At 39.9% G+C, this 72,089-nt stretch overlaps 3 protein-coding genes across 4 annotated transcripts in view; 2 read left to right on the top strand and 1 right to left on the bottom strand.

Moving 5' to 3' along the window:
- The window catches only part of abcc9 (ATP-binding cassette, sub-family C (CFTR/MRP), member 9), a 92,194-nt gene extending 82,258 nt beyond the window's left edge, over window positions 1-9,936 (bottom strand). The window contains exons 1-2 of one of the 2 annotated variants that reach the window (XM_028570679.1): window positions 9,860-9,936; window positions 1,525-1,710 (exon numbers count right to left, since the gene is read on the bottom strand). In XM_028570679.1, coding sequence (XP_028426480.1) covers window positions 1,525-1,672 — 148 coding nt within the window. In that variant the 5' untranslated portion in view covers window positions 1,673-1,710; window positions 9,860-9,936. Of the gene's footprint in view, window positions 1-1,524; window positions 1,711-7,428; window positions 7,616-9,859 lie in introns of those variants that run through there. The other variant, XM_028570678.1, reaches the window with a different exon arrangement.
- Window positions 9,937-25,967: 16,031 nt separating this feature from the next.
- On the top strand, window positions 25,968-43,483 carry LOC114550251 (23 kDa integral membrane protein). The gene is made up of 9 exons (XM_028570898.1): window positions 25,968-26,078; window positions 29,133-29,198; window positions 31,508-31,621; window positions 31,791-31,865; window positions 32,645-32,740; window positions 36,855-36,949; window positions 39,802-39,907; window positions 41,387-41,470; window positions 43,041-43,483. Exons 1-9 carry the CDS (start codon window positions 26,019-26,021, stop codon window positions 43,161-43,163), a joined length of 819 nt encoding a protein of 272 aa, XP_028426699.1. The 5' UTR covers window positions 25,968-26,018; the 3' UTR covers window positions 43,164-43,483.
- A 23,420-nt stretch (window positions 43,484-66,903) lies between these two features.
- LOC114550091 (23 kDa integral membrane protein) overlaps window positions 66,904-72,089 on the top strand; it is a 16,075-nt gene continuing 10,889 nt past the window's right edge. Inside the window, exons 1-2 of the mRNA XM_028570599.1 lie at window positions 66,904-67,060; window positions 70,128-70,184. Coding sequence (XP_028426400.1) covers window positions 67,001-67,060; window positions 70,128-70,184 — 117 coding nt within the window. The 5' untranslated portion in view covers window positions 66,904-67,000. The remainder of the gene's footprint in view (window positions 67,061-70,127; window positions 70,185-72,089) is intronic.

Here is a 72,089-nt window from a genome sequence, read left to right as displayed (position 1 = left end):
CGCTAAATCTAGTGACGTGGTCGCTAAGTTGGCAACACAGGCGTTTACTGGTAAACTGGTAAACCTCATGGTGCATTAAAAGTCATTGTAAAATACACTTTTCTCATTTGTTTTTGTCTTATAACAGCAATTTACTAAAAGCAGTAATTATTGTTAAAACTTATTTTTATTAAATTTTTTTGTGCTGATCTGAAAATTTATCCAATCCGTGACTCAAAACCGTGATCCGATCCGTAAGTTTGGTGATTCATTACACCCCTATTTGAGAGGGATGGGAAATTATATTGCAAGCCATTATCTCATTGTTTCATTATTAATATACACTACCGGTCAAACGTTTGGGGTCACTTAGAAATTTCCATTCTACTCCATTACAGACAGAATACCAGCTGAGATCAGTTGCATTGTTTTTTTTAACCAGGGCAGCAGTTTTCAGATTACATTATGTGCTTACATAATTTTAAAAGGGTTCTACAATATTTTTTTTCGGTTAGCCTTTTAAAATGATATCAGATTAGTAAACAGAATGGGCCTTTGGAACACACCCGGTATGAACAGACAGATTGGGTAACATGTGCGCCGAAATAAAAATAGCTGCGCTACGCGACTTACGCGCCCGGTGAGTTTTCACTGTCGTGGTTTATGATAAGTGAAAGGTTACTTGGGTGTAGGCATGTTTAAGGTTTGGGTACACCTTTCAGGTCAATACAATGTCCTCACAAATGACCAGTGGAACTAGGTTTGTGTTTGTACAAATGCTGCGTTCATGTCACACAGAAAAATATGTTGGCACAGCCTGATGGTTCAAATAGGGATGCACCGAATCCAGATTTTTGGGATTCGGCCAAATACCGAATCCACTGGTTAAGATTCTGCCGAATCCAAACCGAATCCTAGTCCCATCCTCAGTCCATTAACACAGTAAACTCATTAACAAAGTAAACAACGTCCACAGCAGTGTCTGGTTAACACCAGTTTTTAGCTGTTTTTTAATTGTCCTTCCTTTGCCGTATCTGACGTTGCTGCATTTTGGCTGCTGTCTTGGAATTCCTTCATGCAGAACTTGTATCCTTTCGGATGTTTCATATGCAAATGTTGTAACAGTGGCCATGTTGCGTATTGTTTAGGGTCCTCGCCACCACAAGACAAACCGGCATTGCAAATTGAACATGTAGCTGGCCTTCTTTTAACTGAAATTTCTGCCAAACAACAACTTTTTCTGCTCACGAGTTCCATTTGCACTTTCTCACAGCCTACTGCATTGAACGCTCCACCTACGTACCCACCTTCCAGTAATCAACAGCGGCGTCATTACGTCGACCAGCGTAGTGCAAGCGTATGGTTCGATTTGGTGGAAAAAAATTCTAAGGTTCGGCAGAAACCGAAACCCCGTCAAAAAGCCCAATATTCGGCCGAAGCCGAATCCTGGACTCGGTGCATCCCTGGGTTCAAATAAAAAAGTTTTTTCCGTGTGGTTTTAATGTAGCATATTTATATGTGTGCGTGTCAACTTCCACCACCTACCAATAAAGAGGATGGGGAAGGTGATGAAGAGCAGGAAGACATGGGGAACCAAGTTGAGGGCGTCCACGAAGCAGCCATTGTTCAGCACGCCCGCGTTCACGCTGTAGGAATTGGTGCCGTTGTCGCTGCCGCAAAACGACAAGGCCATGCCACCACCCAGCTGCTCGACACAAGCCTTGAGTTGATCTGTCAAAACCAAAAAACAAACATAAAGAACGCCAAAATCAGTGAATATAAACTGCCTTGTGTGTTATAGGGCTGCACAATATATATTTTTCTTAATTGTCATTGCGACGTCAACTGGTGCAATAAATCTCTAGAAAACTGCACTTTAAAATGTAACTGTCATTGCTTTTTAGTGGTGCCTTTTATATTTAATTCAGTGTTCAATTTTTTCACTAAAAGAATGTTGGAAATTATTTATTTTTTTAAATTCAACAAGCAATTTGTTGTATTTTAGCAGAATACTGAAATCAGCAGAAATCTGCACAACTGAGTACATTTTATTATCCGTTTATTTATCACTAGTAATATCATTATTGCGATATTCAACAACATTATCGCATACTTTCTTCATATAGTGCAGCCCTAATGCGTTATATAATCTTAAGGGTTTCCATGAATCCTTCCACAACTTAACCAATAGCCATCTGGGTCACTAGAGGGGCTTTGGCTTGACCTTTGGAGGCTTGGTCAGAAATTTTCTTGGCATGTCACACATTCAAGTGCACTCACACTTACTCACACAGAAACACAAATGCAGGCAGGTGTCAGTTATAAGAGCTATTTCAGGGGCAATGGCCAGCTAAATGCCCCCTGGCATACGGTGCATTACTATTAGATAGATAGACAGATTTTTATTGATCCCAAAAAAATGGGAAATAACGGTGTTGCAGCAGCAAAATATCAGACACACAGCACAAATACAGAGTATACATTAAATAATAGGAAACAATATACATTAAATAATTGAATGCTACACGAGCAATATTTAAAATATATAAAATTTGAAAATAAAATGTACAACTGTTTCAATAGATATAGATAAACTTAATGTGCAAGTTGGGGAGCAAAAATGTACAACTGTTTCACTATGATAGGATGTAGATAAACCTATTGTGCAAGGTTGTGCAAGGTGCATTCAATGTATTAAATTAAGGTCTGGCACTTCCTAACAAACACTCCTGGATAGGAGCAAAAAACTGGGTTGAAAGAAAACACCACATTTTTAAATGAAGTTAATGCTCCCATCCCATGACATGAAAATTTCACTTTGAGGTTTTTAAACATTAATATGAGTTCCCCCAGCCTGCCTATGGTCCCCCAGTGGCTAGAAATGGTGATAGGTGTAAACCGAGCCCTGGGTTTCCTGCTCTGCCTTTGAGAAAATGAAAGCTCAGATGGGCCAATCTGGAATCTTCTCCTTATGACGTCATAAGGGGAAAAGTTACCTCCCCTTTCTCTGCTTTGCCCGCCCAGAAAATTTGGCACGCCCAAGAGAAAGAGAGACATCATGGCTTGCAAACAAGTGAAGCATGGCAGTTGGTAAAGGCCACACCCCCACCCTCCATCTTGCCCCCCCCATCTCTCCTCCTCAATAGCATTTAAAACTACAGACACAGAAATGGAAGAAAGGAAAGCTCATTGTGGGACTGGCTCTAGTCATAGGCAGAGTTTGACTTTCGAGCCAGGGGGGGCAACAAAAAAAAAAAAAAAAAAAACTCATGGTAGCAGCTGAGACCTGGGAACACAGCACGAGCACATATGGACAAATCAAACATGCTAAATAAACATATGTTTATTTTTTAAAGCAGATTTGAAATTACATTGTAACAATTTAACAATTCGCCCTGATGAAATCGCGGCACGGCTGTGTTGGAGCACAATAGACAGACTGTGGCGGAATTCCCCGACAATTAAATTCAACTAAAATGTAACAGTGAACAATTAGTGTTGGACCTAAACTGTGTTGAGATGTCTCTCCAAACACAGAAACCAAGCGCAATCACACCATAAAACGTTAAGAAAAAAGATCAGTATTTTGCAGTAATCCAATGACAAAAAAAAAAGTAATCCACAGCGATCAGTAGATCCACAAACAGAGTCACGGTGTATCCAGCAAGGCGTATACTACGCGCGTCACATTCACCAGTCAGCTCCAAACAGGTGAACGAGGTGAACTTCGCCGTTTAAACAAAGTGGAATAAAACGTATAAAAGTCCAAATCAACACAAAACGCGCTGACAGCAAATTTATATACAGTACATGACATTTAGGTAACCTTAATTGCAACATGGGCACGGTAAGATGTCCAGACTAGTGCAACAGTAATTATCATTTTTTGCGTCCTGCATATGCGTCAACAATGGTCTCAGGTGAGAGCCAGAGCCCTAAAAAAATATTAGTTTTACTAAAGCAGTATATGAAATCAGATGTATTACCTATCACCATTTAGTTGTTTTGTGTTATTTATAAAATATCTGGTTATGCCAGAAGTAATTATTCCACTCATTTTTGAAACAATGCAATTATCCGTTTCAGCTACCAGGGGGGGCAGTGCACCCCCCCACAAACTCCGCGCATGGCTCTAGTGGCTGTAATTCTGCACCAAGTCTGAATTTTGGGTAAGAGACTTCAGATACAGTATTAGGGGACCACTAAGGCCTATATAAAAGAGACTTCAGATACAGTATTAGGGGACCACTAAGGCCTATATAAAAGAAACTTCAGATACAGTATTAGGGGACCACTAAGGTCTATATAAAAGAGACTTCAGATACAGTATTAGGGGACCACTAAGGTCTATATAAAAGAGACTTCAGATACAGTTTTAGGGGACCACTAAGGTCTATATAAAAGAGACTTCAGATACAGTATTAGGGGACCACTAAGGTCTATATAAAAGAGACTTCAGATACAGTATTAGGGGACCACTAAGGTCTATATAAAAGAGACTTCCGATACAGTATTAGGGGACCACTAAGGTCTATATAAAAGCATCCAAAAAGCAGCACATCATAGGACCTTTAACTATTCAGTATACAATAACATGAGCTACATATATTAGCTGGGTACATGGTTAAACGTAATTTGCTCTTACCAGCGTATCGCCTTGTGTATTTTGTCCATAGCAAATCCCTGCCATTCAGTCCCAAAACGTCCCAGTTAGATAGTAAATGCTGTAAAAATATTCTTTGTAGGTCTTTAGAATCATTCTCTGAAAGAACCAAGCAGGAGCAAATAGCTTGCTAGCTCGAAGTTTGTTGTTGTTTCCCGAAACGAACGCTGCCGGATTATCAGGTAAATGAATTGTCGTGGATCCAGACTACTGTTAAATGAATGTAAGTGTTGGAACATGTTGGAAGTGTAATTAAAATTTGTCATTAAACCATGACTTAAGTTTCAGGAGACTCTAGTCGTTCCTTTTTTAACTGTTTAGAGTTGTGTTAGTTACTGTTATCTTTCATACAATGTGTTTAAACGTTCTTAAAATAGGACTCTATAATGTTACAAGTTCAATCTGGATCAGTACAAGTACATTTCCAGGATAATTGCGTTCACTTTATGCTTGCTGTGTTTTGCCGTTCTCAAACTCGTCACGGGAAACAACAACAAACTTGGAGCTAGAAAGCTACAAGCTGAAAATGGCAAGTTTTGAAGAAAATTTAGATCAAAAATATGTATTCACTAATTAACAGACATCTCTTTCGCCATGTAAAGCCCCGTTCCGATCAAAGAATCGCGGCAAGACGAGTGGAAACCTTCAGCTCCTTGCAACGCACCAGTCTGCAGCGTTCTAAAACCTGCCAGTTCACACCAATGTGACGATACGGCGTACGGTGATGGCGCAGTGTAATATGCCTTCGGTTGGGGGGTTCTGGGTTCGAATCCCACTGCGATAAATCAACCAATGTGTCCCTGAGCAAGATACTTAACCCATAGTAGCTCCAGAGGTGTGCAACCTCTGATATGTATAGCAATGGACCTTTTTTTCACAGCAGACATTTTGACTTGTCATAGTAGGGAAAGCACTGCTGAAATTGATAACCTTAACGATGGCTCAGTTCCATTCAATAATAATTTTTTCCTAATATCGTGCAGCCTTAGACTCGAGGAGGTAATTCAAGCAACATGAGATGCAGCCAATGTCGTAAGCCTCTCCCCGGAATGTGTAGCTCCTATGGCGCCATTTTGATGCTAGCAAGCCATCACCTGCCGTTAGCATTCCATTGACTTCCATTCATTTTGGCGCCACTTTGACAGCGAATAACTTTACATCTGAAGCGTTCAAAGACTCGATTTGTCCATTGTTTATTTTTTTAAAAACACAACAATGTATAAAAGGCTCCATTACCTTGTATCTCACGTTATGGCTCCATAGCAGACACTTTTATAAAAATAGGCTAACAATTGTGTCATAACCACGCGACTTACTGTCACATAGTAGAGGAATTACCGTATAGTACAGGGGAAGCTTGCAGGCAGTTTCGACTCACATTAGCCCGTTAAGTTTAATCACTAATGTTAACTAGCATTTTAGTTAGCAGTAATTAGCCTGTGCCCATGTTATCTCCTTACATATACCTACACTCTCCATCTCTGTAAGATTGGGAATGATTGAGATTTCTCTTGGCACAGCTACCAGAAGACTTCCAACTTTCCAACTTTCAAACCAGGAAAAGACAACACTTATGCCATATTACGATATTACGATATGCAAAATCTAAGACGATATCTAGTCTCATATCACAATATCGATATAATTTCGATATATTGCCCAGCTCTAAACATTTACGTTGTTTCTCTCAGTTGGAGGCTGCGCAGTACGCTCAGCCATCACCGGAAAAGTGCTTCTAATATCCTTCACTGGTCTCCATCCAGAACAACGGGATCTGTTGGTCCAGTTTATATGTGTCTATGGATGCAGGGCTGGTCTCCATTACAAACCCATAAACAAAGATGGCCACCCAAAGCTGCATCTGGCGGGGCATCTTTGTTTAAAAACAAGAGGCGCATCTTTGCTGAGTTCCAAATGGCAAACATTTTTCTTTTGACTTTTAGGATGTAACCTACCGAAGCGGCCTTTACAAAGTATGTACCGTTGCATGTAGTATGCATATTACTTACTTACTACTTCTTCATAGCATTGAACTTTGACCCTCTTGCTCATATATGCTACGCAAAGGATTGTGGGTCATAATAGCCAGAAAAGTATGCTGGCTTGCATACTGCGACATATGACCGGATGAAGTCGCACATTTTTACACTGACCTACTATACAAAATCTTTTTGTGACATAGCCTACTAAACAGTATGTTAGACAGGGTATTGGAACCAGGGCTTCTATTGTGGTGCCTCGTTGTGGAGAAATTATAACTATTTTGGACAAACTGGGCATACAGACACATAGCAGAGACATTTATATCGGAGGCGGTTTGAGATGTTTTTATTGAAGTGTTGATACTTTTCAAAACCAAAACTACCAAACTACAGGTGCTGTTCTCCACAATGAGAAAACTACACATTTCCTGAGTCTTAGTCTACTTCAAATTTCTGAACAAATTGTTTTGAAATGTTTAGTTTGTTTTGGTTTTTTTAACCACATGAATGCCCCTTTAACTGTAATTAATTGGGCTCACTGACATAGCAAAGACCATAATGAAAGTGCAGTTAAATAACTAGCCTACAGTGCTAAAATATCAAGCAAACCATTTAAATCTTAGCTGACATAGAATTAAATAAACCACAAGCTTTTACCAAAAACACACACGTTACTACAGCCCCGTTTATCAAACCATATTCACTTGAAATTAAATACAGCTTCGAAAGACATCAAAAAGCTCATTTTCACACGTTACGTTACGTCAATTAAGATGGCTTAATTTAAATACGAAAGTGTCTTACCTCGAAGAAAAGTAACTAAAATTCCTTACTGACGCCGTTTCATTCCAGGCGTCTTGATTTTTAAAAAGAAAGAAAACAAACAGAAGAAAGAAAGAAGAGGAAAAGAAACACAATACAGCGAGAGTTGGAGAGTAAAAAGTTGATTATTTTTAGCCCCTGCACAGCATCAGCTGCTATGCATGTTACTGCTGCCTGTCTCCGCCAACGGTGTCAAGTTACACCGAATACGACGCAGGGCTTCCGGTAGTGTCCTTCAAAATAAAGCAATCAAAATCTAACGTTAAAATGATAACGGATTTGTGTGATTTACAGATTAGGAATTATACATTATAAGTATTATTGGCGTAACTGCTATGACATATTCCAAGGTCTTTAAGAAATACAAAAACATTAGAAAATTATCCTTTCACTGGCATGGCCAATTTAACTCACAAGCAAGTTAAAAGAGAGATGCCATTCCATACTTAGTGTAAATGCAGATGTATAAAGTCATTTCCTTTTAAGTAATCAATGAAACCATCAACTAATTGCCCCACAGGGGCCCTGAGTGCTTTGGGGCCCCTGAGGGTCAGGGTAGTTTACCCATTTTGTAATCGCCTTGGCTGTTTTTGACCTGTGTTGTGACGTAGCCTACAATTTGCACATCCTAATGCATTATTGCATGAGCTTGTATTGTCCTTATTTTTTTTATATAGCCTATATTCCAACATATTCTCATTTATTAAGATGAACTTTCCATATGTGTTGTTTATGTTAGGCAGTGTTTTTCCCATAGACTGTAAAATAGGGTTATTACGCAATCTTTTTATGTGGTTTACTATCACCTTCACCTTATGTATCCCCAATTCAATTATTCCACTTTACATTTTTCTTTGTTAGATTTTTTTCTTCTTTTTTTTGTTGCTTGTTTTCTGCTTGACGTGCATCAATTTCTCCAAAGAGAACACTTAAGTTTCCTTTTTCCCTCGTGATGAAACTGTCTTTATTTTGAAAGGTTGAACTTGTAAATTCCAGTATAAGTGTACTTCACTTTAGTGAACTTGATGCTACGTTCCCCCCTATCAGATTTCCAAACTTGAAGCAGTTTAGCGGTGAGAAGAGGGTTCATTATGGGATCTGCAACAGCCCACTGACATGTCAGTTACACAGACAGTTTATTATGAAGTTATATCACCTCATTGGCTACATTTCTGGCATATTGGCATATAGTTTTCTTACATTTGCAGGTATAGGCCTAGCCATGAACTTGATTTAAATATCTACAACCCAAAAAAAACTGTTAGCAGGTGTTCAGATATTTAAAACCGGAACATTTGTTTGTCATCAGTGTTGCTGGGTTTCCATGGACATAAATCTCTTTTAGCATTAAAATTAACACATTAAATGACAGTCTAACATGATAGTCTAAAAAGGACAAAATTCAATCATCTGGCTGTAATAGTAGCAATCTTTAAGAAAACAATGCTTAAATAATTTTTAATACAAACCACACATTTCCAAGTAAATACTTTTAAACACCATATGTTATAGGCTACCTAAATGTAATAATTAGTGTCAAATGTATGATCTGATTTTCACTGGATGCATCCAAGGCAGTTTGCCATGAAATGATCGTAAGCTGAATTTAAAACCTCACTGAATCTGAGATGATTCATATGAGAAAGCCGGTCAGAGCGCTCTGAGACAATAACCCCATGCTGTCGACTGAATTGACATTAAAATGTAAGCTGATGAATTCAGAACAGCAAGATGCAATTCATGCACGCTGATATTACAGAAATATCAGTGGAGCAATAATAAACCAATCTGGTGTCTTTTGCTTGTCGTGCGGCGTGATCTACAATGTGTTTCAATCATCCCTCCTACGATAACCAAACCTCCATTCAATACTCAATCGATTTAAAGTTGTATGCCTATAGACACATTTAATTACGGTAAAAGGTAGTTTAATGTGAGTTTCTGGTTTCAGTGGGACTCACTCTTATATTCGGCATGCATAAAAGCATGTAGGATCATTTATTTATTTAATTCTTATTTCAACTTTTTGAACTGTCCCGTTTGCGATTCCCTCAGCGCCCTTCCACCATAAGTACCCTACTCCATGGTGAGCACGAAGGAAGACCAGCGTGAATCAAGCAATATTTCTTTTGTTAGTGGATTATATGAATGCCGAAATTAAGATTTGTCTACTATCGCTTTAGGTATGATGTTTACTTGTATTTTCAATACACAGATTCCGGTTGAGAGGCAGAGCGGCTTTAAACTGTAGGATTTGTCAATGTAGTCTGGTATGTGCGAAATGTTTCACATTGAGAGAACGCGCAAGTATCTCTCTAAACTAAAGACGTCGTTTTACACCAGGCTGAGGATGGTGACATCTGGTTGTGAATAACAGAAGGATGAAATAGGAAAGCCTTTCGCCAACACTTACCCGGCCTCTGACGCAGGTTCGTGGGGCTCGCACCGGGGTCAAAGCGTCCCTTTCCCGGATCTTAATTCCCGTGATGCGACGTCTTATAATATTGCGGTTTTAGCCTACTGAAGGCACGGGGGGACAGGAAATGCCTAGGCAGGTTACATTTACTGTCGTGTCCGCTCAGATGCGTTACGTCCGAGCTGCACGGCAGAAACACACACTGACACATATGGGGGCTTTTCTCCACTAAAAAATGTCTCATAATGCATGACAACATCATGGGCAAATGTAGGTCAAAGCCGAATAAGCATAACACAAATGAGTCGGCAGTCTAGTGTCAAAACGTGCTGTTTTTAAGCTCGCAGCCATTGTAAAATGAGCGTGTTGACATCCACAACCGGTGCACATAATTGAGGATCTCAACAAAGGGCTTATACTGTACCACATGTGTGTGTGTGTGTGTGTGTGTGTGTGTGTGTGTGTGTGTGTGTGTGTATATATGTGTGTGTGTGTGTGTATATATATATATATATATATATATATATATATATATATATGCATTTTATTTTGAAATGTGCTACATTGTTGTACAGCACAGGACAGTACGAGAGCTCTGTTTCCTCAAAACCAAAGAGAAACCCTTTGACAGAGAAGCAACAACCTTTTATGAAAAGAGCAAATAAGCTTTAAAATCTGGAATTGCAAAAATCACATGTCAAAATATATATTTCTAGTGTCCCCTTCTAATTGTGTCATTACGGTCTTTTATTCTGAGCCACGACAGGCGTCCCTACTCTTGGTTTTGTCTCATCTTCTGACAAATCCTCTTGAAATAGGAGTTGATCCATTGTATGGAGTTTGCTTTGTTGCAAATATGTGTTTCATCACTCTTTTCTTCTACAAACACATGGTATAGTCATTTGTTTTCTTAAAATAAAACATATATGTCTCATAAAGGATACATTTATACCTGAGAAAGATGTCTCTTAAAGTCACAATAATTATCCTACAAACACTCAAAAGGACTGTAACTTGTGACCCCATATAGGGTTATGACACGCAATCTTTATTTTGTGTTTTTATTTATGCACAATTTAACATTGGTTATGGATCTTGGATGTGGAGCCTGGGACTCCACTTGCTGATCTCCCAGCAGTGTGTGTGTGTGTGTGTGTGTGTCTGTCAAGGGTGATGTGTGTGTGTGTGTTTACATCACAGCTAGGGGATAGTGTAAGGAGATTCCCACTAGTGTTTCCCAAGAAACTCTTAAGGGAAGAACTTGACCTCTGTCCCCTACATACACGCAAAACACACACACACACACACACACACACACAAAGTGCTATACCCCCAGTATCTCCCCCAGGGTCTGAAAAATACTCCCACTCACCCTCTCTTCCTCTGTTCCTACACACTCAGACACACACTCGCATACAGCAGAACAAAAAGAATGGGAAAAAATCAGACACCTTTGGCTTTTATGTCACCAGAGGAGGAAGTAGCACTTGTGTGATCCATCGTCACTGGAAGACCCACTGTGACACCCAGGGAGCCGGATGACGGAGGGAAGACGGGGATAACAATAATAAAAAAATAACCATTTTATTGGCAGAAGATACAACGCCTGCGATACAGTTTGAATTCGCCTTTTTGCCCGACTGCTGGCTGCGAAAGCGGCTCTGATTGCAATGAATATAGTATATTTTAAAGCCCAAAGAATACATCAGCACTTCTGATATTAAATGGACCTTTGTGGCCATAAATCCATTTTCTTTAAGTGTTTGTGTCCTGCATCCATGTGATGTTTGTGTGTGTGTGTGTGTGTGTGTGTGTGTGTGTGTGTGTGTGTGTGTGTGTGTGTGGTTATACTCTACAGCGTGAGAAAGCTCTGTCCTGAGGGAAGTGTTTGACCGACGTGCCGCCCCAGAACAGGAAGTGGGGACCATTCCTCCCTCCAGAACACACAACCGTTTGGGAGGACCCTTACTGTCGTGGAGCTTTTTATTTCTCTCTGGCTTCGGACATTAAGTTTAACCATCCCAACTCCGTGCAACATGAACCCATACGCAACTCGAAGCTTAAACCTAAAATCAAGTGTGAACCCTCAAACAGCCCTATATAGATCTGAGGAGCAGTTTCCTCCAATATGTGCAATATGTTAGTTGTGCAATACGTAGGCTATTTTGGGTTGGGCATTATGTCATTGTGCAATACGTTAGGCTATTGGGGATGGTGCAATATGTTAGTTGTGCAATACGTAGGCTATTTGGTTGTGCGTTTTGTCATTTGTCCAATACGTAGTCTATTGAGGTTGTGCAATATGCCAGTACATTGTGTAATTTCAGCAATATGTTGGCCATTGGGGTTGGGCAATATGTTAGCTGTGCAATGTGCGGGGGCTGTGCCATACTTATTGCGGAGAATACATCCAATGGGGTTGTTCAGTAGGAAGTGCCAATGAAAGGAGTAGTTAATGTGCTTACTATATGTATATGGAAGCATGTTTGTGTTGCATGAGAGTATGTGTTGAGAGATACTTGTTTTTTGTGTTGTCTTTCTGTATTTTGGGTTGTTTTTTCTGTATTTGGTGTTGTCTTTTCTGTATTGAGTGTAGTCTTTGTAACGCTGCAGAATGGACAGAGTCCAAAACAAATTTCCCTTCAGGGACAATAAAGTATATCTTATCTTATCTCCAGAGTTAAATAAAGTATCCATCTATCCATCCATCTATCCATCCATCTATCTATCCATCTATCTATCTATCCATCTATCATCTATCATCTATCTATCCATCTATCATTTAGCCATCTATCTGTCAATCATGTATAAATAAAGTATCTATCTATCTATCATGTATAAATAAAGTATCTATCTATCTATCTATCTATCTATCTATCTATCTATCCATCCACCCATCCCTCTATCCGTCTGTCTGTCTATCTATCTATCTTAATCAACACTAATCACAAAGACAGCTGAGGCTGATGGGAATGTTAATGCATTTTGTAGGTATTTGGTCATAAAACAAAGGACTGGACCAATTGAAATGTTGACCTGATGTGTCAGAGGATTGCCAAACAGATTACAATTCATCCTGAGGGAGACGTGAACGTCTGAACCAAATTTCATGAAAATCCATCCAGTCGTTGATGAGATAATTCACCCTGAACCACAGTGGCGGTCACACCAACCGACAGGCCGACGTTGCCATCCCTAGAGCCTCGCCATGACTAACAAAGGTTTTCCAAAGCCAAAAATGTCCCAATTTCCAATGAATGTCCACATTTTCCGAAAGTCTCAGTCAAAGTCTCATGTTCCAAAATATCCTTACACACGTATTCAAAATCCAAATTTCAGGAACAGGAGTCTTCTTCTTCTTCGCCCAGAAAAAGCAAAAGGATATTGAAAAGAGCAAGAGACCGGCTTTTTGAAGCGTGAAGGCCACCGTAGCTGTAATACTTACTTTGAACTGCGTGGTTCGAGAGAGTTGATTGCGATATATGATCTCAATTCCTACACACTGGACCTTTAAGAAACACTAACTATCGGACAACAAGTCCTTACTCTCAATCACGTTTTTCATTTTCCTCCCTCTGTAGGTCTAAAAGTTAAATGGGAGTAAAGTATACGATAGAAGTAAATGGAAGGAAAATAACTGTCTGTAACCGGACAAGAGCGATGCAGTTTAAGATACCGCATAGAGCACATGTTGGTCCAAACCGTCTCTCCAAATACAGAAAGGATGTCTCTCCATTTTGTCCTAAGTGTAAGACAGAAATTGGCAATCTTAATCACGGTTTCTGGTCCTGTGTTAAAATACCAAAATTTTGGAGTGATGTCTTGTTTGAAATACAGAAGGTTCTGAAGAAGGAGCTTGAACTCAACCCGGTTTACCTGCTTCTGGGTCTGCCCAGTGATGGTGTAACTGATATACTGTATATCAGAAAAAAATGTATAATGTTATGACATTCTGTGCCAGGAAAAATATTCTTCAGCACTGGATCTCAGATAAGGCCCCCTCAGTGGTGGGATGGCATAGGACAATAATGGAATACATACCTCTGGATTTCCTCACCTGTCTTCTGCACTACAAAACTGATGCTTTTGAAAGAATATAGAAACCATTTCTTGACTAGATTAATGTAAATATTTCTGCTATACTGACGAGAGCATTTGTATAAAAGAAGGGAAAAAAGGGGAGAAGGGAAAAAAAGAAAAAGATAAAGGGTTCTGTATGGTTCTGTCTTCTGTAAGTTTGTTTATAAAAAAAAGAAAAGATAGAAGTAAAAAGGCACACACACACACACATACACACACACACAGACACACACACACACAGTGCGTCTCACTTTCTTTGTGGGGCCACGTCATTGACCTTAACCCTAACATAACCTAATTCTAAACCTAATCCTGGAACCAAGTCGTAACCCTCAAACAGCCCTTTAAAGTTGTAGGGTCCAGCATTTTGGCTCCACAAAGCTGTCCAGACCCCGCAAGTATACTATATTCCTGGTTTTTGGACCCCACCAATATAGTTAAAAAAAAAACACACACACACACACACACACACACACACACACACACACACACAAAATCTTAGTTAGTTAGTCTATACTGCCACCTTTTGGGGATTTTTCTCTGTAGACACTGGGTAAGCTATTCACCACCAGCTGAGAGATAACAGAACATTCTTCTCTTTGACACTTTAAGGTTATCAGACGGACAGCGGAGATAACAGGTGGCAGTTTAGTACACATTCAGAACTTTTTTTTACTGTCAATTTCACCCCTGATAACAGTGGTATGTTTTCCCTGTCTGAAGTGTCCTCGCACAAAAATAAACTTTGACCACCAGAGGGCGGCCTTGCCTCAAGTTAGTTAAGCAGTCATTAACTCGCCTTTAAAGCTCTGAGGAAAACAAATACATGCAAATGAAATAATTATTTATTTATTTTTATTCAACGGAGGGACAGAGCTCATTAATGAACATGATCAGTAAAAAATAAATAAAAAAAATACAAGATGTAAACATGTCACGAGGAATCTCTCTGTTAGACTGTGACACTATAAAATCAACAATCATTCCCTTTGTGAATCTGGGAAGGAGGGGTGGGTTGGAGGGGGGTAAGTGATGATAAACTGGACTGAGCACGCTGCAGCCACAGCGTCATTGATGGCGAAGAACACCGAACGTGCCCAGGATGAGAACAAGTTCTGCTACAGCAGGGTTCTTCAACGTTATTTAAGCCAAGGACCCCTAAACTGACAGTGAGATGGAGCAGGGACCCCCTACTACATATTACAATTAAGTTGCATGTTAAACTTAGCCTACAATAATATGTAGGGCGGGATAAAGCCTTTATACATACCTTTATAGTGCATGACACCTTGTTGGTATGATATTATCAATGATGTCACAGTTATTACAATCTAATCTGCCCCTCAATGTTGAAACCAAACCTACGCCCCTGTGTAGATGCATCGTAAAACAAAAAGTGGGTGAGAGAACATCCTCCCTTCTTCTTACATAATTTGGGTTAGTTCCTCACGCGGTCAGTTCCTCGTTTTCTTTTCCATGACTCTTCAGACTGCGCTTTCTTTGTTTTCTTTGTCGACTCTGCCATGATTCACGTCTTAAATGCGTGCTAGTGTCTTAGAGGCTGCTTCTTATATGTTGTTGATGTATGTGACGTTGTGCCGTAAGGCAAGTCGTGATTCTCGCGAGATTTGGCGGGGCGCCACCTCTCAAACCTGCATTGCTGGTTTCGCCAGCGGCGTCCCCCCTCCCTGCTTTGCTATCGGGATGATTTGCCCTACTACGAGTTCGTTTACCATCGAAATTACTCCAACGCTGTTACATTAAGGTACACATCTTGTATAGTATGCCTTTAAAACTGGATAAAAAGTCAATTTATGACAGATTCTGGCAGAGAACAACCACAGCGCTGACGCATGCACAAGCGGGATTTGACGCCATCGACAGGCGACCGAATGTAACGGGTTTGAACATTGTTGGAAATATTTGGGATAATATAAGTATGCAATACAACTAAATATATAAAATAGGTCTAATGCTGAATTGTTACATATTATACCTTTAAGTAACATTTTCCATGCATGACTTTTACCGTAACAGTGTGGTATTCAGTGGTGGAATGTAACTAAGTACATTTACTTAGGTACTGCTCTTAAGTACAAATGTTGAGCTACTTTCTTCTTATTTTCAGAGCAATGCATGATGGGACACCCAACTGGTTCCTGGTCGCTCTGGCCCTTTGACACTACTGAAGAGGAAGAAGAGGACAGTTTTTTTTTTACTGTAGTGTGTTTGCAGTCTTGACACACTGAAGCAGATGTGTTCCTGTGCCGCAGCCTGCTGTCTAAAATGTTTTTTTATCACCTCTCCAGATGTATAAATACAATAAATGATGACGGGAAGTTCAGCTGTCTGGCTTCCTGTCTGTGTCGCAGGTGAAGTGGATTGATGTTGAATTTCTGATAAATGCCAGGACTCTGTTTCATTCCTCTTTCAGATGAATCCAAACTGCTCTTTAATTACAGGGATAAAAACTCTCAAGTACATAAAGTTCAACTTTTCAGAGGACTGAATGTTTGACTGAATGCTCTTTGATGCCTTTAGCTTGTGGAAAGTCCTCTTTACAAATAGATATCATGTAGTTTTGTACATGGAGAACAAAACGCTGTACAACGGTTCAACTGTACCGACAACTGAAAGAGGCGAAGATCCCTCTCAGCTGAATAAGAAGAGAATAAATCAGCAGTCATTGGTAAAATAAAGGATGGAGGCTTAGCATCAAAACAGGAACAGGTTCCTGTTTCAGTGTCAAGTGCACAATAATGCAGCCTACAACAAGCTGGACTTAACCTTTACCTAAGCTCTTCTTCAAACTTCATAGAAACAGAGGGAGTGTGCCTATGTTCTCACAGCCCTATGTTCCCACATTAACACTAACCCTAACCCCCGAACCCTAACATACAGCTATGAGTACATAGGGCCTAATTTTAAGAAAAATCTTAGAAATGTGGGAACATAGGGCTGTGGGAACATAGGGCCTAATTTTAAGAAAAATCGTAGAAATGTTGGAACATAGGGCTGTGGCAACATAAGGCCTACTTTTCAGTGAAAAAGAAATTCTTAAAAATGTGGGAACATAGGGCTGACCCCGAAACGGAATTAAGGTTAGCAATGTAATGAATTGTTGGAATATCACTATATCACTATGGACTGACGAATCACAGTTTAAACCTTTTCAATCTAACCACTGAGTAGACTGCAGAGGGCCCAAAGAAACACCCAACAACTCAGTATTTAGCACAATATCTTGTTTTTCAATGAACCCATGGCGAAAGGCTGCGACAAATCGTGGAAGACACTTTTTTGTGTTAGTTGAAACTAGTCTATATCCTTCGCGTTCCACTTATGGGATTGCGCCGGTGCTGCAGGAAATTCCGCCGGATGCATGTATTTTCCGTTTCCTTCCGCTTTCTTTGTGTTGGAATTTTAAATTCGGTGGATTCGTGAGGACTATGGTTAACTGCTCCTCAGATCTCTGCAGGGTAATTCCAGACAGCTAGCTAGACTATCTGTCCAATCTGAGTTTTCTGTTGCACAACTATTTTTGCAGCAGATCCGTGCAGAGTTTAGCACCGCCCATGACGATTCTGATTGGTTTAAAGAAAATGCCATCAAACCAGATCATGTTTTCCTCCTATCCCCAAATGCTATGTAGAGTAGCCAGACCCTCCTTCAGCGTGCTTTGGAGGAGGGTCTATGAAGGTAAATATGGTGCAAAACGTGAGAGCTTGTAGAATACAATGTGAGAACTTGCACAACAAAAATGTTTAACTTGTATGTTAAAATTTGCACTTGTAAAATTAAAATTTGCACTTGTAAAACAAAAATTTGCACTTGTAAAAAATATTCACACATCTGATCTGAATTTGAAGTCACAAAAAGAAAAAAAAAACGAGAGCTTGTAAAAAAAACGCTAGCTTGCTATTCCACCAGGCTTCCATGCGACATAGCTAAATAAGCCGGACAGAGTTGTCCCTCATCTGGCGATAGAAACCCTGCTCTCCCCGTCCTGTTGGCTCAGAGCTCCACAGCCTAAGTCCACAGGTACTAATTAGTTTTGCACCAAATGTATCGCAACAAGTGTTGCAAAAGTCGAGGCGCAGATTCTCCACTTTGTGATGCGAGAGAGCGCATACAGGGACAGATTCGAGAGGTTGTAATCACTGAATTGTGGTTGTAATGGAAAATGAACCTGAGTAAAAAAAAAAAAAGTACACGAGTAAATGTTGCATTTCAAGTTTGCAGCTGTCATTGTGTTCATGCAAATATCAATCTACACATTTGTGAATATTTTTTCTACAAGTGCAAATTTCAATTTACAAGTTCAGATTTTTTTTACAAGCTCTCGTGTTTTTTTTCTTTTTGTGACTTCAAATTCAGATCACATGTGTGAATATTTTTTACAAGTGCAAATTTTAGTTTTACAAGTGCACATTTTAATTTTACAAGTGCAAATTTTAACATACAAGTTCAAATTTTTTGTTCTGCAAGTTCTCACATTGTATTCTACAAGCTCTCACGTTTTGCACCATATTTACCTTCATAAGGGTCTGGCAAAATATCAGTAGAAAACTGCACTTTAAAATGTAGCGGTTATTCATTTTTAGTGGATCTATATTCTATTCAATGTTCAATTCGTTCAATTAAAGAATGTTGGAAATGATTTCCTTTCATCTGTTTTACAATTTAAATTCAACAAGCGAGTTGTTGTATTTTTGCAGAATACTGAGAGCAGCAGAAATGCAGAGCTGTTTGTTTATCCCAAGTAATTTCGTTATTGCGATATTCAACGTAATCGCATATCGCATATTCTCCTCCTATCATGCAGCCCTAATTTAGAGCATAACAGCATCAATAATGATCGAGGGTCACTTACCCTTTTGGGACTGGGAAAGTACTTCAACATTCAAGTTCTAACAGTATTCTCCCATCATGCAGCTCTGTGGGGACATCCACCAAATGGAAGTTGGAATGAACTTTGAATTTATTCTTCTATTTTTGGATCTTCTAAATTTGAATCGCAATAATGCAACACTCAATGCAGTGTTTGGCAGATTTTGCCTACTTTGAGAAATTCCCACCCATATTCAGGCCTGTGAAACAGATTACTGTGAGTTGGGTAGCCTACTTTTACAAATGTAATCAGAAGGCATTGTTTTTAAAAGATAATTTTTTTTGCCTTTATTGACAGGACAGCTGAAGAAATGAAAGGGGGAGAGAGAGGGGGAACAACATGCAGCAAAGGGCCGCAGGTTGGAGTCAAACCCAGGCCCGCTGCGCCGAGGAGTAAACCTCTATATATGGGCGCCCGCTCTGCCAACTGAGCTATCTGGGCGCCCATCAGAATGCATTGTTTTTTAAAGATAATTTTTTTTGCTCTGCCAACTGAGCTATCTGGCCGCCCATCAGAATGCATTGTTGACTAAATTCTATGATGGCTAAGCAAACATTTTTGCTGACACTTTTAGGGCTTTATGTGGGCCAAATGTGAAAGTATGTGAAACGTGAAGTCAAAATATTTGACTTTTTCGATTAATAAAAGCATGTCAATAATGTCTGGCCCCTGATGGGATTCTCATTTTCTAGTGTGGCCCTTAGTGAGATTGAGTTTGACACCCCTCTCCTAAATGGACCTTTTAGCTTAGATTATTTTGTCACATAGTCTGTTCAACAAAAGTTAAAGGTCCCATGGCATGAAAATTTCACTTTATGAGTTTTTTTTTTAACATTAATATGAGTTCCCCCAGCCTGCCTATGGTCCCCCAGTGGCTAGAAATGGCGATAGGTGTAAACCGAGCCCTGGGTATCCTGCTCTGAAAATGAAAGCTCAGATGGGCCGGTGAGGTCATAAGGAGCAAGGTTACCTCCCCTTTCTCTGCTTTGACCACCCAAAGAATTTGGCCCACCCATGAGAGAGAGAGAGAGACATCATGGCTTTCAAACGAGCAAAGTGGCAGTTCGTCAAGCCCACACCCCCACACTCCACCTTGCCCCCCCACCCCCCGCCCTCTCTCCCCCTCAATAGCTACAGACACAAAAATTGCACGTCCTAAGGAAAGCTCATTGTGGGACTGGCTCTATGTTGTAGCAGTGTTTTGCCATTGAGAACGATGTGGCTAACCGCTAGCAGCGCTAGCTTCTAGCTAATAGTCCTTACCTAGCTACTGCACATGTGTGACTCCCAACAAAGATGGAACAGAAGTGCGATGCCTCACTCTGTAGCTAAAACAGAGAGCTCAACAGGGTGAAAAGAGGAGCTGCAGCAATGTGCAGTACAACAAAAATATGGTGTTTTTTGAAAATTAAATCATGTAAACCTATTCTGATATAACCTCAAAATACAATTATGAACCTGAAAATGAGCATAATATGGGCACTTTCATGTAGGCTATAACCTAATAGTGTTGAGGTTTGGACTGTTGGGTGAACAAAACATTTCTTACCCTATTTTACACACCAATCAATCGATTAACGGAGAAAATAATCAGCAGATGAATCCATAAGGAAAAATAATCATTAGTAAATAGTTCATTAGTAATAATAATAATAATAATCATTAGTAAATAGTTCAAATGAGCTCCAGCAACAGTAAAATCCTGCTTCTACATCAGTGCATGGTGATAATAATCTATTTTATATATTATGTAATAGTATACGTAGCTATTAATACATGTAAGTACGATTTTCTGCTAATACTTAGGCTACTTTAATTTAAACATGAAACATGTAATGTTCTGCCACTAGGGGTCTCTACATCAAAACAATAACAAAAGAGGGAGTTTAGTGAGGTTGTAAAGTAGTGTGGGATCTTTTTTTTTTATATTTTTTTCTCCCAACCCTTTTTATTTGAATTTCACAATAAATGAGGAGCATGTCAATTCCCCTTAAGTCCCTTACCGACCCGCAAACCAACCCACGCACACAAATACACACCAGTGAGGACATACAACATCCAAAAGATAAAAATAAATAAGTACATAAACAAATTAAAAGAAATACAGGAAGAGGACTGACGTCAAGTGGAGCAGTCTAGAAGGAACTCAGTCCTCCTCCAAGTTGCTGCCACTATCTTTTGATCAGCTTTTTTTTCTCTGAGAATCCAGACAGCCGGTGAATTCATTCCAGTAAAAAAACAACAAGATCTAAAAAGTGTGTCAGAAAATGCGGCTTAAAACTGGATAATAAGTCAATTTATGACAGCTTCTGGCAGAGAACAACCACAGCGCTGACGAATGCACAAAGGGGATATGACGCCATCGACCGGCGAACGAATGTGACTGTTACCTTGGATAAAATGACAGCTTTCTCTGGGTTTGAACATTGTTGGAAACATTTGGGATAAGTACACAACCCAACTAAATGTATAACATAGGTCTAGTCGTTTATAGACATTTTAATCTTAAAATGTTATGTATTATATCTTATCTATAAGTGTTATTTTCAGTGCATGACTTTAACTGTAACAGTGTGGTTTTAGTACTTTTCTTGAGTAAAAGTTGTAACAGTTTGACACTGCCTGTCTAAATGCCCATAGTCTCGCTTTGCCAGACCTTCCTCCACAGCACTGTGGAGGAGGATCTGGCTAGTCCACACAGCATTCTGGGATGGGAGCAAAACATGCTCTTGTTTATTTTATATTATATTTTATTTATTTTATTACATTTCTTTAACCCTTGTGATATAATTTCATTGTCCCATTCCAACGTTTTTGTTGCTTTTTAAATTTTTGTGTGTTTTGGTCATTTTTTTCCTACATTTTTATAGCTTTGTCTGATGTTTTTATCACTTTTTTTGGACATTTTGTAGCTATTGCCGGCGTTTTTGACGTTTTTTCCAACTTTTTGACACTTTGTTCTGGTGTTTTTGAAGTTTTTTTCGTCGTTTTTGCCTGCTTTTTCCCAACATTTTTGCCGCTTTTCCCAAAGTTGTAGGCGCTTATTTTGAATTCCAATATTTCTGATATAAAAAAAACTTTGAAAACGGGTCAAATTTGACCCGAGGACGGCATGAGGGTTAAACCAATCACAATCATCTTGGGTGGTTCTAAGCGCTGGGCGGACGGAGCCCTGGTGCTGCTGCAAAATAGCCTCGGGAAGGAACTTGTTTTAGTGGAACGTGTGTACATTCAAAGGTTGTTTTAGTTTTGCAACAGAAAACTCAGATTGGACAGATAGTCTAGCTAGCTGTCTGGATTTACCCTGTAGAGATCTAAGGGGCAGTTAACCATAGTCCTGATAAATCCACCGCAGTTTAAAATGCCAACACAAAGAAAAAGCGGAAGCTAACGGACATCCAGCCGAAAAGAGAGACTCCGGTGGAATTTCCAGCAGCAACGGACCAATCCCTGAAGTGGAACATCGTGGATATAGACTAAAATGCCCATAAACAGCATGAAGTCCTGATAGCACCCTCTTGAGCCTGCAATGTTAACTACACAAAAAAACCTTACTCTAATGGATGTTTACGCTGCGTACAATGGGGAGTGATGGATGGAAATGTTCCATCTGAGTGACTGTGGGGAGCAGCTGAAGTGTCTGTCATTGTTCTTCATCATTATCACTATGTAAGAGTATTTACAGGTTATGGAAACACACAGTGTCTGCTGAGAAGCCAACTGAGAGCGGGAACACACACGTATGGACATAAACACACACACACACACACACACACACACACACACACACACACACACACACACACACACACACACACAGTCAGTCAGTCCATCCCCTTTAGTTATTTTTAGTCCAATGTCAACACAGCACTGAGCTTAATGACGCCACTGAATTCCTTTTCTCTTCTATTTTATATATCCAACGAGCTCTACTGGCACGATGTTTCACATGTTGCTATAAAATATAAATATATGAAACGACAATATAACAAATAATGAAGTCAGTATTTTACATGGTTTTGGTAAAAAAAATGAAGGCTCAGTTTGAGGTATCATTGGTACAAGTAAAGTAGGGATGGGCCAAAATGAACAAACCAATCTTCTCAAATGACTTTTTTTAGAGTCCGTTATAAACCTGGTCAGCCTGTCGACTTTTCCCACTTTTTGTAATTATCAGATGAACGGCGCTCACCCTCCCTTCATTCTTTTTTTTTGAGCTCCACCAGCAAAAAGTCTGCCAGATGATATTCTTGATGATATTCAAAGGGTCTGGCTAGTCCACACAGCATTCTGGGATGGGAGGAAAAACGTGCTCTAGTTTATTGGCATTTCTTTAAACAACAACAGAAAAATCAGATTGGACAGACAGTATGAGTATGAGGAATACACTGACATGCAGCAGAATTTCTGGCGGCACCGGAAGTGGAACGCCATTGATATAGACTAGCCGGAGGACAGGCAGCGGTGGCGTGGAGTGGGAGGTGCAGCAGTAACACAGAGATGGGCAAAAAATCTGCTTCGCACTCCATCTAAAATCCTCCCGCTCGCTCACATGCTCTGCCTTCTACCGTGGTGCAGTCGCACAAAACATAGGAGGCGGGACAACCAATGAATGAGCGGGAATTATTGTGTAAACTCGTCCCGAAACTAGCCTGGCAGCTACTTGCTAAACAAGACTGATACCCCTTTTCCACCAACAAGAACCAGGTGCTGGTTCAGAGCTGCTAATGCCGGTTCGGAGTTGGTTTGAGGAGGAGGGAGGGGTGAGCTAGCCTCCGTCAATACTTTGAACGTCAACAAGAAGTGATGTCACCCAACATCGCTTAGAGCAGTGGTTCCCAACCTTGGGTCCGGGGACCCCTAAGGTGGGTGGCAAAGATAACAGGGGGTGCGCAAGTCTTTACCTGGTTTGAGGTTGAGGTAAAAAAAAAATATTTGCACATGTTAAACAAATTATGATAATACACTAGAATATATAATGTGTACAAAAGTCTGTATAAAAACTATATATTTTTATTCTCGTAGGCAGGCTACTTAGTAGGCCAAACCTCCGGGACCTCTTAACCTGGGACCCTTGCTGTCATCAGGTCAGCTGCTAGCTGCTATCATCCTCGTCTTTCCTGCCGCCACGGCATCACTATTTTATGAATGAAACATGGCAGAGAAACGTCAAAGTGCTCATATCTCCTCTGTATCAAAAAAGAAAGTAAGGCTCTATCTCGAGCGTTACCTCAACTTTGTTTCAGGGGGGTGGGGAGGGGGGGCCTCAGCTTTTCTTAGACATGGGTAGGGGGGGCGCCAAGGAAAAAAGGTTGGGAACCACTGCTCTAAGTGATGTCATGCGTTTTTTTGGGCAGGGTTGAGGAGGAAGGAGGGGCAAGCTGGCCTTCGTCAATACTTCGAACGTCAACAAGAAGTGACGTCACCCAACATCGCTTAGAGCACCTTTAATATTAATGTAAACTTATACTTGATGACTGGTAATGCATTGAAGTGAAGTGTTGTGGGCCAGGCAGCACTAGCTGTCGAACATGCATGTACTATAATAGATTTTTCACACAGAAATTGACGCCGCATTTTGAAAAAAGTATTTAAACTCAAAAGGTTTGAAAGGTTCAACTCGGACCGCTATAACTAAAGTAAATAGTTAGAAGCAGTAAAACCAAAACCCAAAAATCTGAACTCAAGGTTTACTTACTAGCTTTCACCTGAAGCTTTCAACTGCATCTCACGGTCTTCCTCAGAAGATGGAGAAAACTCAGTGTTCATTACCTGACTATATTAAAAGGTCACAAACTGAGCAAGAGAAGACAGCCATATGTGTATAAAAGCTCCTCTTCTCTTTCCTCCTTTCCTCTCTCGTTTCCTCTCCTGGTTTCTTCTCTTTGTTTCCTCCTTTCCTCTCTCGTTTCCTCTCCTGGTTTTCTCGGCTTGTTTCCTTTCCGTGTTTCCTCCTTGCCTCTTTTGTTACCTCTTCTCACTTGTTTTTACACCTTGTTTCCTCCTCTCCTCTCTTGTTTCCTCCTCTCCTCACTTGTTTCCTCTCCTTGTTTCTACTCAATGTTTCCTCTCCTGTCTTCTCTTGTTTCCTCTCCTGCCCACTCCTTTCCTCTCCTTTTCTCCCTCGTTTCCTCTTATACTCCTCGTTTTCTCTACTTGTTTCCTCTCCTCGGTTGTTTCCTCTCTTATATCCTCTCCTTGTTTCCTATCTCTCCCCTGTTGTTTCCTCTCTTATATCCTTTCCTTGTTTACTCTTCTCTCTTGTTTCCTCTCCTTGTTTCTACTCCTTGCTTTCCTCTCTCCCCTCCGTTGTTTCCTCTCTTGTTTCCTCTCCTTGTTTCCTCTCCTCAGATGAGAAGCCTTGACAGCTGTAAGATGCTCTAAATAAAAAGGAGTCAGTTGAGGAGACCAGTAACAGCTGGAGGAAGTAGTCAATGAGGAGGCGCTTTGTTGAGTCTGCTGCTGATTGCAAAATAGCTACCGGGCAGTTTCAACCTGTTTCTGTTCCATAAAGCACTTTATTTATTTATACAACACTTTTTATAAACTGTTATTATAAAGTATTAAGGATATCCACCCTTCCTTTACACTTGTTGCTTCTTTCATCTTCATCATACTTTCCTTTTCTTTGTTGTCCCTCTTTCTTGCGTCCCTCCCTTCTTCCTGTTTTTCTTCCTTCCCTTCATATCTACTTCTCAATCACTCTTCTTCCTTTTCTTTCAATTAGGCCTAGATTTAATTGTTACCCGGAGTAACCTCTTCTCCTCCTCTCCTCTGTTGTTTCCTTTACCCTCCTTGTTTCCTCTCCTCTGTTGTTTCCTCTACCCTCCTTGTTTCCTCTCCTCTGTTGTTTCCTTTCCCCTCCTTGTTTCATCTCCTCTCGTTTCCTCTCCCCTCCTCACTTATTTTGTCTCCTCTCCTCTCTTGGTTCCTCTCCACTCTCGTTTCCTCTCCTCTCTCTCTTCTCCAGCTGATTTTCCAAACTTGGTCATGTTCTTCGCACTGCAGCCAAACACTCCTGAGCTTTAAACAACATCCATCTCACACACACACACACACACACACACACACACACACACACACACACACACACACACACACACACACACACACACACACACACACAGAGTCGGCTCTGGTCTTTGCTCTGTTTCTATTTTAGCTCGGCTCTCTCAGACAGCAGTCATGGCTCGCTGCAGGAGTTACTTACGAGGACTCGCCATCTGTGTCACTGTGCTGCTACTGGTAAGCTAACAGCTAACTGCTAACTGCGTGTTTGAATGTGATGTGATGATGATGAGCAGCTGGAAACTTGGAGATTGATTGGATAAGGAAAAGAAATGTTGTAGGTTTTTGTTTTAACTTTTATTTAGCCTAACACAGCTCTGTCTTTTCATTTTATTGCAATGGATCTATAGCTAAAAATAGAAGATTTGTATGCTGGAGGGTATGCTATAAGTCTGAATAATATGGGCATTCTTCTGACAACATTTTATTGATAACTTTTATACTTTATAAAACTTATTACAAACAATAAGTAAAAGTAGTTGATAATATTAACATGCCAAATTTAGATGCCAATAAACTTTAGGGTTTGGTTCGCATTAGTCTCGCTGTGGAGGAAGGTCCACCCAGAAATCCAAGATGGGAGAGAAACGTGCTCTGGTTTATTGGCATTTCTTTAAACCAATCACAATCTGCGAGGAGCCACTGCCAAATAGCCTCAAGAAGGAACTTGTTTTGGTGGAACGTGTACGTTCAAAGGTTGTTTTAGTCGTGCGAGAGAAAACTCAGATTGGACAGATTTCTAGCTAGCTATCTAGATTTACCCTGCAGAGATCTGAGGAGCAGCTAACCCGACTGGAGTGGCAACACAAAGAAAGCGGAGGAAATGGACATCAGTGAAAAGACATGCCTCCGGCGGAATTTCCTGCGGCACCGGAGCAATCACGGAAGTGGAACGTTGTGGATATAGACTAGGTTCGACTTGATCTGAGTTGCTTTTCATACAGTTGATTACTGAATTATTCTCAAGAGACTGAAGGAACATCTTTATGTAAGAAGTCCTTTGCCTCAGTTGTTTCACAAAATAACTTCCTCAAGGATCGATTTTAGGGCCTCTACATTTTAATATATTTATGCTAATGACAGACATCTTTATGTGACTGCGTCTGCTGATGACTCAGGACAAACAGATGCTCTTTTTATATGCATTTTAGATTTGAGTGCAGAAAATAAAGACATTTTAAACCACTTAATTTTGGCTATTTATAAACACATTGTATTTAATATTATATAATATTTGTATTTGTATATTATTTATAATGCTCCCTTGTTTTAAATGTTTTGTCTTTAAACTCTTCTCTCTTATTGGCTTTTACTGTTTTTATAATTTCTATTTTAGTGCTCATTGTTCTCCAATTGTTTATGTTTGTGTGATCTAATTATTAGCTTGACAGTCAAATGCATGATTATGATTTTTATTTATTAGTTTATTTGTAAGGATCAAGAAAAGAGAAACCTTTGGAAAAGCAGTGTCCAATGTAGCCTACTGTACACTATAGCTAAATCAAAATTCCAACAAAGTAAAGCACTTTAAATTGCATTGAAGCTATAATGCACAACAATTTTATATGAATGAACGTCCGTTACATTCAAGCCATTGCCAGAGGAGTTGATAGAAAGCTAAGTAGGCCTCTCAGCTCCACACCATATTATTTATTGCTATACATAGACTGTCCAGCAGAGAGAGCTGATAAGTTTATTTTTGAAACTGTTAACTGTTAACAGAATATAACATTACATGATAATTTGTGCTTAGTTGTGTAATTAGTGGTTAGTGTTTGTTTAGGTGGATAATTTCCGAACCTTATTTATATAACCTTATAGTTTCCTCTCCTCAATCCAATCATTCCCTTTTCACAATAATAATAAAATATTCAAAGTATGAGTATCAAATATAGGAATGGAATTGTAATGTAAAGGTATTGTTGTTTATTGTGGTAAGTTATTGTAAGACCTGAAAAAATGGTTTGCTGTATTTCTATATCTATTTTTTTTGTATAAATATGATACTGTGAAGTAGGGGGAGGACCTAATAAGCTGTATGCTTCTACCTGCTCCTTCTCGAACTTTTATTTTTTTTGGTCTTTGGTAAATTCTGATTATTTGTGTTTAATTTTGTGGTTTTAATTTGTTTTTCAAATGATAATCTAGCAAAATCATGACGTTTTATCAATATTATTATAGCCATCTGGTAAACAGCTTTTCAATTCTAATATTTTCAATTTTAGTAACAAACAAACACTGGGGATATTCCATGGTGGAGATTTCTGTTTACTGGCTTCTGTTTTCATGCTTCCTGTTTTGTCTCCTGCGTTGTTGTTTACTTTATATCATCTGATTATAGTAATTAGTTCAACCCAACAGTAAGACTTTCACTTCTCTTTTTGAAAGGTTTGATGTTTCTGTTACATGCTATAGTTTGTTTTATGTGTGCATTAGGTTTGTTTTTGTGTCATTACATTTCATATGTTTGTCTTCACATGTTCACTATGGATTGTGTCGGTGTTGTTCGTTTTGCAGATATTTCGGTTATGTGTTTGACGTTCATGACAGCATAACAAAAATTGAAAATCTAATCATATTACCATTTTTAGTCTGCATCATTTACCTTCATACACTTTTACTTACCGTTTCACAACCTGTTTACACCTCTGTATTTATATTTATTACCTCAGCATAAACACTTACATTTCTGTTTACACAAATATATTTTTCTTTTATATTTGTTAGGCCTATACTGTATTTCTAGCTTCTGCATTATTTTATGTCTTAGATTCTCATTTTCACTTGGGTTTTTTTCTTTTACATATTTAATACGCATTGTTGGACGGAGCCTGAGATCTAATATTTTCTTTGCCAACTTCTCTGGAATTGTTATGACAATAAATAACTTGAAACTTCAAGCTGAAAGTAGGCCTACAATAGCTGTAACAACTGATAAAGTTGAGATAAATCCTTGTTGCAAGAACATGTTTCAGTGTGACAATATTTCCCTAAAGCTGATGCTGGAGTCTGGAAACTTTAAACGGAGGAAACTGAGGGAAATGATGATGTTTGTGAGACAGACGACGTCAGAGCTCCCAGCTGATGGGAGTCTGATGAGCGTCTCTCCGAAGGGAAAACAACAGTTTCACAGGAATGTTGCTGCTGTTAAAGACTCCCTCGCTCTGTGAAACATCTACGAACACACGCACAGTTCCTGCAGTTTAATCGGACTTCATTATGTCTCCGCAGGTGTCTGGTGTGGTGATGATAGGCGTCGGATTTTCCTCCGTCGAAGACAATATATTGGTTGCCCAGGTAACTGCGTGTGTGTGTGTGTGTGTGTGTGTGTGTGTGTGTATGCGTGTGTGTGTGTGTTTGCGTGTGTGTGTGTGCATGGGTGCGTGTTTTTGTGTGCGTTTGTGTGTGTGCGCATGTGTGCGTGTCTGTATGTGTGTTTATCCCCAACAAATCAAATTAAAGTTTTACTGCCGTGTGCCGCCTGTTGGTCTGTTGTTTGAGCACCATTTTTCATTCCAAAAACCAGATGTAACATAATTATCTTAATGGAGAAGGGATGAAAAAAAAAAAAAAAAAAAAAAGGACACACTGGTTGAATGAAGAAATAAACAATTAAATACACACAATTAAATAAATAAATAGGCAATAAATAAGCATTATAGTAAGTATGTGTAAGTAATGGCTCTCATTAAATTAAGTTAGTTAGAAAAAAAGTAGACAATGAAGTTGCTGAATAAGCAAAACAATAAATCTATTTTGGTCCACTTCATTAAATCATTGCAATATTTAATAAAATATATATTCATAAATATATATTTGATTGAATTGTATTTGGGTGTAGCCTGGACATTTAATTATAATATAAGTCATAATCTATACAATTATAATACAGTAAGTAAATATTAGATACATTTATAATACCGGTAATTAGAGTGTGTATGTATGTATGTATGTATGTATGTATGTATGTATGTATATATATATATATATATATATATATATATATATATATATATATATATATATATATGTATATATATATATATATATATATATATATATATATATATATATATATATATATATACATATACATATACATACATACATACACACACAATTATAGTACAAACAAATACATATTAGATACATTATAATAATTTGAATGTACAGTATAACAAAAATAAATATTTCATTTGAAATATTTTGTTTAAAATGATAATACAATGGTGGTTGGGTTAGCTCAGTTGGTAGAGCAGGCACACATATATAGAGATATACTTCTCAACGCAGTGGCCGCAGGTTCGACTCCGACCATGCGGCCTTTTGCTGCATGTCATTCCCCCTCTCTCTCCCCTTTCATGTGTTCATCTGTCCTGTGGAATTAAAGGCCTAAAAATGCCCCTAAAAAAAAAATCATAATAATAATACAACAATTTGCCATTGATTACTTTGAGACAATTTGTTTGTTTCTCCAGAATATTTACAGATTCATATTGCTTTTCTTAATCCTTGTGTTGCCTCTCCGTCGACCATGCAACTTTTAGCTTTTCTGGGTCAAAATTTGAAATAAAAACTTTTTTCCCAACGTTTTGGTCAACTTGTGTTGCTTTTCCCAGTGATTTGGAAGCTTTCCAGGCGTTTGTCACTTTTTATTTATTTTTTTACCAGTGTTTTTGTCACTTTTTCGATGTATTTGTTGATTTGTTTTCTGCGCTTTCTTTTTTTGTTTTCTCCCCACATTTTTAAAGCTTTTTCCAATATTTTGGTCACTTTCTTCAACATTCTTGTATCAGTTCTTTTTTAGATGCTAAATAATTGAATAAAACTTTGATGAAAGTAGTGAAGGGATCATTTATTTTACCTGTGAGGAGCGTTGTATGGAACCATCCACGTTATTTTGTTTTGACAATTTGGTTGAAAGAAAACCCAATTTTCTGATATAGAAACTTTTTTTAAATGGGTCAAATTAGACCCGAGGACAACACAAGGCTTAGCTACTGTTCTGACTTTGATGAAACGGAGAGTCTCTTTATATATCCATTGATTCTTGAGTGTTAGCTATTTTAGCTTACCCGGCCTCTTAAGCCCGCCATTAATCTCTGCTGCAGGCCTACATTAGCTGCTAATTAGCACACCACATCTCTGACAGAATTTTCTTGCAGAACTGTATTGTGGGTAATGGCAAATGTATGTAGCAACAAAAGACAGTGTGTGGAATAAAAAAAAGATGATATCACTGGTTTTGCCGCATAAATTTTGGTGCTTTTTAAAAAAAAAAACTGTCCATCATAAAGCCATGAAATTCTTCTGATTGAATCTTCAGTATAATTTATTAATTGATTGATTTTATTTGCCCATTTCATTATAAAATACGATACAGCTATGCACCATACATAAAGTAATTACAACTGTACAAAAATCTACGCTTTTATAAAATAATATGTTAAAAAATTGAAGGGAAGAAGTTAACTACTTCTCCCAGGATGCATTTTAATAAAGCGCAGAGCTTTGGATTATTTTCTATTGTCCGCTTAATACTTTTGGATTGAAAAAAAAGCAATAAATTCAAAATTTCTAATTCAGTCCCTCCCTCTCCCTCCCAGTTGTCCAGTAGTGACGGCTTACTGGTCCTACAGGTGTTCGGTCCAATCACTGTGGTTTTGTCAGTTCTGGGAATCTGTGCCGCGTCTTTGGACCTTAAACCTCTACTGCTGGTGGTGAGACAGACAGATAGACACACACACAGACACACACACAGACAGACACAGACACACAGACAGACACAGACACACAGACAGAGACAGACACACAGACAGACAGACACACAGACACACAGACACACAGACACACAGACACACACAGCTAACCTGTGATTATCTCCTCCAGTTTTCCGCTCTGATATTCGTGGAGTTTGTGGCTATGATGGTTGTTGCCGCACCACTGGTTCATGTTCAAGCTCAGGTAACTCTACCCGTCTGTGTCTCTGTCACCTTTTTTATACTGCCCAATCCACTCTTAGCTCCCGCACTGCTGGGCCCTAGAGGGTGCCGTGTTCATCATAGCCCACATCACTTGCCTTTGACCATATTTTTCAGGCTGTTCTCGTGAACCATTCGTACATATTGCTACAAAAAGTAAAGCACTGTAATTCCAGGTATTTATTACTGTATGCACCACATTGGATGCTGCTGTATAAGAGCACACTTGGAGGCGTAAGGTTGAGGTGGAACGGTGTTTGTGTCCCAGGGAAAGGGACACAAAAGGGACTTTCACCCAGGGGCGTAGCACATCATTCTGGGCCCTCAAGAAAGGCATTCTCTATGGGCCCCTCCCAGCATTCAGAGCTATTCATTCTAACATCTTTATGGGCCCTGGGAGTACTACTTAAAGTGGAACTATTATGCTTTTCCTTATTTTCTGTCATATCTACAATGTTATGTCAGATTTTCATGTTAAACCTGGCCAAAATTCAAATAATGAGGTATTTCAGAGAAACCCCTGTGAGCTAAAACGGTCAGATTTCAAACTGTTCTGAACGTTCCGGTTTCAACTGTTTTTTTCTACTCTCGGCTAAGCATTACGCAATTCCATGTCGGCTTTCTCCGGCCATCTATGATTGGTCATCCGGTCCAGGTAGGCAGGAACTACTGGAGTGTTTTTATTTTTATTTTTGTGGCGTTATCTTGACTTTTTTTTTTTTCTCCGTCACCGTTTAATTCTTCTGTATCCGTGTTCTGCAGATGGGCGGTGCAGTGGACGAGGTGTTTCTCAACGTAACTCCCCTCCACAGAGCAGAGAGTTACATCCAGACTGAACTCAACAAACTCCAGGCCTCCGTAAGAGACATGAAGAAAGAAATACAGGAAATAAAGCAATGCAAAAGTTTTACTCAAGTAAAAGTAGCAATAAGTAGTGGCATCAAAAAAGTAGCATGAAATTGAAGTACTCAAGTAGAGAACAACTACCTCAAAATTGTACTTAAGTACAGTACTTCTTGCTAATCACTCTAGCCAGAACAGTCACATCATGGGTGGTGCCAACTGTGCGAGCGCACAGGGCCTCGCATCTTTGGGGGCCTCGCGCCTCAGGGGGCCTCGCGCCTCAGGGGGCCTCGCATCTCTGGGGGCCTTGCGTCTTTGGGGGCCTCGCGCCTTCCTGGTTTGCAATCATGCAGTTTTGTTTTTCTCTTTCTCTTCCTCTTATTATTTTAGTTTTTTTTTTACATTCAATATTTTTGTATGCCAGTTTTTGACTCAATGTGCTCTAAAATGAAATTCTGGTTCGTCAACAATCATTTATGATGTTACGCCGTTACCATGGTTATGTCAGCGCGCCCTGCGAGAGTGCGAGCGAGGAAGAAGCAGACGGGAGAAACAAGGTCAGCTACAAGAGAACGCGACCGCCTTTAGTTCGGTGGAATCGAACTAGAGTTTGTTTGCCCCGCGGGTGCGGTTCGTTTGGGCAGGTGAGAACGCGGCGATCGAACTCTGGTGCGCACCAAAAGCGGACCGAACGAGCGTACCGAGACCTGCTTGATGAGGTGGTCTCGGTACACTTTCAATCCAACTCTGGAGCGGTTTGTTTGTGGTGAGAATGTGATCCGTACTTGAACCGCACCGACTATATGTACTCCTCCAGTCTGAGCTGATGGCTCCTGTAGTCAGGTGTGTTCAGCAGTCGTAGCAGCTTGCAGTGTTTCTATCACAGAAATAGACTGCGGTCAAGCTAGCCGTCCGTCACTCGTATCTCCTCGGTCAAACCAGCTGCCGCTAAAATTGGAGACACAGCACAGCAGAGCGGGGCCAAGTCTCGGTGACCAGAGCAGATGTAGTAACGTCTCTTGTGCAACAATGTCTGATCATTTTAATGAAATGAGCTGGTTTGACCACTAAACCAGAACACAGGACATCCTCCTGTATTTACTTTCTTGCTCCCGCCCCAAGACATATCCGATCAATAAGAGGGCTGAACGTTCTTGCCTGATTTGTAATGACGCATTTTGGTATGCTTGGATTTTTCCAGGTGTAAAACCAAAACAAACCGACCAAGGGCAAATCGCTCAAAGTTTACTAACTTTCCAACTGATTCGGACCAAAACCAACGAACTACAGGTGTGAAAACGCCCTTACGCTATAGAAAGAGTATAAAGTGACACGCAGCTGAACTGCCATGCCGTAAGTCAGACGGACTATTATTCTGACTGCTAAATAGTCCGTTATCTCTCTTAAAGCAACACCAAGGCACTTTTCCTCTTCGGTCTTCCTACAGGTTGGAAGCGGAGTTGTCCATTACAGCTGTCGAATGTCTCATTCGGACTACAGATCTGCTACCCGATCTGGCAAACTTGCAGAGTGTGGTTATAGCCGATAGAAGGCAATGCAACATGGACAGAGTCCACATTTAACACATGCACACACAGCAAGGTACACGAGAACACGCACACACACACACACAATATATACATTACAGGCAAAAGGTTTGGACACACCTTCTCATTCAACGCGATTCCTTTTCATTTTCATGACTATTTACATTGTAGATTCTCACTGAAGGCATCAAAACTATGAATGAACACATATGGAATTATGTACTTAACAAAAAAGTGTGAAATGACTGAAAACATGTCTTATATTTTAGATTCTTCAAAGTAGCCACCCTTTGCTTTTTTATTAATAAGGGAAAAAATTCCACTAATTAACCCTGACAAAGCACACCTGTGAAGGTAAAACCATTTCAGGTGACTACCTCATGAAGCTCATTGAGAGAACACCAAGGGTTTGCAGAGTTATCAAAAAAAGCAAAGGGTGGCTACTTTGAAGAATCTAAAATATAAGACATGTTTTGAGTTATTTCACACTTTTTTGTTAAGTAAATAATTCCATATGTGTTCATTCATAGTTTTGATGCCTTCAGTGAGAATCTACAATGTAAATAGTCATGAAAATAAAGAAAAGCATTTAATGAGAAGGTGTGTCCAAACTTTTGGCCTGTACTGTAGCTGTCTGAATAACGACAGTCCCCGTACGGTGTGCATTGCGGTGTATGTCAATGAGCAGGGCCTCGCACCCCCCCTGCGACGGCTCTGACCGTAGCCTATAAATATTTATAGAACTGTTCCTCAACATTTTCACTATTTCCTAAAACACTTCACACAGATAAACTCCCAATAAACCACATGCTCTTTCTGTCTGTGTCTCTCTCTGTCATGCCACACATACTGTAGAAAAGCTTTATCAGTAAAGATACATAAAGTTGCAGAATCGTTTATCACAGTTTGACAGTGGTTAGTCTCGCTTTGCCAGACCTTCCTCCACAGCGCTGCCGAGGAGGGTCTGGCTAGTCCACACAGCATTCCTGGGATGGTTTATTGGCATTTCTTTAAACCAATCACAATCGTCTTTGGCGGTTCTAAGCGCCGGAGGCAATAGAGAGCCGAAGTCACGCCCCTTCCGGTGGACCTCATGGGACCTTAACTCTGAAAAAATATGAACGGTAGTGAACGGTGAGAGGAAAATTATTTTTTGATCCCGTTTGAATTGAGCCATGGATTACAAATATTATGTTCGTCAATTTAAAAGATAATTTTTCAACCGAAGAAAGTCTCAGTTAGCCGTAGGTTTGTCATATGACCACTTAGTTTAGTGTGAAACCGCTCAGTGAACTACATCTCCCGTCTCACACAATTTACGTCACTACCTTGATGCTCGGCTTGCTCGCTAGCTAGCTAGCTTAGCTCTGTTAAACAACACATGTAACGTCATCTTAACTGCTGTGTTTTATAGAGTGAAGTGTTTTCAGCAGATATGCAAAAGAACGAGCGAGATTGTCTGCTCATTAGAGTAACGTTACGTCCCCGGTACGATACACACAGACATCGTAGCTTCAGAGAGACGTCATCCATGAAGTGTGTAGTCTTTCTAATTTCGTCTTTTTATTATTACTATTTGTCTTGTACTTCAACAGTTTAACAATAAACAGACTTTCTTCAGTTGAAAAATAATGTTTTAAATTGACGAACATCATATTTGTAATTAATGGCTTTCAAACGGGATCAAAAAATAATTATTATCTCTCCATTGACTATCGTTCATATTTTTTCCGAATTAAGGTCCCATGGACCGGAAGTAGAAGGGCGGGACTTCGGCTCTCTATAATGGTGCCACTGCAAAATAGCCTCGGGAAGGAACATGTTTTGGTGGAACATGTGTACGTTCAAAAGTAGTTTTAGTCGTGCAACAGAGAACTCAGATTGGACAGATGCTGTCCAGCTAGCTGTCTGGATTTAACCTACAGAGATCTGAGGAGCAGTTAACCATAGTCCTCAGAAATCCACCGGAGTTTAAAGGTGCAGTAGGTAAGGCTTATAAAACTAACTGTCATATTTGCTGAAACTGACACCATGTTCCAGTAGAACTACATGAAGCAGGTAATAAAAAAAATAAAACCGGCTCCTCTGGCACCACCTACAGCCTGCAGTGTGATTTGATCCACCACTCCCTGTTCAGATGCGCCAATCAGGGCCAGGGGGGGGTGTCTAACTGCATGTCAATCACTGTTCATGCACACACATTCACTCTCCCTTGTGGGGAGGGGCTTAGGAGACCGTTTTGGGCTTTAGCGGAAAGCAGGGGGGACTGAGAAATTGTCAATGTTAAAAAAAAAATTCACAATCCTACCTACGGCACCTTTAAAATACCAACACAAAGAAAGTTAAATTAAAGACATTCTGGCAGCACCTGAACAATCCCCTAAATGAATCATCCTCGATATAGACTTAGACCAGTGGTTAATACTGTATTTCGTTTGAGTCTTAACTCCAGTTTCAGATGTCTAGAATCTTAGTTTTATTTATTCCAAGATGATAATTGATTTTTTTTTTTTTATTCGCTGAAGTCATTAATGGACCGGTCCGAAGTGCACGGGAGATAACTTGACTTGTTTGTTTCTCAGGACTCTTGTTGTGGGTTGAGGAGTTTTGAGGACTGGGAGAATCAACTTCCTGTCACCTGTTTCTGCACACCGCCCGCGTCCAACCTGCAGCCGAGGTGAGACAGCAAAACACGAAATACTCAAAGAGCTTTCGAACTTCTAGATACGTTTGCAAGTTTGTTGACATTTACAAACCAACTGCAGAGTTAAAAAGGTTTTTGAGCTTCTAGACAGATTTCTTGCTTGAGAGCTTTTGCGTCTGCAAGTTTGTTGAGTTATTTTTCTTATAGTTTTTCAAGGTTTTAGAAGAATTAATGCAATGATTTTATGATTTTCTAGACACGTTTAAAGGCATTGTGTACATTTCTTGAAAAGAGTTTTTAGAAGACATTGAAACTTGAGTGTTTTGTGAATTTCTAGAAGAAATCTGAAATGATTGAGACAGGTTTTTTAGTAGTTAGAAGTTTGTAAGTTTCTAGCAGACTGGATTTCTGGAGAATCTTCAGATTTCTAGAGTTTTTTTAAGTTTTAGCTTTTGAACTTCTAGATAAGAAGCAAGTTTATGGCAGAGTAGTTTTTTTCTAAAACGGGTTATCAATCTTTTTTCTTGACTTTCTAGAAGAATTCATAGCCTACATCTCAATGATTTTCCGATTCTCTAGACACAATCTACAAGTAGCTTGTTTCTGGAAGACTTTCTGGACTGCTCGCAGAATTCTCAGATTTCTTCTTGAGTTAAAGGCCGTACACACCGGGACGAATATCGGCGCGCGTTATTTGCCAGTGTTTTTCAACGCGTTTTTTGTGTTCACACACAAGTGATTTTCGCTGATGATGAGCCGAGTGAACTTGCAAATTCATTCCCTGACATTAGATGGCGCTTAATGTAAAACAGAAATACCCCGGTACACAAGTTGGCGATTGTCAAACGTTTGTGGGAAAAAGATACAAGCCTATGTACATGAAAGACAATTACATTAAAATGAAACTTACCATCAAGACCCATTTGCTCTGCAATACCACTCCATAGCAGTTCTCTTTTGTCAAGATTTTTGTAGTCGCTGTCGCGTTTGTCATAAAGTGCTTTATGTTCCGACACCATGGAGGTATTAGTCCGACACCAACGAGACCACCAGCTCTACATTCATCTTGCCTTGCATCTTCCTCGTCTTATTTCTTCCCGGCAGTGTGTACGCTACTTGGCGTATATCTTCTTCGCCGTTACGTATGTGTGCTCGGCAAGACCGTTTTGTGTTTGAGCGCCCCCAAGTTGTGTTTTACTGTAACTTCAGAAGCTCCAGACATGTGAGCAAAAGCGCTAATCTCATTGGTCGGATAGTTTTTGACGCGCATCAAACCAAAAAAATGAACCCAAGGCGTTTTTTAAAAAATGACGCTTTTAAGTGTGCCGTTTTTCGCGTCTGTGTGCACACTCACATTGGCAGCCTTTGTTTACTCACGAGGTGTTAAACGTCGGCGAATATCGTGTGCGAAATTCGTCCCGGTGTGAACAGGCCTTTACACGAAAAGCTGCACAAAGCTGCACAAACAAGAACAGATTTAGGCTCGTGCACCAGAGGGACAAACAGGACTATAGCATACTGTATATGTTTTTGTGTCTTTGGTCTCGGTTGTAGTCCAAAAATGCTGCTTAACGCCAGGTTTCCACAGGCAGCGTTTTTCAACTGCATCTCTTTCAAGCGAAATGATGTCACCACAACACGATGCCGACGGTGTACACGTTTTGCAGACAATTTATTGTTGGTGTTGACATTCATTTTCTATCAGTTTCTATCTGGCCTAACTCATCTGTTTGGTAAGTTTTCTACTCCAGTCACACACTTTGCCGTTCAGTTTGAATAACGTTATATTACATATATAGCTAGTCGTCATCGTTACAATGCTAACGTTACTACAATGCTGCTACTACTAAAACAAATTTTATATATATATATACACATACACATACATATATATATATATATATATATATATATATATATATAAACTCACGAGGTATACCAACTGCCTGGACAACCTTTTGCCAAGCTAGCTGTTAGCATCCCTGTAGTCATACAGAGACGTATCAAAGTAGACTATAGGAAAATCACAACCTTTTAATTTGCATGTAGAGCATGTGTGTATACACGGGAGAATATATTGGAGGCACGTTCGTGAGTCTGCCCTCTCATTGGCTACAGCTCTGGAAAAGTTGCCTCGGAGTCAACTTTGGGGGAGCGGGGAGAGCGGTGAACATCCGGGCACTTTCACTGCCGTTAGCGGATTTCGCTCATAGCGCTGTTGTCATAGGGAATGAATTGAATCGCTCCTTGAATCCCCCCTTTCCGAATCCTATGTGAAGTAGCCAGACTCTGCTTCAGTGCGCTTTGAAAGAGGGTCTGGCAAAGCGAGACTGCCGCAGGGGGGACGCTTAAAAAAAAATGCAGCGGGCCTGCGGCAAAGTTAACAGGTCACGCTGCAGTGGCCAATCATGTAACCAGAGATGAGGACTTGTCGGTGTGTTTTGAGCTATGATTTGAAGCAGTGTGACAATACCGTACAGGAAATATCACTGCATCGATCGCTGCCACAAGAAAGTTTTAAAACGCTATGAGGGTAAAAAACGAAACACAAGCACTGAACTGCCTGGGAGTTTGCGTATGCTGAATGCTTCTTGCAACAAGAAAGCACTCCTAGCCTATGTCTCACTCGTCTCTTTTCTTTCTCTTGTAAAACGTAGCTACCTTCAAGTGCGGTGGGAAACCTCAAAATCCATAAACAATCTAATGATGTGAAAGTTTACTACATTTGGGGGTAAAATAACACAAGACGTCACACAAATGGGCCGTTTGTTAAGTGACACTCCCACAGTCACACCACCCTGCGACAAATCGCCGGTTCGTTTTTTTATTTTGTTGGTCTGAACGTGGCTAAAGTTTTTATTCTTTTTCTTGTCTTTGTCTCACAGCTCTCAGTCTGCTAACTCCAGCTCAGAGGGGCACTGTGTGATGGTGGGCCCCGACTTTTACCCTCCGAACCAACAGCTCACAGAGAAACTATGGGTTCACTCCGAGGTAACTGAACCACCTGCTCTCATGCTTTCTTCATTGTTTCTTCCTCTCTTTTACTACTTCTGCTTTGCTTCTGCCATTCCTTTTTTTTCTTTCCCCATTTCTGCCTTCTTCTGTTATTTTTCCATCTTTCTTCCCTTTGACACTCCATCCTGACTTCCCTTCTCTTTCCCTTCCTGTGTTTGGTGCTTAATTCCCCCATTTCAACAGCAGTCTTCATGCTTCTTCCTCTACTACTACTACTACTACTACTACTACTACTACTACTACTACTACAAAACATAAAATCAACCATTGTAGGGGCTGCAACTAATGATTCTTTCCATTGCCGATTCAACTGTCGATCATTTTCTGGATTAATCGATTAGTTGTTTGGTCTAGAAAATGTCAGAAAATGGTGAGAAATGATGATCAGTGTTTTCCAAACTTTAAGATGACGTCTTGTTTCGTCCACAACTCAAAGATATTTAGTTTGTTATCACAGAGGAGTGAAGAAAGTAGAGTATAATCACACTTAAGAAGCTGTAATCAGAGAAGTTAGCATGTAAAAATAACTCAAATTGAGTAATCGATTATCAAAAAAGTTGGCGATTAATTCAATAGTTGACAACTGTGATGGAAACCACCTAATGTATCATCTAGTGGAAACTTCTGAACTTTAGATGGATTTATGGAGTGAATATGTAACCAAAGTAGGCCTCAAATGATGTGTTCATACGGGAGAAACCCTACAATGTCTTGTGATGGAAGGACAGTAATCTACTGTGATGAATGGACGATGGGGATAACTTAGTTCAGCCTTGTTCAGGCCTCTGTCTGACATTCCACAGCGACATATCTTCCTGACCCCTGGCCGGACCCCAGCAGGGGCCTCAAGTGCCTTAGGCATGAAGAAATATTCAGATTCATAAAAACTTTATTGTCTGTTGTGACAGAAAATCGTCTTAGACAACCCGTTCTCACTCCCAACTCGTAAAATACTGACGCTTGGTCAGTGGCTCTCAGCGCCCACAGAAATCAGCCTTTAGCATCAGTATGGAACACCCCGGGCATAGCAGCAGCTTGGCTGTGGCTCTGTGAGGTGACGTAGTATTTAGAGTTACAATGGTAGTATGAAAGACCTAAAATCCGTGTAAGGAGGTGGATAGATCAAACAAAATAGGACTTTTTACCCAGACTGGGGTTTGTTTCATTCTTGTGCCGCGTGTCAGTTAAACGTACGTCCCGACCCAGAACGTCAAAAAGTGATGCCAAGAGTCCCGACCAAGCGCGTCTAAATATGACCCTAAAGGAGACTTTTTGTGTCAATAACAAAAGCCAAATGCACCTGACCAAGCGTTGCTTTTTGACCCGATGGGAGTGAGAATGTGTTGTCTTTGATGTGGCTCAACATCGGATGCTTCTTTTTAACTTATTTTAACATTGACCCCCCTGTGAGGTAGGATATATATGTTTTTATTGATGTTGACCTTTGACCTGCAGCCCTGTGGTCCCATCCTGAAGAGCTACCTGAGCTTCCCCATCAAACTCAGGATAGGAATCATTTCAGCCTTCGCCACCATTACGGTACAATATTGCACAACGTTTTCCTTTTTAATTGAACCATTTTATCTTTCTCTGTCTTTTATGTTGCTACTTTGAAACTTCCCTATAATGGACAGAGATAATGTAAAACAACTGACTACAGCGGGGGTGTCAAACTCAATCTCACTAAGGGTCACACTAGAAAATGATAATCACATCAGGGGCCAGACATGTATAGTTTATTGACATGCTTTGAATAATCGAAAGAGTCAAATATTTTTGAATGTTTTATAGCGTGTTTTACATACTTTCACATTTGGCCCACATAAAGCCCTAAAAACAGTCATAGAATTGAGCAAAACAATGCATTTAATTTTTTAAAAGTAGGCTACCCGACTAACAACAACCTGTTTCACAGGCCTGAATATGGGTGGAAATCTCAAACCCACATTGTTATGTGGGCCAGATCCAAATTTGGGAGGGGCCGGATTTGGCCCGTGGGCCTTGAGTTTGACAAACGTGTACTAACAGCAACTAATTATCTTGGCTATAACAGAGCTGCAAAGCAGCCAAAAGAAGAAAAAAAGAAGAGTCTGGAAAATCATGACAATCTGCATCATACAAATTTCGAAAATAATTTACCTAAAGTACATCTCGAGACTTGTTCTGCCCAGTCAACCTGGAACACACTGCAGCAGGATCTAAAGCTGTCCAGCTTGATCCCGCTGGGGGATTTTAAACTCATTTTAAGGGCACTGGAACAAGCCTCTTTGACAACTTGTTTTTTAGTATTTTTAAAGTTTTAAGTCTTTTTTTATTTAAATATTGTATGTAGAATTGGTAAATCTGTCTGTATCTGATTGTTGTGGTATTTTTCGAAACTGGTCTCTTTTTTTCAACGTAAATTTAATACATACACGCATTACATACATAATATCAGACCAAACAACAAACACACAAATTTATGATCCTAAACCATACCCCTAGTACCCGTGCACCCTCAAAGAAAATCATATTTGCCTTTTCAATTTTCCATTTTTTCTTTTATAGTGACTGTAAGAACGCTTCAACGGATGCCCATATTTCAGCATATTCTATCTCATTCTCTCAAACAGCTCTCTCTTGAGAACAAGACCCTGTGGCTCAGTGAGATTACCTGTAAAAAGAAATATTAAATAAGAAAAAAAAGGATAGGGTTTTCTGGAAGGGGTCCACCTTGGAGTTGGATGGATTTTTGACTATTTAATATAAAACATTCCAAAATGAATTTTTATCTACATTTTTCAACAACCCTCCTCCCGCCATCACCCCCCACCCAGACAAAAATCAGAATAAGATGACACAGTAACTACAATATTCAAGACCATTCAACAAAACAGTAACAAAATAGACCCATCTCCTAGAACAAAAAATCTCGGGCTGAATGGAACCAGGGTCCCTGCAATCTGACGTAGGTTATCATGTATCCAGGACCTTATCACCGTAGTCATCAAGTAATTGGCCGTCCTCTGTCCTACATCGTCTGTATCTTTATGTTGTATGATATTTTTAAAACCCCAAAGATGATGTACTTCTAAGAATGTGTTGGAGCATTGATGGACATGTGTTGCAGATGGCGGCCATTGCTCTGTGTCTGACGTTGGGTCTGGAGGAATATTGGAAGACGCCTCCGGTGGAAACTACAGTCGATGACTTCAACAGAGTGAAATATAAACCCAAACCCTCCCTCACCTGACCTCTGACCTCTGACCCCTCAGCCACGACTGAGGCCTCAGTTCAAACTGCTGGTGGTGATCGCAAGAGTTCGACGAAACTGCGTCATCCACTCTTTGGGGATCTGAATTTTCTTTATACATAATTTATAGTTGACAGAATGCCAGTTTTAAGAAGAGATGAAACCGTTCCTATCTCTGTTTATGTTATTATATTTGGCTGGGTGAAAAAAAAACTTTAATCTAAATAAAGAAGGAATGGCAGCTGGTTTGGATGAAATGTTTGGCTCTCAACTTTCTTTTTTAAAAAGTGCGTTATAAATAAAGTTTATTTTATCAGTGACATGCACATTTGTGTAGTCTTCAGTTGTACAAAAGCCACATCTCGTGTTATTTCTGATCTACATCACTACCTAGTCCACTATTTGCACTAACTGTATATTGACTTTTCACTACATTCAACATCTACATAGACTGTCTATTCCGGTTAACTGTATTATTGCTGACCTATATCACTAACCAGACCTCAATTTGCACTATGTATATCGACTCTTCACTACATTTCAGCATTGACATAGACTATGCCTATTCATATATATTGCATTATAACTGATTCAACACCACTAACTAGATCATAATTTGCACTAACTGTTTTTGTTTTGTTTGGCTCTTCACTATATCTCAGCAATGTTATAGACTGTCTATTCATGTATATTGTGTTATTACCATATGACCTTCGCATATCCTTAGTCTTATTTACACCTCACTTTGCACTGGCTTTGTAATGCCTACTTAATCTGCACTTTGTGTAGCCTATTGTATTCTATATTCCTGTATTGTATTGAATGTGAAACTGTATGTTGTCGTGCACGCTTATGGTTTTCTTGGCCAGGTCGCCGTTGCTCGTTCTCAACGGCCTACCTGGTTAAATAAAGGTCAAAAATAAATAAAAATTAAGTAGTTTCCTCCAGCAGCCACAAGATGGCAGTAATGATTTCTATAACTCACCCCGCAGCAAGTCAAAATTTTGCTGGACAGTGGACACTAAGCCTCTTAGACTATGTCTGTTTCACAGAGGCCGAATAAATTAATCAAATATTTCACATACAATAATAGAACATGACTGCTGTTGTGAAGTGACACAAACCTTTTTAGTGACAAGTAAGGGTTCATAAACAACTTTTGCTTGGCCATTTCAGGGAAACTATATGTTAATAAACTCCTTTTACAACAAGTTAATGAAAATTAAATTGCATCCCTGGGCCCTCCACTTGCCCCCCTGCCTTGTGTCTCTCCCTTGCTTTATCCGTGGGATGGACTAAAACGTGAGGAACTCATGTGAGGAGAGGGAAACTGTAGGGAGGGGAAACACGAAAATGTATTTTTAGAGGCATGAGACGTCCTTTCCGCTGAATTGTCAAGTGAATTTGAACTGTAGGTCTACAAAATGAATTTTACAAGAACTTCTTCATAGGGAAACCAAAACCCAAAGTAGGCTATAGTATGAAACCATTCATAATGAAACTAATTGCATATTTGCCTCAGTGGCAAAGTTGGCAGCCTTGCTGTGTGCATTTGATTTTTCTTGGCTTTTTGAAAAATAACTCCAAGGCTCGGTTATAGGGGAATTCAGAAAGAGGTGGCCCATTAACGCTGAGTAGCATACATGCTGCTAGATGGTCCCCCTGTGGCCTGGACGGTAATTTTGACCGTATTTATATGTGTAATAACTTTGCTAAATAAAAAAAAAAAAAATCCTGCTGGTACCTGACTTTTCCTGAAATAGTCTGTATTTTCATTTAAAATAGTTTTTAGGCTATATATTACACAAAAGGCAAAGAAAATGCAATCACTCAGTGGGATGTGCCTTCTCATCTTGCACATCCCACTCCTCTGTTATGGTGTGGTGGCCATTTCAGTAGATTTACTTACTAACATTGTTGTGGAAACAAAATATGCATGGAAACTAAGTGCACACTTCCTGCATTACTGCATTACTTCAAAGACCAAGTTACTCCTCTATTAAACTAGTATTCACATGAAATAAAACAATAAAACATTGAGAACATTCAGCAAAGCACACTGGGTAATAACTGGTTGCTATGGACTTGTCACTAGGCTTCCTCAGTCATTGTATATTTTAGCATAGTTAAAGCTGCCGAAGCTGGACATTATCCAAGACTCCATTTACCAGACGAGCGTCAATTTGGGAGCTTGCATGCTACCACTCCTTCCTTCTCAAATGCCTTGAAAAGGCGTTCCACAAATAATCACCGGGACCGAAAGGATATTTGAGTCTGGTATGGCTGCAGCCTGCAGACCTCCCGTCTCATGCCGTCCCGGCTTGGTGCTGTCCGCGGCGCAAACTTTGACTTTTCAAAATAAAAGCCTGCATCTGGTCAGCTATGTTTTCGTATTGTGTTTGGGATGTTTTTTAACTAAACTACGGCAATCATGCTAATGAATAAAATTATTTTTTCAGCAGATGTCTTAGTTACAACCTGATGGAGCTAGCAAAGCAGTTTTGTGTTTATATGTGTGAGCGGGATTTATTAAGTTTGGGAAATCCGGTCTCTAAAGCTCAAAATTGTCTGGCAGTCTAAATAGGGAGGGACCCATCTGCTAGCGATAGGGGCCAAGACTGAGAGAGCTATATGGGGCCACATGGATAAATATGCAGCAAACAAGCCACTTTGAAATGTTGCTGTTGTCATGAATACAAAAAGTTGGGTGACCCTCCCCCCTAGACAAAAAAAATGGATGACCCTCCCATCAACAAAGAATAAAAACACATGACCCTCCCCTATTTTCCTCCGGTGATCCATTCTATAAATACCGAATGGTCCCTTAGCAACGGCTTTTAGCTGCAAGGCTTCCAGGAAAACTGCTTTCCTTTATCTTCAGTCATAGCTCCTTTGAGATCACTCCTCGATTTATGCTCATTGTGGTAGGAATAAGAGCTTTGAGACCTTCACGAAGGAGGTCCAGATCAACTTCCGGCACAGCCAAAGAGCAAGGAACCATCAAAATAAGTGAAGTGAGATCCAGCCCATCTCATGGGGAGAGAAGGCTCAGGTTCAGCCTGGCCTTCAAGTCCTCTGGAGGACCTGCATATGTAGGCTACATCCTTTTGGAGGATGCAGCCCCTGAATTTACAGTGAAGACACAGTATCCCTTTAAACACAAAAGGCTCCTATATATTTTCATTTTTGTAGGGCTCTAGCAATCTCCATTACATGTATTTGAAACGCATTCTCATGAATGAGTTTGTATGATATCAGATGAAAACGTATGCACAACAACTCGTATCCACAAGCGACAGCAGTCGACGGGAATGTCGAGTGAGTGTGAACGAGTGTGAACTATTTGATAAAGCTTATAGTTAGGGAGTGAGGAGTTGCAGTGTTCACCTAACTGGCCCACCTGCCTCTCTTCATAATTGTTAGATTAATAATACATAACAAAGTAGAGGGAGACAGGCCAGCCAAGCCCGATCCGGCAGGGGGAGAGTTCTAAGCCCGAACAGGCTACCTCTCCTTATGACCTGTCTCTCTTAGTTACGCGGTTATAGTTACGCTGTTAAACATCCCTCCACTCTCATCTTTCGAAGGACAGGTGAGTATTGTGAACGACACTCCAGTTTCCGCCTGACTTCCTGTTTCTTGTTGCAGACGACAACGGCAGACGCTTAACGTCTCGCGATTTAAAGTCCTCCACAACGAAATACAGTCACTAATTACACGTTTCGCTGTATTTTAACCGGACCTGTCTGGCCGCAGTTTCTCCGTTGTTTGCAAAACTTTCCTCCGCTCCGTTTGCTAACGTCTAGGTATTTGTTGTGCTAACGGCTAGTTAGCCTACCTGCTAGCGGGAGTTAAAACGAACCACTCAGGATTTTGCCTCCTGGGAAATCTATTGTATATTTTGGTAGCAGTAACGGGCTATCCACTGCTTGCTAAACACAAGCAGGAGCACTTGCATTGTATTTCGACTTGTGAAGGTTTTAGGTTTTAGGAGAAGGCCTCCATCAACGTTGCTACTAGCTAAACTAGCAAGCTACACGATGCCCCCCTCAGCTGTTCACCTGGCTGCGACTCGTGCCACCTTTTCAGCCAGAAGATAGTGGAACTTGAAGCCAGAATATCGACTCTCCTCCAGATCAAGGCAAGTGAAGAGTTCCTCGACTCCATTATCATTGGAAGTTCCCCCCACACACACACTGATGGATGTTTTGATTCCACTGTGCCCTGCAATACTCTCACCCCACCACACACTAATACAACCTCTGTCCCTGCTGTCTCTGCTCGGCTTCTGCCGAGGACCCAGCCAGCTCTGCTGACCAGCTCCACTCCACACCAGCCTGAGCCATGGCGTGTAAGCAAGCACCAGAGCAGGCGGTCAGGACAACGCTCAGCCCCAGCCCAACCCCTACGACTAGAAAACCGCTACAGCATTCTGACGAACGACGAGGAGTTCCCTTCTCTGCCACGTCCCCACGCAGCTCATCCTGGTCCATCCACACAGTCGACGCGCCCATTGAGGGCGGACTCTCCCCCTCGGACTCATCAATCTCCACGCTGGTCATCGGAAGCTCCATGGTAAGGGATCTCCACATTCCCCCCTTTACCCAGCGGTCCCTCCAAGGTCTACTGCTTCCCCGGTGCCAAGGTCCGTGACATCCAGCACAAACTTCCCGGCATCCTCGCCCGCCACTCCAAGGTCGACAACATCATCGTGCATGTGGGCACAAACAACATCAGAGAGAGACGGTCGATAGCACTCCAGGAAGACTTCACCACTCTCATCACCACCACCCTGATGGGCACAGGTAAGCGGATTGTCATCTCTGGGCCTCTACCTACCTACAGGAAGGGTGCGGAGAGATGGTCCAGACTGTTCTGGCTCCACACCTGGCTGGAACCACTCTGCACTTCCCTGGGCCTTCCCTATGTCGACAACTTCAACTTGTTCTGGGAGATGCCCAACCTGCTGAAGCGTGATGGTCTCCACCCAAACCGACACGGAGCCAGGCTGCTATCTGACAACATAACGACCACACTAACAGAAGGCAAGTATTGACATTATGTTGAAAATATCACAGATTCATGTCCCCAGGTATTGATCCTGATAGCACTATACAAGTGGATGGATCTGAAAATGTTTTCTGTAGGATAACATGTAGTACTAGTATTACTCCAGTAACATGTGGTACTAGTACTATTCCAGTAATTATCAACAACAGACCACACAAAGTGGTGAATAGAGAGGCAACACTTAACAACCTAATTGGAATTAAAACTACCACAGCAATGATAGAAAAGGATAGGAAAATTAGATGTGGATTACTAAATATCAGATCTTTGTCTTCTAAAGCAGTACTCGTAAATGAATTGATATCTGATAATCAAATTGATCTATTCTGTCTTACTGAAACCTGGCTGGGCCATGAAGAATATGTTAGTCTAAATGAAGCCACCCCTCCCAGTCATATTAATACTCAAATTCCTAGAGGCTCAGGCCGAGGAGGGGAGTTGCAGCCATATTTGATTCAAGCCTGTTAATTAACCCTAAACCCAAACTAAATTATAACTCTTTTGAAAGCCTTGTTCTTAATCTTCAACATCCAACACGGAAATCAGTACAGCCAATTATATTTGTTGTTGTCTACCGAGCTCCAGGTCCGTATTCTGAATTTTTATCTGAATTCTCAGAGTTTTTATCATGTGTAGTCCTTAAATCAGACAAAGTACTTATTGTTGGTGATTTTAATATCCATGTGGACGTTGACAGCAATAGCCTTACTACTGCTTTCAACTCATTACTGGATTCAATCGGTTTCAGTCAGAGTGTGCACAAGGCGACGCACTGTTTTAACCACACCCTCGACCTTGTGCTGGCATATGGTATTGAAATTGAGGATTTAATAATATTTCCGCAGAATCTGGTATTATCAGATCATTTTTAATTACTTTTGAATTCTTGCTACCTGACCATACTAAACCAGATAGCTGCTTCTACACTAGATGCCTATCTGACAGTGCTATAGCTAAATTTAAGGAAAGTTTTCCTACATCATTCCAGTCTATGTCGTGCCTTAACATAACAGAGGACCTCTATGTTAACCTCAGTCCCTCTCAAATTGATACATTTGTAGACGGTGCTACGACTTGCCTACGGACGACCTTAGACTCTGTCGCTCCTCTCAAAAAGAAGACGATAAAGCAAAGGAAAGTAGCTCCTTGGTATAACTCCCAAACTCGCAAATTAAAACAAATCTCACGAAACATCGAAAGTAAGTGGCGCTCCACCAAAGTGGAGGAATCCCGTTTGGAATGGCAAGACAGTCTGAAAACCTATAGGAAGGCCCTAAGAAAGGCCAGATCAGACTATTACTCATCATTAATAGAAGAAAACAAGAACAACCCAAGGTTTCTTTTCAGCACTGTAGCCAGGCTGACAGATAGCCACAGCTCTACTGAGCCATCTATTCCTCTAGCTCTGAGTAGTGATGACTTCATGAGCTTCTTTAATGATAAAATTATAACAATTAGAGATAAAATTCAACACCTTTTGCCCTTAACTTCTAACAGTTCATCTTTAAATGCAGGACCGCTAGAAAGAACGGCGACTCCCGACATATACTTGGACTGCTTTTATCCTATAGACCTTCAACAATTAATGTTAAAGATATCCTCAGCTAAGCCGTCTACCTGTCTCTTAGACCCCATCCCAACGAGGCTACTCAAAGAAGCGTTACCCGTGGTAAACACTTCATTATTAGATATGATCAACATGTCCTTACTAACAGGTTATGTACCGCAGTCATTTAAAATTGCTGTGATAAAACCTCTTCTGAAAAAAACCCACCCTAGATCCTGAGGTCTTAGCAAACTATAGACCTATATCAAACCTTCCCTTTCTATCCAAGATCCTTGAGAAGGTGGTTGCTAATCAGTTATGTGATTTTCTACATAGCAACAGTCTATTTGATGATTTTCAATCAGGATTTAGAAAGAATCATAGCACAGAGACGGCACTGGTGAAAATTACTAACGACCTTCTAACTGCTGCAGACAAAGGACTTGTCTCCATTCTTGTTCTACTAGATCTTAGTGCTGCATTTGACACTATTGACCATACTATCCTGTTACAGAGACTGGAACACTTAGTTGGCATTAAAGGAATCGCACTAAGCTGGTTTAAGTCCTATTTCTCTGAACGATCCCAGTTTGTTAATGTTAATGATAAACCCTCCAAGCACGCTAAAGTTAGCCATGGCGTTCCTCAAGGCTCAGTGCTTGGACCAATTCTATTTTCCTTATATATGCTTCCTCTAGGTAATATTATTAGGAAACACTCGATTAACTATCACTGTTACGCAGAGCGATACCCAATTATATCTGTCAATTAAGCCAGATGAAAGTGGTCAGTTAGCAAGACTTCAAACGTGTATTGAGGATATAAAATCCTGGATGACCCACAATTTCCTGATGTTAAACTCAGACAAAACTGAAGTTATTGTGATAGGACCAACGCACCGCCGAACTTCGTTTTCGAAAGATATAGTTACTCTGGATGGTATTACCCTGGCCTCCAGCACTACTGTCAGAAATCTAGGAGTTATTTTTGATCAGGATATATCCTTCAACGCCCACTTAAAACAAACCTCAAGAATAGCCTTTTTCCATCTTCGTAACATTGCCAAAATTAGGAATATCCTGTCTCAAAGCGATGCTGAAAAACTAGTCCATGCATTCGTTACTTCTAGACTAGATTACTGCAATTCCTTATTATCAGGTTGCCCAAATAAGTCCATTAAGACTCTCCAACTGATCCAGAATGCTGCAGCACGTGTTCTGACGAGAACTAAGAGAAGAGATCATATTTCTCCTGTATTAGCTTCTCTGCATTGGCTTCCAGTGAAATATAGGATTGAATTTAAAATCCTCCTCCTGACTTACAAAGCTCTAAATGGTCAAGCACCATCATACTTAGAAGAGCTCATAGTACCTTATTGTCCCACTAGAGCACTGCGCTCCCAGAATGCGGGGCTACTTATGGTTCCTAGAGTCTCTGGAAGTAGACTGGGGGCCAGGGCCTTCAGCTATCAGGCTCCAGTATTGTGGAACCAGCTCCCAGTCGGGGTTCGAGAGGCAGACACCGTTACCACATTTAGGAGTAAACTGAAAACCCTCCTCTTTGATAAAGCTTATAGTTAGGGACGAGGAGTTGAAGCGTCCACCTAACCCGCCCACTGCTTCTCCTCGTAGTCATCAGTTTTTTTTTTTTTTTTTTTTTCTATACTGTATAATTAATAATCGAGCGAGAGTAGAGGGAGGCGGTCCAGTACAGCCCGACCCGTTGGGGGAGTTCTAGCCCGACCAGGCACCTCTCTTTAACCTGCCTCTCTTAAGTTATGCTATTACAATTCTAGACTGCCGGGGAGGCTGTTCCTCCCTAAGACACACTGAGCTGCTCTCTCATCTCTACTTGTTACTTTTGTATGCATCCTGTCCCAGAAATGCTTGTTACTAATCTAGCTCTGGGGGTTTACTCCCCGGAGTCCTTATGTTTCTTCTTCGCAGAGCTATGCTCTGCGATTCTCTGCATTCCGGCTGCATCCTGCTGCGTCCTGCTGCATCCGCAGCCTCCCCGTGCTCTGCAGCGCCACGTTACATCCCGCTACGCCCTGCTGTGATGTTCCTATGCACAGAGTAGTCAGGATCCGGTATAGGAGACTGCAATACTCAGTATGACACGATGTGCCCTGCTATGACATGAACTTCCACGATAACCTTCAAAGTCAATGTGACTTCTAATGTGACTGTTATCACCACTGTTCATCACGCCCCAACCGCCCGTCAGACACCGCCTACCAAGAGTCTGGGTCTGCGAGGTTTCTTCCTAAAAGGGAGTTTTTTCTTGCCACTGTCGCAATAGCCACTGCTAATGCTTGCTCTTGAGGGAATTACTGTAATTGTTGGGCTTTTGGAATTTATAGAGTGTGGTCTAGACCTACTCTATCTGTAAAGTGTCTCGAGATAACTTTTGTTATGATTTGATACTATAAATAAAATTGAATTGAAATTGAATTGAATTGAATTGATAATCTACAAGATACACACACACCCACAAAACTGTCTTAGAGTGGAATTTCCTGCTCTGGGTGTTGCTACACTGGCAGACACTAACATACTGTTTCAGGCGGTTGCTTTCAAAAATTGGCCCACTTTCCAATAACTGACACTGCATCTGTGATGCCTCACGCTGTCCCGTAAAATTACATAAAATAAAAAAAGGGAAGTGCAAATACCTCAAAACTGTCTTCCCACCAGATGTTGAACATCAACAGAGATTTGCTCCAGTCAAGTTCTTCCACAACTAACTAGCGGTCTTTTATAAAGTACTTGAAAGCAGTACTTGAGTAAAAGTACTGCTTACCAGAAAATGACTTTGGTAGAAGTTAAGTCACCTTTCAGAATATTCTTTGAGTAAAAGTCTTAACCCTCTGAGGTCTAAGGACCTTTTTACATCTTCTTAAATTTGCCTTTTAAGGGTATTTGCACATAACCTGATACCAATGTGTTTCATATGAAAATGTTCAGAACAAACTCAGCTTTCGGTCCAGTGAAGCCCAAATGTGTTCCAGAGCAATGTCTAAATAGATAATTTGGCCCTGAAGCTGAAAAGTTGATGTTGGCTTTTTCAAATGTATCCAATCTCTTGTGAAAACATACCTACACTCAATTGTTTTTGGTGCTTGAAAAGAGTAAAAAAAAAAAAAAAAAAAAAAAGTTAGCGTAATATATGAATAAAACAGTAAATAAATGTCTAAAATTAAATTTTGCGTGAGTGTTGTCAAACATCGCTGGTGCCTCTTTGTGCCTCTTTGGTCCTAAAGAGTGTTAAAGTATCTGGTATGTACTGTACTTAATTATCAAAAGGTAATTTTATGATATTAAATGTACTTAATTATAAGAAGTAAAACGTAAAAAAAATACTTTGATTATGAACTTTATTGTGGCTTTCTCATAGGAAAGCATGATATTCAGGGTTTTCACACCTTAAAAATCTAATTCAAAGTCTGACATCAACAAAGAGAAAAACTGAGACAGAATTTTGATTCTTTGTTCACTCCAACAGACAAAAACATTTCTTGCAAGTAAAGCGTAACCAAGATGCTTAGGGGAAATGTAGTGGAGTAAAAGTATATATTTTATTTACGATATGTAGTGGAGGAAAAGTAAAAGTTTCCAGAAATATAAATAACGACGTGAAGTACAGATACGTGAACGTTCTAGTTAAGTACAGCAACAAAGTATTTGTACTCTGTTACATTACAACACTGCTAACTAGAAAAGCTAGTAAAATAAACACAAGGGGAGTCAGGGGGAACACTATTGTGTAAAGTATCCCTGCACTGTAGCTTTAGGATTTTCCAGGGAAAAACAGGCCCTGAAAAAACATGTGGCTTCATGTTTCACTTTTGACTCACTGACAAAGTTGTTTTCAAGTTAAACTTTCACTTCATGCAACTGTATCTTTTGGGAGCGAAGTGAAAGTAAAAACTCCTACAGAATTAAAATGAAACCTAAAATGTGTAAAAGTTAACCGTTACATCTTTGTTGGGTCAAAACAAGCCTGCAGACAGTTTGGTGTTTAGGCATCTTGCCAGCTCGGACAGAAGAAGAACTAGGATTCGGACAGACAGAGCAAATTTTATGTAAGGAAATCAGATTTAGCATTCATAGGCCATCACACACCATCAGTGTTTCAAAAACCTGAAAATAGCTACAACTCTGACCTGAGGCATAGCACAAAACTCTGGGGCATCCACAGCTATTCATTAGGGCATCTTTTTGCTCCCTCTTCACATAAGAGCCCTGCCACCCCCATTTTGCCACCCCTGACTCTGATAGCCTGGTTGAAGTTTCACCAAATAACTAACACACAATCTCTTCACCAAACACACTCCCATCTGGAACAATCCTGACTTCTTAATGAACAGAAAACCACTAAACCTCTCATCATGGGTCGGTAAATGGATCACACACACCTCTAACTAAACTTTGGTATCAAACCCTCATTCGGTCCAAAAGTATGGCATTGCCACGGACATCAGACCTTAAAGCTGTAGCGCGTAGCTTTTTTATATTAATGAACATCCGTTACATTCAAGCGGTTGCCAATGAGTTGCTACAAAGCTAAATAAGACTATCAGCTCCACACAACTCTCTCTCTAGTTCTCAGTATGGCTATGTTCAGAAGATTGTGGCGTCCACAATCAAACTCCTCTAATCTACAAGTTAATTTCCACATCTGACTAAACAATATCCATCACTTTAGAAAAATGGGAACAAGACCTACAGATCATCCCTGGTGCCAACTTCTGGACACAAATCTTCCAAAACATCTTCTATATTCAGATCTTGTGAAAATCTTCCCCTTTTTGGCTGAGGTGTTAAGATCTGTGAGAACGGAAACTATGATGAAGAAATATTGGTTTGAAGACCTTTTCTTTCACAACGAGATGAGAACTATGACGAAATGTATTGCCAAAACATCTTCTATATTCACCAACCAAACATGCAACTCATGCAATACAAGATTATTCACAGAGTACGCCTCACGGGAAAAAGAATGTTAAAAAAGATGTTGCCAATGAGTTGCTACAAAGATATGAAGATAATTAAGACTATCAGCTCCACAAAACTTTCTCTGGATTTCTCAGTATGGCTATGTTCAGAAGATTGTGGCGTCCGGCGACTTTCCTGCGCAGAAACTCGAGTGAAGATAATGACCTCTTCTGAAGAGTCCATGTTTTTTATCCTCCGTGGCTTGTATCATGTGGATGCGCCGACAGTTCTGTTGTCGTTACTTAGAATTCCTCATGGGAGAGACAGAAACTACGCACTATAGCTTTAACATCACTATTGGAAACAAAATTCAAACTCCTCCAATCTACAAGTTAATTTCCACATCTGACCAAACAATATCCATCACTTTAGAAAAATGGGAACAAGACCTACAGATCATCCCTGGTGCCAACACAAATCTGCCAAAACATCTTCTATATTCACCAACCAAACATGCAACTCATGCAATACAAGATTATTCTTAAAGTACGCATCACAGGAAAAACAATGTTTAAAAAATGTTTTATGGACACTGATATCTGTCGGTACTGTAGGCAAAACACAACAAGTACTTCAAACCAATACGACGATATACTGTAGGTTGTTTATTCCTACCCCTCTAATAAGACCCACAGGAGCTTTTTGTTTCCGGTAACGAGCGTGGCTTTGTCAAACGTTTGTCAAACGGTTGCAGTTTGGTTAGGATTAGGCGCAAAAGTTACCTAGTTGAGTTTGAAAAAGATCGGTGTTTGGTTTGAAATCAGTACATATGTTACCTAACTTCCACTTATGCACGCTCCCATGTAACGTTAACCTTAACACTGTGAAACGGTCACATGTATAGAATTTACACAATTTATATATATATAATTCATAAAAATACCCATCAGGGAACGTTAATGGGTTGAGCTCCAGCGGATCTTCTAAGAACGGTGACGCCGTTATCAGTCGAGTACTGATTGGTCAGTAGGCGGTGCTTTTACACCGGTTGATCTCTAATTTCTAACATAACCGTGTCACCGACCAAGTTAGGTGTTCAGCATAAGTTACCATGGTGACTGAACCCGGTAACAAGTGATCCACCGTGATACACAAAACACAAATCTTGCTTCGTCGTAGGCCTCAGTTCATTAATCAATGAACATCCCGACCACAGGGTTTGTTGCCATTCAATGAAAGCCCTCAGAATATACTTCCTCTCTCCGCGTGTCGACTGAGACACATTGCAAAGCGATTGAAACATCACAGACCGCAAGAAAAAGTAATGCAGCGTAGTAACGTTCAATCTGCAACACCAGAAACACCAACAGTGATCTTGTGAAAATCTTCCCCTTTTTGGCTGAGGTGTTAAGATCTGCGAGAACGGAAACTATGATGAAGAAATATTGGTTTGAAGACCTTTTCTTTCACAACGAGATGTGAACTATGACGAAATGTATTGCACTCCTGCACAATATGTCTTGGAGGAAACTACACTAATCAAGACAAAAAAAATGGCAACAAAACATCGTGAACAAACTACATAAACATGCAGGCAGCACGTCAACGTTTATAACAGGGCATTTAAAACCGGTTTTATTTGCAATCTTATGGAGAACTACAACACTACCTACAATCCTAAGTGTAACAGCGAAATCAACTCACTGTTACCATGGAAAGGCTAAAGCGACCTACCATTGAAGTCTATGGTAGTTTCTGTACAGTCTTTAAAAAAAAGTTTTTTTGAGCCGAATCAAATGTTTTACGGTCATGATTCCTCTCGTAGCTGGTTGGCTTCGTTCCAGACGTAAAACTTTTTACATAAGCAATTTTTGAAACCTCATTTGGAATAGTTGAATGGGGATATTTCACATTTCCGGAACCGGAGCTGTTAAAAATGTGGGCGGTCACTATCAAGCTCTATAAGATCAACATTGTAGTGCAGGGGTCTTCAACGTTTTTTAGGCCAAGGACCCCTTAGCTGAAAGAGAGACTGAGTAGGGACCCCCTTCTACTGTGCATATTGTATAAAATTGAGTTGCATGTTAAACTGGGCCGGATGGATGAAAATGAATAGATATGTATTATCTATACATCATGTGTATAAATGTTTTATATGCAAAAAATAAGTATTAAAACATGCAACACATGCACAAACCAAATGCTAAAAACTCAAACTGTTACATAAATTTATTTTAAGAGTTTTTTTTATTTATTTTTTTCAAAACCAGGTAACTGTGTCCAAATCACAGTCCAAGGGCGAGGTCAAAAACAGGCAGAATTCTGGTAAGGCAGAGGTAGCCTACAAGATCAACAGGGCTAGAGGCAGAGTCAGAATAGGCAAGGGTCAAAAACCTCACTAGAAACATGAAGAGTAGAACACCAACATCGATACAAAAGTACAAAACGATCCGGCAACTAAAGCTACCAAGAGGGGGGTATATCTACTAATGGAGGAGGGGGTACAATTAGACACACATTAAGGAAGGAAAGCAGTAAACATTTTCATAATGAGTTTATGGTCTCAATCGATAGTTTTAAGTCTTCTGCAATACAGAAAGATGTTAATTTTTTTAATAATCGTCTCGTTGATTTTAAAATCGGCGATAAAGCAAGGGGTGTTTTAGGCCGTGGCTATGATGGGACTGCCAGTGGAAGTGTGTAACGTAACGTGGCTCCTCCCTCACCCTTCCCTCTCATCTATTATCGTCACATCCGCAACCAGGATGGCTGCAACCGTAACGGCAAAGTCGACGACTCATAGCAGATCTCCACAAACATGCTCTGTCCATTAATATTAAAGCAACACTATGTTAGTTTTAGCGCGAGCTGTAGTTCCAATGACACAACCTGTAGGGGGACCGAAGCGGTGGGTAGTGCGAGCTGTAGTTCCTGAGAGAGAGGATTGATTGATTGATTGATTGATTGATTTCTGGATAAAGACAATAAAACAGTAATCCAAAGGATAACATGCTAAAGTAAAATACTTATTTCCAGCACGGTCCTTGGTGTTTTGTATATTGTACAACAATATACAAAAAGCATACAAACCATTATAGAAAGACATACAATATGGAGGAGGAAGTTAAAAAAATAAAAACATCACGTAAAAAACAAACTAAATGAAAAACAAAAAAAGAAAATGCTACAAAAACTCACCAATTTATCAATAGATATTCACCTTGTTCCATAAAAACTGCTTTACCTGTGTTTTAAAAATCCTTTGTGATGATAGGATATAACAGTTACACTGCTCACCCACAAGTGAACTCAAACAAGGGAGACAGGCTTTCTGTGAAGTGATCACTCCTTTCAGTCTGTGGCTCTTTTCGGCCTCTGGGACGCCACCCCTGCAACACTTATGCAATGCAAAGCTCTTTTTTTATGTCTTATCCGGTGGCATGTTTTTATACAAAAACAAATAAAGCCCATTATCAGAGTAGAAAATGTAATGACTGCAGACTGACTATTTGTCCGTTGTTTAGTTCCAAAGAAACATGACAATGTATAAAAGGCTCCATTACCTTGTACCTCATGTTATGGCTCCGTAGCAGACGTTTTTGTAAAAATAAGCTAACGATTGTGTCATAACCAAGTGACTTACTGTCGCATAGTAGAGGAATTACCGCAACAAATACATTTTGAAACAAATACATTTGAGTCTTTTATAACATGTTATGTATATACAGGTCGTTCATAGATTTTAGTACAGGAGAAGCTCGCAGGCAGTTTCGACTTACATGAGATGTTTAGCTTTAATTACTAATGTTAACTAACATTTTAGTAATCAATAATTAGCCTGTGCCCATGTTATCTCCTTACATACACCTACAGTCTCCGTATCTGTAAGATTGGGAATGATTAAGATTTCTCTTGGCACAGCTACCAGAAGACTTACAACTTTCAGACAGGTTGCTCACGTCACATTCTCTCAGTTGGAGGCTGCGCAGTAAAGCTGGCCATCACCGGAAAAGTGCTTCTAATAGCCTTCACTGGTCTCCGTCCAGAGCAACGGGGTCTATTGGTCCATTATATAGGCTACTGTCTATGCTTTTCACCAACTGCAAGAGCCAGGCGGACGCAGGTGGACCCACTGCATGCTGGGAAACGCCGGCCTCTCAGCTGATCGAACAGCTGATTGGTTCAGAATCGACTCAACATGATGACGTTTTATGTAAACTTTTTTATTGATTTTTAATCGGAGGGATTTTAACTGCTATTTGTCTGATTTAAAGGCTTATTCTGTACACCTGTTGTGAGGCCTATAGTTACGTTAAGAAGTCAGAGAGACTAAATCTGTTCAGGTTATGGATCATCTACAGTCTGTTGGTAATTAAAATCAGCAACAGATCGCATGTAGAGAATTTTGACAGCTACTCTGTCATAATAAAATCAACTGGAGACTGTGTAGGAGCTGATATATGGGTCTGATAACATTTTATTAAATCGGAATCGGACCACAGTGTTTGTGTCACTTCCTGTTCAGCCTGAAGGCTGCTGGAATCAGCTGGAAAACTGTCCGACTTGAGCAGACTTTTGTTACCGCCCCCCGCTGCTGCCGCCTGCTCTCGTCTACTTTACAGACGAGGCGCAGTTCATCTCAAACGAGCCTATTTTCTTTCAGTGTTAACCGATTAATTCTAAAAGTCTTTTCAATGTTGGCTTCAATCTAAAAGGTATACTGCTGCACCCATTAAATGAAATATCAATTAAAGCTGGAATATTTGTATATGAGGGACTTTGCCTCTCTATTTCAGCTATTTTGTCCACCTCAACCCCTCTTTCCCTCCGAGAGCCGTCAGAGTTTCATTTCCCCTCCCTCGTTTCCTCTCCCCTCCTCTGTTCTGTCTCCTCTCCCGGATCCTCTCCAGCGGATGTTCCAAATTTGGTCATGTTCTTTGTACTGCTGCCAAACGCTCCTGAGCTTTAAACCTCCATGACACACACACACACACACACACACACACACACACACACACACACACACACACACACACACACACACACACACACACAATCTAGAGCAGTTAGAGAGGACACAAAGACCCTCGCAGGGGCAACAATAGGACTTCTTTTTATTCCCTTTTTATTGGAGTGGAAAATATTTTTTTCACCTCGTTTTTTCTCCTTTTTGTTTGAATTTGTTTTTATGTTTTGGGAAATTGTATTCCTTATGAAAGATCTTTGCACATTTTTTCAGCAGTGATTTACCTTCACCTGCAGAGCAGTGTGTTTGCGTTCTTGTGCTTTAAAATAGCTCCATCGGCTTTCCTCATTAGTTTTACCATCTATGCTATAAAACGTTGACGAAAAGAAAAAAGTGCTCCTGGCACAGGACGCAATTTGCATCACCACACCGAATCGTTAAGTATTGCTCTATGATAATCTCGAATATTGGGTTAAATAAAAAAAGCCGTCACGGTTGAGAGAGCAGGCAGCAGGGGAATGACCCAAACGCAGAGTAGAGGAGGCTAGCAGGAGGAATTCAGTGGATTATTGAAGAAATAAGATTATGGATATGCTTACAGGCATCAAAAGTCCAATTGAGGGAGGAGATCCAAAAGGCAGTTAAGAGGAACACAGGTTACAGGGCCCCAAACATCAAATCAACAAGGAACCAACAAGAGGACAACGGAACACACAGACTAAATACACAAGGGCGATTGAACACAGGTGGAACCAATCAGAACGGGGAAGGCAATTACAAAGGTGGGAAAACACACATGGCAGGAAGTAAAACAAGACATGACACATACCACACCGGGGGTGTCTCAGAAGCAGAGCGTCATGCTGCCAGACTTGCAGATTCTATTGACTCTACAACAGCGGCGGAATGGGACCAAAAAAAATCTACCGGGACATTTCGTAGACCACCGGCCCTCGGGGGGGGGGGATTGAATGTTCGGATGGTGAATGAATGAACAACACAAAGCACAGCCATTCGCAGAGTTTGTGGGGGGGTAGGAGGAGCGCTGCCCGCCCTGGCGGCTGAAGCGGGTAATTGCATTGTTTCAAAAAAATTTGTGGAATAATTTTTTTAACTCGCTGTATGTGTGCATGAGTATTTCCGCCGACTCGTTATTACCATGGTGAATCGTAGAATCATGGCTCCATTCATGCTGCCTTTTTATTGTGGTGGTGCACGCGCGTGAACCTACTCTGAGTTGATTGAACTAACTCATATCAGCTGTTCTGAAACCGAAAACTCAGAGTTTCCCATCTCAGGGTCAATCAACTCAGACATCAGGGTTAGACTCAGAGTTTGCTAAACCTTCTACCTGAAATAGGGTCCTGATTTCATATAGGCCTACTGCTTTAGGCCTACCTGAGACCATTGCTGGACGCAAAAAAACGAAAATGACTGGTGCACTGGTGAATTCAGGTAGAATAGAACCACAAAACCAACAACCAGAGGAGTAGAGGGGAAACAATCTGTGCTGCGTTTTCAAGGTGTAGAGCAGGGAAATATGATCCGCCGTGAGCGCGGATTTTTATTTTGTTTCTGTGCTCGACTTCCTGTCCTGCACTATCTGCCTTGTGCTGAATTGCTGCGGAGCTCTCCGGTGTCCGGCAATAATAGAAGCTAGAAATACAGAAGGCAAAATACGGCTCTTTTTTCTTAACGTGCCTTAACGTTTTCATTTCTGCGTTGGGAGAGGCATCTCAACACACTAGGTAGAACACTGATTGTTGACTTTTACATTTTAGTTGAATTTAAGACAGCGGTGCTGTGATTGGATTTCATAAGGGCGAGTTGTTAAATTGTTACAATGTAATTTAAAATCTGCTTTAACAGGCCGCCGGATAGCATTGCTAAGAACTTGTTGGACGCAGGTGGTGGAATATCAAGCATTGACTTGAATGGCAGCAATTGCTCGCCTCGAAGAATTTTGAGCCATATTGTTTGTATATGAATTTTGTTACATAAAAAAATTAAAATAAACATACGGATTGAACCTTTAAAATAAAACAGGAAACAGACTAAACAAAAACTCATGACATCATGACAAAAGCAACATTTAAAGAAAAATTAAAGGAAACAAAGTTGTATATTATGAGAATAAAGGAACATTTATACTTGAAATGTGTTTGTTTTTTTGTTACTACAGTTTGTTATTGAAAAAATATTTCAAAAAAGTACACTTTATATCGTCAAACCTACAGATTGTGTGTGCACGATGATCGTCCTGTGCTTCCATACATCGGCTCTCAACAAACTACAACTAGTTTTGATTTGACAACAATTCAGTACCCTCTCATCTTGTATTATCTCACATGTCTGTCACTGATTGGAGCTGCTGTTGTCTGTGGCGGTTCTTGACCATTTCAAATGGAGAGGCCAGTCTGGGGCCACATGTGATATAGGGTTACCAAATATGTTGTGAAGTGTTACCTTCATAGGTTTGAGGGTCTGGCTAGTCCATACAGCATTTTGGGGTGGGAGAGAAACGTGCTCTGGTTTAGTGGCATTTCTTTAAACCAATCATAATCGTCTTTTGTGGCACTAAGCACCAGGAAAGCTACAGGGCCGCTGGCAAAATAGCCTCGGGAAGGAACTTGTTTTGGTGGAACGTGTGTATATTCAAAAGTTGTTTTAGTCGTGCAACAGTTAACTCCAGTTGGACAGATAGTCTAGCTAGCTGTCTGGATTTACCCTGCAGAGATCTGAGGTCCCCTTTCATGAAGGAGGTTTAACAAACTCTGATGTATGTGTAACCCTGATGTCTGAGTTGATTTACCCTGAGGTGGGAAACTCTGAGTTTTCGGTTCCAGAACAGCTGATTTGAGTTGGTTCAATCAACTCAGAGTAGGTTAACTTAGAGCGCAAAGTGCGTGTACCACCACTATAAAAACGCAGCATGAATGGAGCCAAGATACTACAATTCACCATGGTAACAACCACAAACAAACTGGTCGGCGGAAATACTCATGCCCACAAACAGCGAGTTTGAACATGCATTTCGTTAAAAAAGCAACATAGTGGCTGCTGCATAAGAGAGAGAATTGGTGTGGGAGAAAATTGCTGCTTGAGTCTTTGAGCATTGACAGTGTATTAATTTCATATTTAATCACAGGTAACCTATAATATTAATGGTGAAAACTGGAGTGGTATTACACCTATAATTTAATTTAGGTGCAATCCTGCAGGCGCAAAAGTAAGCTATACTAATCCCATTCTGAGGCTGCAGCACCATAATCATTAACAGAAATATAATGTAAAATCATTTAATTTTTTTTAATGGCTCTCACTGGTTTGTCTCCAGGGAACTCTACAAAAACGTTTAAAAAAACGTTTCAGAGCAAGCCACACTTTTCTGACAACTCTGCATACAGTGGCTTTACTAATATGATCTGCTTCACCAGTGTTGTAAAGAAAACTGCCGTTTGCAAAAAAACATAATGTGACACAAAGAATCTGCTGGGATGTTAAAGCCTGTCCACGATGGTTGATGTTAGCGATATGAGGACGGATAAGTTATCTACATATCTGATCGACTGTGAAGAAAATACTTCTCAAATCGGTTATCTGGAAACGAAAAGACATCTAGTCGAGACTCATATAATCTCCCGACGTAAACTCTGTGTGAAGTAATACAGCTTTTTCATCAATGGGATCACTGATAAAAGGACATGCAATGTTTGGGAAAAATATATAATCTGCCATTTTTATTCATGCAGATAACAAACTAAACTAGATAAAATGCGCCTGATACATACTGAATGAATGAATGAGGAAAGGAAAGAATGAGCGCTGTGTCAGAGGGAGGAGACTGAGAGAAGAAAACCTGCTCCCAACTAGGTTAGGTTCACAGGCTCAGTTACCAGAGTAACTGGCTCTGAGGTTAAGTGACTTCTCTTTCTGAAAACGGGCTGGAGTTCCCCCTCTCTCTCTCAGGTTTGGTTAACCTCCCTTTCTGAAACAGAAAACCCAGATTTTCCCTCATCTCAGGGTTAACAAGCTCAGAGTCTTTCACTAAACCTGCTTCCTGAAACGGACCCCTTAGCAGCAGTTAACCATAGTCCTCATTAATCCACCGCAGTTTAAAATTCTACCACAAACAAAACCAAAGGTGACGGACATCCAGCCAAACTTCTGATGGCAACGGAGCAATCCCGGAAGTGGAAAATCGTGGATATGGACTGACAAAAGTCTAACGATATGCATGGAACAATAAACACAAGAAAACACATGCGTTGTTTAACCTACAGTACGTTTTCTTTGTCACTGCACATGGATAATATTTCCTCTTTGGCGATAAAGGTGATGTTAAAAATATATGAACATATTTGCCACAGTTAGGGGGGGCCATGCTCAATATTACAGGGTCACTGGCCACCCTTGGCCGCCCACCTAGAACCGCCACTGGCTGACTCACTGAGATAACACACTGTCACTCAGAACACACAGAGTAAAAACACCAGCATCAAACACCAATACACAAATTACACACCAATACACAAATTACAAACTTTCTCATCTTTACAGTTTGAACAATTTGAATGACTTGACATTACTCAATAGTTTATGTAAGGAAAAGATATAGATTGTATAATATACCAATTTGTACGTAAGGTAAACAAGAAGGAATGAAAATCAGCAGTTTTCTTCAATATAGTATTTTGTCTCTAGTAATTTATGGAATTACTGGGGGAAAAAACTAAAGGTACATAACAGTTACAGTATAAAGGATAGTGTGACTAATTCTGCCTCTCTCCAGAATCCTGTGGCAAGTTTTCTTCATCACATTGGAGGTCTGCATCATCTCTAAATACTAATGAATGTGGTGTTTCCATTGCTTTCACCTCCATTACTTTCTGAAAAACAGGAAGAACGCAGTTTTACTATTGTAAATATATAGTGTTTTTCACTATATTTTTTTATAGCTGTGTACATAACCACAGACATCTTACCTGGTCATATTGGTATCTTTGCTCTTTTACCTGTTTCTCTCAAACAGTATAGTGTATAATTGTTTCATTCTTATTTGGTGTTTGTATAAAAAAAGGCTTTCTGAGCTTTCTCTGTATAAATACCGTATATGTTCACTAGTCTAAAACAAGACACCTGCTTAGGCTTTCAGCTAAAATTGCATTCAGCAGTGTTTGATAGGCACCAGACTGAAATCTATTCTGTTTTGAATGTGTGTTTAACAGTTTTGACAGCAGTGTGTTAGCATTTAAACAAAGTGCTGTAGATTCACAGTGTTGTGCACGTTGTGGTTAAAGCCATGGTATAGGTGTGGAGAGTTTTGAAAACTGTGTTCATGCAACAGGAAATGAACTAGAGTTTGGTGCACATGAACTGCTGCTGTGCAGACTGTAGTTAGAGTTTAACACATGCGGCTTCGGTTGTGCCCACTGTCGTTTAGCAATCGAAAAAAACTGCAATGAACTAAACACGTCTGGCCCTTGATGTGATTCTTATTTTCCATTGTGGCCCTATTCTAGATACACATGACCGAAATGGTGACATCAAGACAAACGTTGGCAAATTATTGCCGAAAATACTCTAAAATGTGGGGTTAATATTGATTTTCTTTCACAACAAGGTACGTGCACAGATAGACCCCAGTAGGGAGGGATATTTTTACTTGATACATATATTATATAAGGTCTCGACCAAAATAAGTACCAAGTAGTATCCAAACTTGTCCAGCCAAACGATACCTGCATTTGATTCTTTTTGTACGCAGATCTAGAAAGAAATGTGTTATGGATGCTATACAAGAGGCCACCAAAACCAAAGTATGGCTACACTACACACCTGTGGGTTCTGATAAAAATAAATGCATGAAATGTGGAAGGATTATTTAAAATAAGCACTATTGTTATCACTTTAAGGGAAGTGGTATTATCATATGTTTAACTGTTACCCAGCCCTAAACCCCAGGTGGTACTCAAGCACAGTATGCACTCTTTGCAAGATTTAGTTTTTTCTATTTCCATTTCTTTTTCTAATTTTATATTTCAGTGTGGCCTTAATTCTCAATAAAATGTTGTATGTTGTAATGGCTGACAACTGCATTTGAAGTTTAGCTGACCAGACACATTACAGTTAAGTCTAGCCGACAAAAGGTGTTTGTCCTGCAGCAATGAAGTTAAGTTTAGATACCAAAATGACTAATTGAGATTAGAAAAAAGATCTTGGTTTGGGTTAAAACACCGGCCCCCTTAAGTAGTACTAGTAGTGAAAGTCTTGTGTTTTTCCCTTATCTTCTTCTGGGACACAAACTGCGCTCCTCTGATTAAAAGCCCCGTGTTTTAGGACCCAAACATCCACCCTGACCTCCTCCCTATGCGGATATCCGCGCTCTTATATAGCAGCGGTCAATGTGGTGCATACAGTTATACAAAATACATATGTACAACAGTGCATTAGTTTTTGTAGCTATACGTGAGAATGGTTTATGAGCATTACATAGCACCAGTCAGACCAAATCCAATTCAACACCCAACATTCTATGGAAGTAGTGATCCTGGTCCTTAATTGTACTTCTGAATAGTGTTGTAGGGAACCATGCGTGTTATTTTTGGGCAATCAGTAAGCTTCCTTTCCACATCCATCAAATACTTTCTCCAGTTTCTAACAACTTTCATACCAGCTGATCATCTACACAGATAATCTTCAGCGTTTTCAGTTATGAACTCTGCAAAACTATATTTTTGTACCAAACATCCTGGTTGTGCAATGACGTACAAGATAAACTGCAAAGTTGGACAGCTCTGCCTTTGTGACATTCAAACGCCACAATCAAAATATTTTTAGAACAAATGTAACTGTTTACATGGTCAAACTTCTCTCTTTGTTAATGTGAATGTTGTAAATTATGTTGCTGACTGTTTTTAGCAATTACTCTTTTGTCTTTTAAAGATACTCCTAGTTAAACAGAGTAAGAAAAAACATATCTTGAAGTACTTCAACTTTAAAATAAAAAATAAAAAAAACGTATAAAGTATATCACTTTGGCCTACTTTATTGACTGCTTTTTTAAGTTTAGTAAGTTTAGTAAGTAAGTTAAGTAAGTTACATTTTCTTCCCGGTGTTTGTCGTTACTCAACTTGTTAAACTTGTTTGCGTTTTGGCTGCGGGTCAGATCTGTGTGCTGCAGCTCTGTGTTCCCTGTTATTCATTCTGCAGGAAGTTTATCAGAGCTCACACTGCTGCACTTCATCACACACACTGTGCTCCAGCGCATGCACACACAGCTTCACCTCTGAGAGCCAATCGCAAAAAAAGACTGAAGATGGGGAAAATTAACGGATGCATCAAATGCCTCTTTATCTTCTTCAATGTGCTGTTTGCTGTGAGTAGAAACCCTTTTCTGACCATTTCTGAGTTGATTTTCTACTTGTTTGTTTGGTTTGGTTATTTTCCCATTTTCTCCATATTTCAAGTTTTGTAGTAGTGTTTGGAGCAAAAGATGAAGGCCGGGAGGATAAATCCACCCAGAAAGAAGTATTATACATTAATCAATTTTTTCTTTTTCATAAAACTTATTTTTAAATAAAAAAAAAAAAAGAGGGGGTATTATCTAGGTGGAAAAATATGAAAAAGGATAGTGTGAAGTTAATTATTGTTTGTTGTTTTTCAGCTTTTAAAAGTAAACGTCAGAAAAAAAGCACAAAAAATACAAAAGATCCAATTGTCTAGAATAAAAATTTACATTTTTTTTTGGTTTATGATCAAACTTATAAACTCTTAAAATAAGTATATATATAAACAGACATCTGTATATTAACATGTATTTAAAATAACACTAAAAAGTGTCGATTAAATGGATAGTGAAGTGGTCAAACATTACTTAAAGGTGTGTAGAGTCTGGGCACTATGAGTAGAAAGCAACACGCACACCACTTACTTTGTCTCTTTTTTGGGTGGAGGGAATTAATTCCCCCAAAGATCCATTTCAAAGACATTTCCTGTACACACTTTTGACAATCAAAACAGTCACTTCCAGTAACTGAGAGACAAAAAAGAAAAAAGAAAAAAAAACATGAAGGAAAGAGAGGGAAAGCCAGAGACATCTCTGCAACAGAGAAATCTCATTCTTTTCTCCTACACATGTTTCCCATCTTCCAGTGCTGATGAAAAAAAAAGAAAGGCATTTTAAGGAGGTGGTGTTTGATAAAGCTGTTTACAATTTGAAAGGAATGTAGGGGCCTTTTTTCTAGGAAAAACATTTAACAAAACAACATTAAAAAAACTAAACTTTTTGAAAAAATATTTTTTTTAAATCAGAATGAAACGTAGCTTAAGACAAACAATTGCTGAATGACCTTAAAATACACTTTTTTCCCTTTTTCATTCCCCTCACGCCCATTTTTCTTCCTTTTCCGACCCACACAAGCTTAGCTTATGAGATACTTGAATACATTGCATACAATATAACAATACATATGAAAACAATACATGCATAGAGTCTCTGAAGTTAAAGAATGTTTCCAGGCTGAGTGTTTTGCAGGAGCCTCCAGTTGGCAGAGAAAGAGTTTAAGTGTAGAGCTCTGTCTCCCTCTAGTGTCTCAGTGGAGGAATGACAGAAAACTTGGGGCGGCCTCTAGCTCTCCCAGTGAGAGCATTCGCCCCATGTTGGCTGAGAACTGCAGCGGCGCAGGTTCGAATCCGACCTGCTGCCCTTTGCTGTGTGTCATTCCCCATCTCTCTCCCCCTTTGATGTCTATCCACTGTCCAATAAAGGGAAAAGCCCCCAAAAAATAATCTTAAAAAGGAATGATAGAAAACTCTACCAGGAGTCCAGAGAGATTAAATAAAAAAAACAGCATGCATTAGTAGAGAAATGTACGGAAGAGGATTAGGGCCACATGTGAAACATGTATTAAATTCTGAGTTTAAAGTCAGAATTCTGAGAAAAGATTTCAGAATTCTGACTTTAAACTCAGAACTCATACATTTTTCACATATGGCCCTCTCAAAATTCAGACTTTTTAAGTTTTTAAGTTAAAAAAGGGAGTCAGAATTCTGAGATTTCTGACTTTAAACTCAGAACTCAAATACATGTTTCACATGTGGCCCTAATCCTCTTCCGTACATTTATCTACTAATGCATGCTGGGGTTTTTATTTAATCTCTCTGGACTCCTGGTAGAGGTTTCTGTCATTCTTGCACTGAGACACTAGAGGGAGACAGAGCTCTAGAAACGTAAACCCTTTCTCTGCCAACTGGAGGCTCCTGCAAAACACTCTTTTGGAAACATTCTTTAACTTTTTTTCAATAAATATTTTCACATGGGGGCCCTAATCCTCTTCCATAAGAATGTCAGGTCTTGACATGAGGAAACTACTGAGATAGTACTGATGTTGGGAAAAATCATATTATTATGGTTTTGGTGGTTTTAAGCCCTCAAACTGCTCTGAGAGTAGAAAACTATTTCCCAGCCACTTAAAACTTTTCCAGACAGTAAAATGAAAAACACATTTCATGTTTATAATCTTGTGTTATTGTGTTAATTGTTCATGTATCTCTTATTGCAGGCTAAATATATATGTCAATAATGGTTTATAATCGTCTCTGTAAAATGAGAAAATACTTCCGATGACTCATCTTGAACTCGACGGGGCGGTTACATCAATTTATCCAATCAATGAGATTTGGGGTGGCCGGCTAAAGCCGCCCATTATATAAAAGAACACATGACCGTTGGTTCATGGGTAGCCAGCAGAGCAGTATCATAGGAGAAACTGAGAATACCTGCGACGGTTGCAACTCCCCCAATAATAAAAACTGGGCTTTTTCCAAAGTTTTTTTTGGGCGGTTTTGTCGCGTTTTCAATGTTTTGTTTTTTTATTTTTACATTTTGGTGGCTTATTTTGGAGTTATTTTAGCCCTTTTCAAGGTTTTTTTGGACAAGTTATTCAACATTTTTGTCGCCTTTCTGGAGGGTTTTTTCTCAACATTTTTTTTTCTTCTTCTTCTTTCAGAGTTGATGCCGCCTTTTCCTTTTTTTTGACCTTTTGTTTTAGGTTTTTGTCGCCTTTTTTCAAGTTTGTTTTTTCCTTAGATAGTTGGAGATCTCAACCCCCACAATGTTGAACCCAAAGTTACGCCCTTGGATGTGGGATTGACAAAACTTTGCAAAACAACGTGAACAACAAAGATGTAGACATTGGAAAGTCTAGCAGGGTTTATCAGTTCATGTTTTAATTTTAGTAAATATCTTTCAAATATTTAAAGTTTTGTATTCCATTCATTAACATGTCTTCAAATTTTGAGTAGTTGTCATTCCTTCATTGTTTACACTTTCTGTTTTGGATTTTTATTTTTTAAGAATTAATTTTGGGGGCACACTTCAGCCTCCATACATCCAGGCTTACATTTTGTCAAAGCACAAAGTGACTAACGTGATGTGTCTGCAGATCCTCGGATGTGTGCTGATGTACCTGGCGGTGAGGGTCAGCGTCTACAGCGTCATGGTAAACAACAACAACAACAACATAAACATGAGCAGCAAATCCACTTCATGTTCCACATTTTGGCAACAAAATGCAAAAATAAAATCTGTCAGCTTGTTTGCATTTCATGTCATGATGATGAAACTTCAGATGTGATGAGAACATAACGGCTACTTGATGTGAAATATGCATTTTAAAAGTGTAATAAAAGTAACCACAATGAAATAAGGACAAAATGCAACTAGTTAGCAATGTGCTAAATGGAATGCTGTTGGGATAAATAGAAACACGGGTGACACCTGACCCAAACAGTTCAGTTCAGTTCAGTTCAGTTCAGTTTATTCTTTGTCTCAGAAGGGCAATTTGTGTGCAGCAGGAAGACATCACATGAAAATATACAACACAAACCACACAACAATTAACTTATTAAAAACAGCAATAAAAACAGCAGCTTCAGCCTGAGTTAAGAATGAATAGTAGCAGAATTGTGTTGGAGACATAATGAAAGTAAAAAGAACTACAAAAACTCAAACAATAATAATAATAAAGATTAATGAATAAAAACAGGGCTAATTAATATAAGCAAGGGCTATCACCTCCTCTTAGCTGAGTTGAGTGCCTGAATGGAACGAGGCATTTGTTGCCCCCAGAGAACGGTCGACTTGGTAAAAATGTGGTAATAACCCCTAGGTTAATTTAATTTTGCGCCGGATTTCTCCTTTAACTATATGGCTACTGTTATGGAAGTTTCCTTTGCAGCAGGGGGGGAAATTTCAGAGTTTAGTAAATTGAAACAAATAAGACAGACTGAGACTAAAACCAAGTTGGGTTTTTGTATTTTATTAAAAAAGATATATTTGCAAATAGGATCAACATGATTTCACAAAAGGCCGCAGCCCAGTGTGGAGTCAGTTTCTCAAATGAGTGCACAAGAACACCAGGCTTATATGCATCTTCAGAGTGACAACACACACGCACTTGGCTTAGTATGACGCTACAATTTTAACAGGCAATCTGATACACGTGAAGACAATCAGAGAAATACAAGAGACATCTTGGAGTCATCTCACCTCCTCCTCCCTGTATGACTTTCACCCCCCAGTTACATCTTAACTGGCATGAGAAAACTAGAGATAGTTTTAGGGTGACCTTGTACCTTTATCGGTTCAGGCTCACATAATGTTCCAGACTGGATGTCTCACAAAGTTAGAATCAAAATCTGCATGTGGGAATGAGAGACTCTTTCAGCATTTGTGAGAGCAGTAAAGTAGAAATAAAACATAAAAATATAAGGAATTGTGCTTAAATGTAATTTTGCCATTACACTACCACAGTAGCTTATTTTCAATGTGTAAATAACATTTTCTTTCAGAATTTATCTTTGCTATTAAAATGTTAAATGTTTATGTTAATGCATATTTTCAGACATATATTATATACATTTTTGAAAAAATTGTGTAAATATAATTTGGCGGCCCCCCTGCACTAACTCTGAGGACCCCATGTTGAATATCTCTGAGTTAAAGGATAATTTAATTTCTTTAGAAGTTGGATCTTAAACACCCAGATAAGCCAAATAATTTTGGGAAAGAACGGTAAAGTGAAGACCCAAACTGTCCATTATAAACATCCATCACAGTTTAGAGACTGACACACTTGTCACACACGAAAGAATGAGGGATTATTACAGACATTTTGGGTTTCCTCACTTTCAGTCCAAAGAAAGTAGTTTATATCATCTGTGTTAACAATTTATTCAATTCAATTTATTTACAAATTATCCTTTGACCATAGATGGATCTGTTCGGGTCTACCAGACTAGGCCAAATACACAAAACAATTAAAAATGACACAAATGGACTACAGAGATTTAAAACAATGACAGAAATGGTTTATGACAAAAAAATAGACATAGACATCCCGACT

Source organism: Perca flavescens, chromosome 23 (genome assembly GCF_004354835.1).
Source record: "Perca flavescens isolate YP-PL-M2 chromosome 23, PFLA_1.0, whole genome shotgun sequence".
Lineage (NCBI taxonomy): Eukaryota > Metazoa > Chordata > Actinopteri > Perciformes > Percidae > Perca > Perca flavescens.
The sequence above is the reverse complement of the archived record's forward strand: the minus strand, read 5'-3'. Positions and strand labels throughout refer to the sequence as shown.

What these genes read in the sequence shown, in the direction of transcription:
- LOC114550251 (XM_028570898.1), top strand. Translation starts at nt 26,019, where the DNA reads ATGGCTCGCTGCAGGAGTTACTTACGAGGACTCGCCATCTGTGTCACT. An exon ending in TTAAACCTCTACTGCTGGTG is followed by an intron (nt 31,622 to 31,790) that starts GTGAGACAGACA and finishes TATCTCCTCCAG; the next exon opens with TTTTCCGCTCTGATATTCGT. An exon ending in TGGTTCATGTTCAAGCTCAG is followed by an intron (nt 31,866 to 32,644) that starts GTAACTCTACCC and finishes CGTGTTCTGCAG; the next exon opens with ATGGGCGGTGCAGTGGACGA.